Source organism: Grampus griseus (genome assembly GCF_964374135.1).
Source record: "Grampus griseus genome assembly, chromosome: 9".
NCBI lineage: Eukaryota > Metazoa > Chordata > Mammalia > Artiodactyla > Delphinidae > Grampus > Grampus griseus.
Genome location: NC_139003.1, coordinates 23,378,545 through 23,439,492, shown reverse-complemented (window position 1 = coordinate 23,439,492; position 60,948 = coordinate 23,378,545). Strand labels below are relative to the sequence as shown.

Sequence of the window (60,948 nt, the reverse complement as noted above, 5' to 3'; positions counted from 1 at the left end):
GTAGACGACAGCATGTTTCCCACCAGCCACTTCAGTTTCCCTCCTGGATAAAATGTAAGTGAGCAGGACCCTATAGGGCCTTCCCAGAACAGGACTCCCCCTCTTTCCCCCCACGTCCTCTGCCTGCCTTTCGTCTGTAGAAAAACTAGTCAAAGAATAAATTTAATCAGAGAGGTGAGAAAATGCAGAAAGAAAGAAAAACTGTCAACCAAGACAAAGAAAGACAAGGACCTTTAGTTCCTGCTCAAGGGCAATAGGTAATATTCTGAGCCAGGTCCTTTGAGCTGTTTTGCAGATACTGAAACTTCTTTGTGGAAGAAGTTAACTGTATGCCACCCACAAGAACACAGACCCCAGACCGGCTGGAACCAGAAGGTTGAAGATATCCACTCCCACCAACCCATCAGAGGACTGTCCATGAGCTGATCACACACACCACAATCCTCCTCCCTCACACTGTCTTTAAAAACCTTTCCCTGAAAACCTTCGGGGACTTCAGGTCTTTTAAGCACTAGCGAGCGGCCCTGGATTCCTTGCTTGGTGCCCTGCAATAAACGCTGCACTTTCCTACACCACCAACCAGGGTCAGTAGATTGGCTTTACTGCACGTGGGCAAGCGAACCTAAGTATGGTTCGGTTACAAAAACAGTCCTAATTAAAGGCATCTAGGAACTAGGAAGCTAGAGTGCTTCCTAAAACTCCTAAAACGACCAATCCTCCCATCTGCCACTCCCCACCCCTACCCCCCCCCCCCCCCCCGTCCTCCGCCCCACACAAGGTCTCAGCCCAGTCCCCCAGAGCCACAAGCCAAGAGGCAACGTAGATGTCTCCATGTTGGCTTCCTACAATCAGTCTGTTATTTGTTTTATGTTGCCACGCCGCTTGCGGGATCTGAGTTCCCCAACCAGGGACTGAAGCCGGGCCATGGCAGTGAAAGCCTGGAATCCTAACCAGTAGGCCAACAGAGAACTTGATATTTGGTTTTTTAATCATAGAGTATAGATTCTTCCCCTCCCATTTGTCCTTGTAACTTACCATTGTCTAATCTAGAGTTGCTTTCTGGAGGCACGAAAAATCTCAGCTGAGTCTGAAAAGATAAATAAGGGTTCATCAGATAAAGGAAGAATAGGTCATTTCAAGTATTGAGACGAGCACAGGCAAGGCTCAGAGGCTTCCCAGGACATGTTCTGTGGAATAATATGTGGCTCTGTGTAAAGGAATCTAGGTCCCGGCTGAGGCACTATGGCATAAGAGCGTAGCACATGAACTCATGGGCTATACTGCCTGGGTTTGAATTCCAGCTCTATTACTTATTAGCAAGTTACTTAAGTTCTTTGTGCCTCATCTATAAAATAGAATCATAGTAATAATACCCAGCTCCTGTTGTTGTTGGGATGATTAAATAAGTTGATACATGGAGAGAACTTAGAACAGTGATGGTGCATAGTAGGTGTTTCATAAATGTTAGATGTTACTATTCCCAATTCATATGTAAGCTTTGGAGCAGCCCATCTTTTTCTTTCACCATTCAACCCAAGTACACCCTATACAAGAAACTCTTTGATTAATCTGAAATGCCTATCTGTTGCATACTACCCAAATGCACTTCATTTCTGGATATCAACATTTTAACAAACTCATTCTCTAACACTATCCTGGGGACTTGGTCACATCAATAGAGAAGGAAGTTTACTACAGGAAATCAAGGAGCTGTCTTGTGACACAATGACTCAGTTATACATTCAACATTCTGACAGCAAGTATTTATTGAGCACTTATTATGTGCCAGGCATCATGTTTCACATGCCTTCCCCTAGAGCCCCACACAGGAGAATTAGGTGGAGGGTGATTGATTTAAGAGTCTCAGAAAGATCAACCTTTGTCTCCAATCTTTCTCCTCCTAACTGCTTGAAAGATTTAGACTGATTTCACTTCTTCAAACCCTTCTTAAGGTGATGCATTCTGGTGGGTCAAAGTTCTAGGCTACCTAGAGAGGTCATACATTAGATATTTAATAGCAGTGAGAAGACCACTATCTGAATAACTCATTTTCTGGAGCAAATGGATCCATAAAGGGCTTTGGTGGGGCTGTGAACACTGGAAATCACGTGTTTGTCAATTTGTGCATTTTTCCCTAGGAGTTCTATGTCAGAAAATATAAGAATTAGATAATAGGACAATCTTCCCAATACAAAACACCTAAAACATAGCAAAGATTCTTTTACATGCATAGCAGAGCTTGAAGAAAAAAAAAAGTGGGGGGGGGAATCTATAGGGGCAAAAGACAAACAAACATACAAAGCAAAGAACAAAACATGTGCTGTTGTAGGTGTTGTCAGTGAAGCTGTGGCTGTCCTGAGCGTGCTGACCAATCCTGATAACCGAAACCTGGAGTACAGCAGGGCCCTCAAGGCTATGCTTTCCAGGAAGGGTGGGCCAGGAGAAATCTGGCCACCAGCAAAGGGAGGGGTCAGTGATAGGTGTTTGTCTCTACCTGCATTCTTGACTTGAATAAACAGTTTCCAGTGAGACTTTGCGCTTCCGGTGAATTTGAGAGTAAAATGTATACTACACGTGGTCTGGGAAGACACAAGAGGGAACGTTAACAAAAATTGGAAATGGATTGGTGGTTCTTTGAAGGAGCTTTGTATAAAGCTTCTCTGGAGGAGTTCCCCCTCACCCCAGGCTACATAGGATTCCCACACAAAAAGTTTGGACAAGTAGAGCTCAAATTAAAAAAAAAAAAAAAAAAAAAAAAAGCTAGGGAATTCCCTGGAGGTCCAGTGGTTAGGACTACGAGCTCAGGGTTCAATCCCTGGTTGGGGAACTAAGATCCCGCACAAGCTGCAAGGCGCAGCCAAAAGAAAAACAAAAAAAATCTAAAAAAACATAGAAAAAATCTCTATGAACAAATGTCAGCAGACCCAATAAATAGCTGCATAAGAGGCTTTCCAGCTCTGATAATAGAATTATTAGGTACAGAGTAAAAAAAAAACAAAACTTTTTTTTAATGTTTAAGAAAACTAAGAAGAAACTGAAAACATGAGAAAAGGACCATATGCTACCAAAAAAAGATGAAGGTTTGAAGAACAAATCAAATGGAACATCTAAAAATGAAAGCCATAATAGTCACAATTAAAAACTAAATGGGCAAGTTAAACAGAAGATTTAGATAGAATGGAAGACAAAATTGGTGAACTAAAAAAAAAAAAAACTAAAAAATTACACAGAATGTAGTAGAGAGAGACAGAAATATGGAAAATAAGGAAAAATTAAGGGACATGATGATCAGAATGAGTAGGACTAATATTCATTGAATTGGCATTCTATAAGGAGAAAATGGAATAAAAAGAGACCAAGAAGGCTTCCCTGGTGGCGCAGTGGTTGAGAGTCCGCCTGCCGATGCAGGGGACACGGGTTCGTGCCCCGGTCCGGGAAGATCCCACATGCCGCGGAGAGGCTGGGCCCGTGAGCCATGGCCGCTGAGCCTGCGCGTCCGGAGCCTGTGCTCCGCAACGGGAGAGGCCACAACAATGAGAGGTCCGTGTACAGCAAAAAAAAAAAAAAAAAAAAAAAACTGTTGACAAGAATATGGAGAAACCCTTATACATTGCTAGTGGGGTTGTAAAATGATGCAGCCACTTTGGAAAACAGTTTGGCAGTTCCAGGAAATAGTAAATATAGAGTTACTACTCCTAGTTATACACTCAAGAGAATTGAAAACGTATGTCCATATAAAAGCCTGTACACAATATTCATATCAACATCATTCATAACAGCCAAAGAGTGGAAATAACCCAAATGTCTATCAACTGATGAATGAATGAGCAAAATGTTGTATATCCATAAAATGGAATATTATTTGGACATTAAAAGAAATGAAATTCTAATTTTTAAAAATTGTGAATCACTATATTGTACACCGGTAACTTATATAATATTGTACATCAACTATACTTCAGTTAAAAATGATATGAAATTCTGATACATGCTATAGCATGGATGAACCTTGAAGACATTATGCTAAATAAAAGAAGCCAGACACAAAAGATCACCAACTGCAGGATTCATTCATATGAAATATCCAGAATAATATTCCTTTGAATAGAATTTTTAAATTACACCTTTGCAAATCTATGTACCTATACATCTTTATCTATAGATATCTATATATCCATAGATATCTAGGTTTTGGGGGAAGGTTGCACAAGAGACTGTTGAAAGTGGTTGCCTTTGGAGATGGAAGATTCATGGATAGAGCATAGAGATGGGTTGGAAACCTTGTTTTTATTATTGAGGTACAACAACATACAATTAAATTCACCCTTTTAAAGTATACATTTGCTGGGTCATATAGTAACTCTTTTTTTAAATTTTTTATTTTGTATTGGAGTATAGTTAAAAATGTTGTCTTAGTTTCAGATGTACAGCAACTGTGTTTAATTTCTTGAGGAACTAGCAAACTTTTTTCCAAAGAAGCAACATCACTTACATTCCCACCAGCAGTTTATGAAGGTTCCTATTTCTCCAAATCCTTGTCAACACTTGCTATCCTCTTTTTTATTTTGTTTTGTTTTGTTTTGTTTTGTTATTGCCTCTGGGTCTGAAGGTCTATGAGAAGTGGCATAAATCTTGCTTTTATTTTATTTGTATTATAGGGTCTGTGATCTTTGTGTAGGGGTCACAAGGTTAGAAAAAAAATTTGCTCTCTGTTCACTCTTTAGAATTAGGAAATCAGCCTTATCCACACTAAAAATTTCCCCAGGGCTATTTTTAATATTTCAAAAACCCTGATATAGGACTTCCCTGGTGGCACAGTGGTTAAGAATCCGCCTGCCAATGCAGGTGACACGTGTTTGATCCCTGGTCCGGGAAGATCCCACATGCCATGGAGCAACTAAGCCTATGTGCCACAACTACTGAGCCTGCGCTCTAGAGCCTGCAAGCCACAACTACTGAGCCTGCGTGCCACAACTACTGAGGCTGTGTGCCACAACTACTGAAGCCCACACGCCTAGAGCCCGTGCTCTGCAACAAGAGAAGCCACCACAATGAGAAGCCCACACACCGCAACGAAAAGTAGCCCCCGCTGGTCACAACTAGAGAAAGCCCGCGTGCAGCAACAAAGACCCAAAGCAGCCAAAAATAAATAAATAAATAAATAAAATTTTTTTTAAATTTAAAAAAAAGAGAAAAGAAAGTGCTTTGACAACTAACAGTCCTCTGCATATGTAAGGGATGATTACAATTCATTAATTTTCCAAACATGTATTGTGCTCTTCAGTGGAACAAGTAATTTAAATTTCTGCCCTCAAAGAACTTATAATTCAAGCTTTTACTTGATTTAAAGTTACTTTTCTCAACAAGGCAGTGCAGGAAGGGATACGAGGCCAGGTGTATAATTGAGGCTATCTGAGTTTAGTGTGGAAAACTCAAATCTCATTTGATCAAGTGTGGCAGTGGGAGTTGAATCAGGGTATTAGATCCCTGGGGGTAGAATGGGGCAGGCACCCTGTCTTGTTCATTGCTGCGTCCCCAGCACCCAGTACAGTCTCAGGCACATAACATAAGGATAATAATAACAAAATATAACTAACATCAGTTGAGCACATCAGTGCCAAACACTGTACCAAATGCTTTGTCTGCATAAATTTCATTTATTCTTCAAAACGTGGGACTTCCCTGGCGGTCCAGTGCTTAAGACTCCGTACTCCCAACACAGGGGGCACAGGTTCAATCCCTGGGTGGGGAACTAAGTTCCCACATGCCACATGGTGCAGCCTAAAAAAAAAGAAAAACAAAAAAAACCCAGTCTTATTGGAGTAGGCAGCATTAATCCCACTGAGAGAAAACTGAGCCTCAGAACGATTAAGGAGCTTGTCCAATGTCACCTAGTCACTGAGTAGTGGAGCTGAGTTTCAACTCACGTCCAGTTTTCCTGGAGGCCACTGCTCTTAACCCTGAAACACCCACATGAGAAATCCAGTCCTGTTGTATCTCTTCGTGGAGGCACAGTGAGGACAGCAGGCTGGTGGAGCTTGGCGGTACTCACCTCCGAGATGCCCCACCAGCTCCCCCAGCTCTGATTCTACTGCCCCGAGCTACCATCTGTCATGTTTTGGATCCCCAAATGGACTTCCGTACAGAGGAAAGAAAGCACTCCTCACTGTGATTTAATAAATGGAAATAAGTCAATAAGTATTTTAATGTCAATTTCATGTGAGTTTTACTAATATTGAGTTATAATAACTAACTTTATATTTTAAGTTAATGTTCCAAAATTTTATTAATGATATAAGTGAGCTATATATAAATTTAAGTGATAAACCTTAAAGAAAATCAGAGCCTTATCAACTAAAAGTATGCCTATACTATTAAACTTCTAGATCTATAAGTTGAATAACTGGGGTAGGAGGGAGGTAGAGTCCTAAAGGCAAGTAGTTTAGTCTCCAAAATGCTTCACCCAATGCTTATTCGTAGTGACATTTAATAAATAGTTGTTGAATAAATGTGTGTAAAAAGGAGGAAATAATCATAAACAAAATTAAAAGCAAATAGATGGGGAAATATTTTCATAAATACAATAAGAAAGGGCTCAATATATGAAGAAGGGCTCAAATATATCAAGAACTTGGAAAACTGATACAAAAAATATGAAATCTTTAATAGAAAAATGAAAACACCAAATAAATGAAGAATGAACGAATGGTTGGCTTGGAGCTACCGGAGAGATGCCTCTCCTGGAAGTCAGCACCTTAATTTTGCAAGAGAGCATTGGGGACCATATGACGACAAGCGGACTTCAGGAATGTGAGAAGAGGGAAGTAATCAGAAAATGCATGGAGTTTAGCAGGGAAGCTGGGTTAGACCTCTTTCAGACAAGCCAGAGAGAGCAGGAGAGGGGTTGCTCTGGGGACTGACTGGGTGATCAGATGTCCCAAGTTGGAGAAAGCAGCCAGAAAAATCAGAGATATTTGGAAGCAGGAATGTGGCTTTACTGGGAAGAGGTTGGAGGGTGAGCTCACCCTCTGGGGACGAAATTCAACTCTAGCAGGTGGACAGCAGTCTTTGGGAGAGTGCTTGGGGAGGGGCAGGGCCAGCTCTGTCCTGCCCTGACAGGTCACAGGAGCCCAGCCTTGGGAGCAGGGTGAGTCGGAACGTGGGCTCTGATGATAGTAGCAACATGTCTGGCATGTGAAAATGTCTTTTCCTTGTGAGAAACCAGGTGAAGCGATGTGACTCAGGGGCTTAGCAAGTGCAGGACTGGTTACTGGGCTTGCTTCCAGGCCCTAGTCTTGTCCCCAGATCCTGGAATGACTTTGACTTCATGCCCTTCCCATTAGGGGTCTCATAGCTGAGAACTCATCCCCAGGAGATAAGGGTGACTTTCACAGTGCACACCCTTTGTGGGAAAGGGGCTGTTCAGGTGTGCTGGCCTCTGGAGCTTGGGGGACTTCCCTCCTTTCCTGGCTTGGAAGAAGTAAGGGAGCTTCAGGCAGCCCATGTCCACTATTTACCAGGTGATTCACTAATCCAACTAAAGAACCTCAACTTCCTGCAGTGATGAGCCCAGCACATAGTTTCAGGTACACAGATCACCAATAGTCACATGTCCCTTGACTAAGTGACCTGCACAAGGAGGCTGTGAAAGCTACATGCCCAGGCACTCCGGGCATCAGGAGTCACACTGACAATGAGAACATCCACAGGCCTGGAGCCACTGACAGTGCAAAGGTTCCTAGTGTGCACATGCTTGCCCTGAAGCACACACACCCATCTTGGTGTGCACACTCAGAGCCCCCTGAGCTCTACATCCCCCTACACACCAAGCTCATTCTTTTGGGTAGCCCCCATTTTGAGGAAGTGCCAAAGCTGCTTGGTTCTTTTGCTGTGAAAGGAGATTCTCCACAACCCTCTGCTCTTCTTTCTTCTTGACTTCTCCCTGTTTAGCAGAGAGAGAAGAGGCAGGGGACAGCTATGAATTCATTCCAGAAGGCTGAGAATGGGAGGCTGCCAGGACCTCATAAAAGCACTGAGTTATAGAATCTAATCAGCTGGAAGGAACATTACAGAGCTCGGTCCATTTGTTTTACTGGTGAGGACCCTGAGGCTGAAAGGAGAAAGAGACTGGCCCATTGCTCTGGGCTGGGAAGGGCTGAGCCTGAGTTTGGTGACGTGCGTGCGTGGGACGGGCAGAGAGGGTACAGGTTCAGTCTAGCTAAAGGGTTTGGTGAGCTCAGGGGGCTTACTGATCTTCAGTGCTTGCACAAGATAGGAGATTGATCAACAGATAACCACTAAGCATCTGGTTTGCACAAGGCATAGACTAAGGAGATAATACATCTTTAAGTCTTAAAATAACTCTTCCTCTCAAAGTGATTACAATCTAACAGTGGAGAGAAGTGAATAAGCAAAATGTTTGTGATAATTTTTAGGAACAGTACAAGAGGTTCTCTAGACAGAACATGCTTATCAATTGAGAGGCATAAACAGTGAATGCTATGACATCAGGAAGCAATACTTGAATATGCAAAAGAACCACTGGTGGTGGTCTGGGGAGGTTTCCAGGGCCAAAGAAGAGAGCTGGGAGCCTAAGATACTGAGTAGTTTTAGTTGCCTTTCCGGATCCGTCAGGCCAGTGGGTTGGTGGGGGCAGGCTCAGGAGGGACCGGGCCATCCTGGTTGAGGGGAATGCAGGGGCAGATTCTGGCTGGACAGTGTTTCCCCACGGCAGCTTCTGCCCTTCTTGGCTGGGATAAGAGGCAGCAGGGCAGCCTGCATCTTCACTAGCCGACTTGGAACAGAGCCAAGGAGTTAGTCAGCTGGCAGTAGAAATGGCTGGGCATCTGTGTCTGGGGGAAAGGTGCCAGCCAGCCAGGAAGAGGAAGAATGCGCCCATGTGTGCACATATATGTCAATACAGGGCATGTGTGTGTAGCCACACCCAGAAGAGGGGGAAGTGTTATTGTAACTATGAATGAAAACAGCACAGAAATCAGGAGAACCCCATTGCCTCCCAAGTTCTCTATCCCAACGGCCAGCTCCCTGATAAGATGGCAGGACACCTGCCACCCCCTGTGGCTCCCGCTGCCACTTGCCAGGTGGCATGAAGCTCACTCCATGCCTGGCTTGGTCACAGCTGGCCTGGGCTCCCCTGCTCTCAGAGAGCCCACCTTGATCGCAAGACAAGAGGACAGGAGGGGGAAAGACTTCGTCTTAACGCTTAATAATTTTATGATTCCATGAAGGAAGGAGAGAGCAGAGTGTCAACACACAGATTTATCCCAAACTCTTGGATGGACATAATTTGGTAGATAGCACAGAAAGAGAAAACACTTTTAAATACATGTTTTGAGTGAGTTTCCCCTTTGATGCTTACTACCTACAGAAGAGAAGACTAGACCGTCCACAAGCTTTTACTGAGATGAGGAAACAGGGTTTCTTCACCCCAAATCCTTCCTAAGCTTTTTCATTAACATTTTTTCAAAACATTCATTGATTTTTTTCTTATTATTATACAATATATGCTTATAGTAGAAAATTGGAAACTATAGGAAACTATGAAATGAATCCATAATCTACCATCCACCCACTTTAAGAACTTCCACAGGCCCTCAACATGCCTATCATATGATGCCCCCATCACATTAAAATACACCCACATCCCACATTGATGGTTATCGAGATGAGTTGAAATTGTCTAGTTGAGATAATGTCATATTTTGGAGACTTTTGATTAAATGTTTTTTCATTTTAATTTTGCCTTTTTTTAATTTAATTTTTTTGTTTTTTGGTACGTGGGCCTCTCACCGCTGTGGCCTCTCCCATTGTGGGGCACAGGCTCCGGACGCGTAGGCCCAGCGGCCATGGCTCACGGGCCCAGCCGCTCCGCGGCACGTGGGATCTTCCCGGACTGGGGCATGAACCCGCGTCCCCTGCATCGGCAGGCGGACTCTCAACCACTGCGCCACCAGGGAAGCCCCTCTGGAGAGTTTTTATCATAAATGGGCGTTGAATTTTGTCAAAGGCTTTTTCTGCATCTATTGAGATGATCATATGGTTTTTATTCTTCATTTTGTTAATATGGTGTATCACATTGATTGATTTGCGTATATTGAAGAATCCTTGCATCCCTGGGATAAATCCCACTTGATCGTGGTGTATGACCCTTTTAATGTGCTGTTGGATTCTGTTTGCTAGTATTTTGTTGAGGATTTTTGCATCTATGTTCATCAGTGATATTGGTCTGTAATTTTCTTTTTTTGTAGTATCTTTGTCTGGTTTTGGTATCAGGGTGATGGTGGCCTCGTAGAATGAGTTTGGGAGTGTTCTCTCCTCTGCAATTTTTTGGAAGAGTTTAAGAAGGATGGGTGTTAGCTCTTCTCTAAATGTTTGATAGAATTCACCTGTGAAGCCATCTGGTCCTGGACTTTTGTTTGTTGGAAGATTTTTAATCACAGTTTCAATTTCATTACTTGTGATTGGTCTGTTCATATTTTCTATTTCTTCCTGGTTCAGTCTTGGAAGGTTATACCTTTCTAAGAATTCGTCCATTTCTTCCAAGTTGTCCATTTTATCGGCATAGAGTTGCTTGTAGTAGTCTCTTATGATGCTTTGTATTTCTGCAGTGTCCATTGTACCTTCTCCGTTTTCATTTCTAATTTTGTTGATTTGAGCCCCCTCCCTCTTTTCAGTTATTTATTTATTTATTTATTTATTTATTGGCTGCATTGGATCTTCGTTGCTGTGTGCGGGCTTTCTCTAGTTGTGGCAAGCGTGGGCTACTCCTTGTTGCGGTGTGCAGGCTTCTCATTACGGTGGTTTCTCTTTACTGTGGAGCACAGGCTCTAGGCACACAGGCTGCAGTAGTTGTGGCTCACGGGCTCTAGAGCACAGGCTCAGTAGTTGTGGTGCACAGGCTTAGCTGCTCTGTGGCATGTGGGATCTTCCTGGACCAGGGATCGAACCCATGTCCCCTGCATCGGCAGGCGGATTCTTAACCACTGCGCCACTAGTGAAGTCCCTAAAGTCTATTTTACCTGATATGAATATTGCTACTCCAGCTTTCCTTTGATTTTCATTTGCATGGAATATCTTTTTCCATCCCCTCACTTTCAGTCTGTATGTGTCCCTAGGTATGAAGTGGGTCTCTTGTAGACAGCATATATATTGGTCTTGTTTTTGTATTCATTCAGCAAGCCTGTGTCTTTTGGTTGGAGCATTTAATCCATTCACATTTAAGGTAATTATTGATACGTATGTTCCTATTACCATTTTCTTAATTGTTTTGGGTTTGTATTTTTAGGTCCTTTTCTTCTCTTGTGTTTCCCACTTAGAGAAGTTCCTTTAGCATTTGTTGTAGAGCTGGTTTGGTGGTGCTGAATTCTCTTAGCTTTCACTTATCTGTAAAGCTTTTGATTTCTCCATCAAATCTGAATGAGGGGCTTCCCTGGTGGCGCAGTGGTTGAGAGTCTGCCTGCCGATGCAGGGGACACGGGTTCGTGCCCCAGTCCGGGAAGATCCCACATGCTGCAGAGCAGCTGGGCCTGTAAGCCATGGCCGCTGGGCCTGCACATCTGGAGCCTGTGCTCCGCAACAGGAGAGGCCACAACAGTGAGAGGCCTGCGTACCGCTAAAAAAAAAAAAAAAAAAATCTGAATGAGACCCTTGCCAGGTAGAGTAATCTTGGTTGTAGGTTCTTCCCTTTCATCACCTTAAATATATCGTGCCACTCCCTTCTGGCTTGAAGAGTTTCTGCTGAGAAATCAGCTGTTAAGCTTATGGGAGTTCCCTTGTATGTTATTTGTCGTTTTTCCCTTGTTGCTTTTAATAATTTTTCTTTGTCTTTAATTTTTGTCAACTTGATTACTATGTATCTCGGCATATTTCTCCTCGGTTTTATCCTGCCTGGGACTGTCGGCGCTTCCTGGACTTGAGTGGCTATTTCCTTTCCCATGTTAGGGAAGTTTTCGACTATAATCTCTTCAAATATTTTCTCAGGTCCTTTCTCTCTCTTCTGCTTCTGGGACCCCTATAATGCAAATGTTTTTGCGTTAGTGTTGTCCCAGAAGTCTCTTAGGCTGTCTTCATTTCTTTTCATTCTTTTTTCTTTATTCTGTTCCGCAGCAGTGAATTCCACCATTCTGTCTTCCAGGTCACTTATCCATTCTTCTGCCTCAGTTATTCTGCTGTTGATTCTTTCTAGTGTATTTTTCATTTCAGTTATTGTATTGTTCATCTCTGTTTGTTTGTTCTTTAATTCTTCTAGTTCTTTTTTAAACATTTCTTGCATCTTCTCGATCTTTGCCTCCATTCTTTTTCTGAGGTCCTGGATCATCTTCACTATCATTATTCTGAATTCTTTTTCTGGAAGGTTGCCTATCTCCACTTCATTTAGTTGTTTTTCTGGGGTTTTATCATGTTCCTTCATCTGGTAAATAGTTCTCTGCCTTTTCATTTTGTCTATCTTTCTGTGAAGGTGGTTTTCGTTCCACAGGCTGCAGGACTGTAGTTCTTCTTGCTTCTGCTGTCTGCCCCCTGGTAGATGAGGCTATCTAAGAGCTTGTGCAAGCTTCCTTGCACAAGGAAGGGAGGGACTGGTGGTGGGTAGAGCTGGGTGTTGCTCTGGTGGGCAGAGTTCAGTAAAACTTTAATCTGCTTGTCTGCTGATGGGTGGGGCTGAGTTCCCTCCCTATTTGTTGTTTGGCTTGAGGCGATCTGACACTGGAGGCTACAGACTCTTTGGTGGGGCTAATGGCAGACTCCGGGAGGGCTCACGCCAAGGAGTACTTCTGTGAGGTTCTGCTGCCAGTGTCCTTGCCCCTTGTCCTTGCAGTGAGCCACAGCCACCCCCCAGCCTCTGCAGGAGGCCCTCCAACACTAGTTTGTAGGTCTGGTTCAGTCTCCAATGGGGTCACTGCTCCTTCCCCCGGGTCCTGATGCACACACCACTTTGTGTGTGCCCTCCAAGAATGGAGTCTCTGTTTCCCCTAGCCCTGTCAAAATCTTGCAATCAAATCCCACTAGCCTTCAAAGTCTGATTCTCTGGGAATTCCTCCTCCCGTTGCCGGACCCCCAGGTTGGGAAGCCTGATGTGGGGCTCAGAACCTTCACTCCAGTGGGTGGACTTTTGTGGTATAAGTGTTCTCCAGTTTGTGAGTCACCCATCCAGTGGTTATGGCATTTGATTTTATTGTGATTGCACCCCTCCTACTGTCTCATCGTGGCTTCTCCTTTGTCTTTGGATGTGGGGTATCTTTTTTGGTGAGTTCCAGTGTCTTCCTGTCCATGATTGTTCAGCAGTTAGTTGTGATTCTGGTGCTCTCACAAGAGGGAGTGAGCTCATGTCCTTCTACTCCACCATCTTGAACCAATTTTCACGTCTGAAATATTTTTGAGAGTTGTTGTAAAGTCTATAGGCCGCAGGCACTGTGCCTGTTGTGACTAATGGATACAAGGCCCTGCTTAGTGAAAAATACTGTTAGTGTTAATATTTAAGAGTATATCCTATCAGTCTCTCAATATATATAAATTTTTCACTGTTAACTTATATGGCCCATATAGTTTTACTTGTTTGTTTGTTTATTTATTTATTTTTTGGGCAGTGTTGGGTCTTCATTGTTCTGTGCAGGCTTTCTCTAGTTGGGGCAAGCAGGGGCTACTCTACCTTGCAGTGTGCAGGCTTCTCACTGCAGTGGCTTCTCTTGTTGCGAAGCATGGGCTCTAGGTGCGCAGGCTTAAGTAGTTGTGGCACGTGGGCTCAGTAGTTGTGGCGCACAGGCTTAGCTGCTCCGCGGTATGTGGGATCTTGCCACACCAGGGATTGAACCAGCATCCCTGCATTGCCAGGCGGATTCTTAACCACTGCACCACCAGGGAAGTCCTATAGTTTTATTCATTTGTTTATTTAATAAATTCTATTTATTATTTATTTTTGGCTGCATTGGGTCTTCATTGCTGTGCGCGGGCTTTCTCTAGTTGTGGCAAGTGGGGGCTACTCTTCGTTGTAGTGCGCAGGCTTCTCACTGTGGTGGCTTCTCTTGTTGAGGAGCATGGGCTCTAGGCATGCGGGCTTCAGTAGTTGTGGCTCATGGGCTCAGTAGTTGCGGCTCATGGGCTTCAGAGTGCAGGCTCAGTAGTTGTGCGCTTGGGCTTAGTTGCTCCGTGGCATGTGGGATCTTCCCAGACCAGGGCTTGAACTCGCATCCCCTGCATTGACAGGTGGATTCTTAACCACTGCACCACCAGGGAAGCCCTGTAGTTTTAAATACAATTTTTCCTACTGTGAATGGTTCATCCAGCATTTCCCAAATGGAGATTGGGGACAGAGGTCTATTGTGCCTTTAGGACTCTCCCTCTCTCTCTCTCTCTCTCTCTCTCTCTCTAACACACACACATACACACACACTATCCAGGCTGCAGCCTCTGAGTGCAGGTTCTAGAACCACAAACCTGTGAGGCAGAAAGACGTAGAGATAGCTCATTTCCCTTAGTCCTGCATTTCACAGAAGAGGAAACTGAGGCCTGGTGAAGTGACTTGCCTCAGGTCAGTGGGTACTTAGTGCCAGAAGCTGACTCCGAATTGAGATCCCTGGCCTAGATAGGGGTGAAGAAGCCACTGTTTGCCTCGGGTGCCCTCTGCCCATGCTTTAGGGCTGGCTCTCCCCTCCATGGGCACCCTGCTCTGGTGCTCTGCACTGCCATAGCCCTCCCATGTCCTCCCACTTCCCACAGCTCCCAGGGCTCTTGCCCTGATTTCCCCATCCAAACTCACTCGGCTATTTTCCCCTCATTGCGTATGTGTCATTGTCACAATGTTGCATAAGCAATTAATTTACAAAATGTTAGTAAGTTAAAATTTTTCTTCTAATGGTGTAAATAACAGTTGCATATGGGAGAAAATTTGAGGAAAAAAAGAAGCCCATAACCATATCACCCAGAAATGATCATTGTTAAAATGTTGTTGCACAATAAATACAAATAAATAGAACCAATCATTGAGCAGCTGTTCTTTTTTTTAAAATGTCAAATATCTGATATACAAAAATTATTATTCATTCATTCATTCAATATTTATTGAACACCTACTATAGGCCAGACACTGCTCTGGGTTTAGGTATATATTAACTGACAAAATTGTCCAAGTCCTTGTCCTCAAGGAGCTACCTTCTAGTGAGGGAAGATAGACAATTAACTAGGAAATATAAAATAGGTTTGGTGGTGTTGAGTACTATGAAGAATAAATGAAGCAGAGTCAGGGAGATGGAGAGGGTGAGGAGTGTTGTTTTGTGTAGGGTGATTAGGAAGCCCTCTCTGAGAAATGACATTTGACGGGGTCCAGAAGGGAGGGAGAGAGTGAGTCCATGCATTCAACAGATATACATCAAATGATGTTTTAGACACTGAGTATACAGCAGAAAATAAGACAGACTTTCCACCCTGGGCCATGGTCCTTCTCTTTACTGCAAGACACCTGCTCTATTCTACCCAATGGCTTGAAGACTGAATTGTTCAGGAAGGGAAGGTTGAAGAAAAGCCACGCTTAACATTTTAATACAGACTTCAAAGGTCTAAAATTAATCAGTATCTACCTTCCTCTTACAGAAGACATGCTCAACTTTCTCTGCTCACCAGTTCTATCTTAAACCTTTACCATTTTTTTTTGTTAGTTCATCTTGCTGGTTTTATTTTGCCAAAGTAATCATTATCATTAAAAATGGTTTTAGGGGGCTTCCCTGGTGGCACAGTGGTTGAGAGTCCACCTGCCGATGCAGGGGATGCGGGTTCGTGCCCCGGTCTGGGAGGATCCCACAAGCCGCGGAGCGTCTAGGCCCGTGAGCCATGGCCGCTGAGCCTGTGTGTCCAGAGCCTGTGCTCTGCAACGGGAGAGACCACAACAGTGAGAGGCCCGCGTACCGAAAAAAAAAAAAAAAAAGGTTTTAAATAGTCATTATTTGTTTAGATTTATTCATATGTTTTCTAAATGACTACTCACATTTTCTTGCATCTATTTCCTTCTAATGTTCAGTTTTCTTCTTACATACATGCTTCAAAAGTTTCCCTAATAAGGGTCTATAGCAAATTCCCTGGTGGTCCAGTGGTTAGGACTCTGCGTTTCCCTGTGAAGGCACGAACTAAGATTCCACAAGATGTGTGGCGTGCCCAAAATAAATAAATAAATAAAAAAAATTTAAAGGCTCTATAATGGTTAATTCTGTTTTTGTTTGTCATCTGAAGATATCTTTTTTTTTTTTTTTTTGGGGTGCGGGCCTCTCACTGTTGTGTCCTCTCCCGTTGCGGAGCACAGGCTCCGGACGCGCAGGCTTAGCGGCCATGGCTCACGGGCCCAGCCACTCCGCGGCATGTGGGATCTTCCCGGACCGGGGCGGGAACCCGCGTCCCCTGCATCGACAGGCGGACTCTCAATCACTGCGCCACCAGGGAAGCCCTGAAGATATCTTTTTAAATAATTTTATACAATTTAAAAGTTACTTTCTGAGAATAGATACATGCATATGTATGGCTGAGTCCCTTTGCCTGTGCACCTGAAACTATCACAACATTGTTAATAGGCTATACTCCAATATAAAATAAAAAGCTAAAAAAAAAGGTACTTTCCATTTACAGTTATTGCAAAATATTGACTATATTCCCCGTACTGTACAATACGTCCTTGAGCCTGTCTAACACCCAGCAGTTTGTACCTCCCACTCCCCCACCCCTATACTGCACACACACCCCCACCACTGGTAACCACTAGTTTGTTCTCTGTATCTGAGTCTGTGAAGATGTCTTTAATTTGTCCTTCTTTTTAAAGAATAAGATATAATTCACATGCCAAAATTCACCATTTTAAAGTGTGCAATTCAGTGGTTTACAGAGTTGTGCAACCATCACCACTGTCTAATTTTAGAACATTTTCATCATCCCCAAAAAGCTGTCACTCCCCATTCCCCTCTCCCTCCAGTCCCTGGCAACCACTAACCTACTCTCTGTTTCTATGGACTTGCCTATTCTGGACATTTCCTGTATATGGAATCATGCAATACGTGCCCTTTTGTGTCTGACTTCTTCACGTAGCATAACATTTTCAAGGTTCCTCCATATTGTAGCATGTATTAATACTTCATTTTTTATGGCTAAGTAATATTCCATTGTACCCCATTTTATTTACCCATTCATCAGTTGATGTACATTTGGGTTACTTCCATTTTTTAACTATTATGAATAATGCTGCTATGGACACTTGTGTACAGGTTTTTGTGTAAACCCATGTCTTCAATTCTCTTGGGTATATACTTAGCAGTGGAATTGATGGCTCATACGGTAACTCTATGTTTAACTTTTTGAGGATCCGTCAAATTGTTTTCAGCAGCCGCTGCACCACGTTACATTCCCAAGAGCAACGTATAAGCGTCCCATTTTCTCCACATCCTCATCAACACTTGTAATTTTATTTTCTGCCATCCTAGTGGGTAGGAGGTGGTATCTCATTTTGTACATCCTACCTTGTGAGTTTGTTTTAACACAAACTGTAGCATATACACTTGCTTTATCCATTGAATTTTGTGGAAATCATTTTCATATGTGCAAAACTACTTATTCTTTTTTGCTGGCTTCATGGTAACCCATTGTATGAATATGCAATTCTGCTACTGGTCATAGACTTAACCAGTCCCCTACTGATAAGCTCGCTGTTCTATTTTTTTCCCCCAATCTTTTGTTATTACAGAAAGTTCTGCAATGGCTGCCTCATATTCTATTCTTCACATGCAGGAGTTGCCTGTAATGATCATTCCTAGAAGTGGAATTCTAGATTAAAGGGCATGTGCATTCTTTTATTTTTGTAGGTATTGCGAAATTGATTTCCATAGAGAGTGTACCAATTTATACTCATCAGCAATGTGGACACATGTTCTTTAAATGGACCCAGGAGCATAAGATCAAATTTCTGAAGCTAATGTATTCTTAGTATGTACTCCTGTGTTAGCCAACTATTGAATCACTTCTTTTGAGGGGCTTGGGGATAAGGATACACCTCACATGGAGCTTTCCTTGGTTAGCAGTTTCCAAGGAGGAGGTAGACCCTGAAGCGGGTTTGCCTTGGAGCTCTATCCACCCTTCTTTGGTGGAACAGTGGGGACTCCCTGAAGATGCTGGGCAAGATAATCATTTGTTCATTTATTCCTTTTATCAACAAATATTTATTGAAAGTCTCCAACATGGTGCTAGGTGCTAGGATGGAATGAAAACAAAATTAGACCAGATACTCCTTGCAGTGACTCAGGTTCTTGAAGGGTAGCAGACATTAACACAACTAAGAGTAAGGTAACAAACAGTGAGTGAAATGTATATCATTTCATACTTGAGCCTGTAGCAAGGGTCTGAGGGTCAGCAAAGTGTTCCCAGAGGAAACATGTTTGAATTGAGATATGAAGGATGAATAAGAGACTAGCTAGAGGGAAGTCTCTTTTTCTTTTGGTGGAAAAAGCATGGTTAACACATAAAGAAAGGAGGTAATAATACCTACCTCATAGGGTTGTTATGAAAATTAACTTAAATAATTTATGTGCTGTATTTAGCAAAATGCTTAGCATGTCTGTTATTAGGAGAATGTTTATTTTGTTTCCACTGTTCCATTCAGTCATGAGGAATAGTAAAATTCCAGATCCCCAAGCAAAGCACTGCCACCCTAACTATGTTCTTACTTCATTTTTCTCAACCAGCCAGTTCTCTCTCTTCCTCCATTTTTGGGCTCCCAAGCACTGCAGTACATCTATAACAGTCCACCTTAGAAGCTAATGAGATTAATAACTACCACTTATCTTGTCCTAATCTACACTAAGTACTTTACATCCATTATTTAAGCTAATCTTCATAACAATCTTAGTAGGTAAGAACTATTACTACTCCCATTTTATAAATGAAGAAACCGAGGCAAGAAGAGCCCAAGGACAATACTTAGCAAATTGCAGAGCAGGGTTCAAACTCAAGTCTGACTAATTTCTAACCACTACCCTACCATGACTTGGGTTGCTAGTTATCTTTCTTAGGTCTTGTTTACCCAACCAGGTGACAAGCGTATTTTAGGATAAGAACCCGCCTTTATACATTTTAGTAAAGCAAGAGCTAATATTTATTAATCATCTACTATGTGACACATACTTTACATGCATTATTTCAAATCCTCACAACAACTCTGTTTTATATATTATTTCCCCCATTTTACAGATTAGGAGACTAAGGCTCAAAGGGATTAATTAACTTGGCCAAGGTGGTGGAGACAGGACAAGAATCTTGATATAGGTACCTACCCAGAGATGATGGTCAGTAGCATTTGTAGTTCATAGATGAGAAAGCACTGGGCTATATTCATCCAAACTCTGGTTGTTTCCATCTGGCGTGATGTTTAGACCATGGCAGTGAATATGGGGTAGGGAATTGCTGGAGAGGTGCCCATCTCTTCCTTTGAGTTATGTGAAAATAAAATTTTAGAGCTCCCAATAAGTAGAGCCCAAAGGGTTATTGTGGAATTCCTGTTTTCACTCACTGAACATAGTCTACTGTGAGCAAAGTCCCTCACTGGGAGTTTTGCAGTAGAGGATACAGATAATTTTAACACATACACAATGTTTTCTATGTGCCAGGCACCATTCTCAGTGCTTTATGTCGATTAATTCATTTAATTTCCAGGTGAGGACGGTTATTATCCCATATAACAACTGAAGAAACTAAAGTACCTAAAGGTTAAAGGTTTCGCCCAAGGCCTCTAACTAGCAAGGGTGGGGGACACCGGGTAATGTGATTTCAGAGCTGGAGCCTCTCCTAAATAACAGTGCAAGAGGAGAGCCACTGAGTCCAGCGAAAAAAGGAGACGAAACTCTAGTACAATGAAGAGCCAAAAATTCCTTTGGGCTGAGTAGAAAAGTTAATTTCAAAGTGCCTGCCTGCCTGCCTGCACGTCTCCATCTGCAACGTTCTCCCTTCCTGGCAGCCTTTCCAGCCCCTCCTCCTCTGACAGCGGACTGAGCCAGGAAAGTAGGTTAAAGGTCGCAGCTGGGATTTGGCTCTTCCTGACTCGTTTAGTCCCTTTTCCGCAGAGCACGCGGAGCCCGCAGAGACGAGGGAGCTCCTGGATTGTCACTCGTCCAGTCCAGGCACGCGGAACCGACAGTCCTAGCACTCAGTGGACCTGCTAGAGTCACCAGCCCCCGAGCTTTGGCCCTCTCCCCTCCTCCTCCCCAGGAGGAAGGCAATGAAACCACCGACAGCCTTCCGCGTGGACGTTCCTCCCCAGGGGTCTCCCCACTCCCAGCGTGTCCCCAGCACTCTATTTCCCGAGATCCGCCATTGGGTGCTCTCACGACAGAACATCGACATTTCTTGGGCTGGGAGGGTGGTGCTTAATATGACTTCCCAGCACCCAAATGGGCATAAAGTTGGACTGTGACCTCCTAGCTCTTTGGTTCAATCGCAAAGCATCCTCAAACTTCATTTAGTGGCCACATTTTAGACGAGGAAACTGAGACTCTGCGTGCAAAGGGACTCACTCAGCCACATGCAATTAAGCGCAGACACCAGGGCCAGGTGAGTGTTTCACATTTTCTTAATGTGACAAACTCATAGAAAACGGAATTTATGTTGTAAAAAGTTCTCACCATTCCAGAGATATCAATGGCAAATTAAACCTCAGGACTTGGAGGCTGAGGGGGTGGCGTCTGGAATCCTGGTACCTCTAGGAAATGAAACAAAGTCAGCTTTTCAGTCCCTGGAATGGAGAAAACTGGGAGCAGAGGGTAGGGTGGGGGTCTGAGGCCCTCTGACAGTCTGTGCTTTGTTGAAATCTCTGGTGAGAAACCCATCCCCCCGCCGCCCGGACTTCATCCCATGCAATATGCGGGCCCTTGGATTGGGGCGTCTCAGGTGTACTTTCCACCGACTTGGTATGAGGGAAAAATGAGCTTTCTGATTCCTTCAAAAGTTTCCTGCAGCACGAAAAGACAGTCGAAGTTAACCCACACGCCTTGTCCCATTGCCCACCTCAATGACTCAGAGCCGCAGGACGTGCGTTTCTCGAAACAGCCCAGACCACAAGCGCAAAGAACCGCCCCGGACCCCAGACCGCCCTCGCCTAGGGGCGGGGCGACGGTCTTGCGTGAGTCAGCGCTCCAGTGCGCGTGCGCGAGGCTTGGGCCGCACCGCGGCTATAAGTGCGTGGTGTGCATCCTGTTCCGCGCTTTGCTGTGGGCTGAGCTTTTGTCTTCGGAGAGGCTTTTGGGTTGTCATCTCGCGCTGCTGGTTGGCCGACTTTCCTTCCGACTCCGCACTACCAGATATTACAGCGAGCGGGCCACTCACGGCCCTTCCTCCTGGAGGTGAGCGGCCCTGTGGGCTTCCCGGCTGCCCGCCCCCATCCCCTAGGCTGCTTGCGCCGCGCGCCTCCTGGCAATCCCCGCCTGGGACTACGCTGCCGGGAGCGTCCCCCATCGCTTCGCCGCCACCCAGGGCCCCACTCAGCCGCCCAGCCCTGCTTTCTCGCTAGCGTTGGGTTAGGCCCCCATGCCGTGCTCTCCCAGAGCACCCTTAGCATCTCCTTACTGTCACAGCCCTTGGCGGGTTGTTGTAGTAACTGCCTGTTTTCTTGCCTGTCGCCCCTGGACTGTAAGGCGCGTGAGGGCCGGGTTCGTGTCTGCAGGGCCTCCTCCGGTAGCCTTAGTACCTTCCAAGGTGCCTCACACGTTGTGGATATTCAAGGTGTACTTGTTAAGTAGGTGGACTTGATAGATCTGACTCCCTTAGAATTATTTTGACTTTCAAAAAGTTTATGGTTGGGCTTCCCTGGTGGCGCAGTGGTTGAGAGTCTGCCTGCTGATGCTGAGAGTCTGACGGGTTCGTGCCCCGGTCCGGGAGGATCCCACATAATGCCGAGCGGCTGGGCCCGTGAGCCATGGCCGCTGAGTCTGCGCGTCCGGAGCCTGTGCTCCGCAACGGGAGAAGCCACAACAGTGAGAGGCCCGCTACCGCAAAAAAAAAAAAAAAAGTTTATGGTTAACTCGAACCTGACTGAGGTGTGAGGGAGACTTCAAGGCAGGTTGCTTTTGCTTTGTCAAGGGCGTCTTCTTATATTCCCACCTCCGCCCACCCTCACCAAAACCTTGCTTCAGGAAGGTTTCTGGTCCGTGGACTGTGGAACAGGGGTTGTGCATACCCGACAGGAAAAGTACAAGTTTTTTACTTTAAGGGAAGTAAAAGTCTTAAGGAATGCTCTTGAATTAGTCCAAGAGGCTAGACTAGTTCCCCAGCCATGGAGTTTACGGTGTAAATATACTTGGAGATTCTGCTATGGTCCTTGTCCCCCTGGCTGGCTGGGCCTCCTGCTTAGCTCCAGGGTCAAGGTCAGAGGCACGCATATCCCAAAAGGCTGGAGATTAACGTCGCTCTCTTTCCTCAGGATCCAGAGGCCTTCCAGAAGCAGAAGGCAGCTCTACTGCTCTACAGAGGAGTGGGATCCTTTGAGCCATGAAGCATATGTTGAACCTCTATCTCCTAGGTGTGGTGCTGACCCTGCTCTCCATCTTCGTTAGACTGATGGAGTCCCTGGGGGTCTTACTGGAGAGCCCATCTCCTGGGAGCTCCTGGACCACCAGAGGTCAACTAGCCAACACAGAGTCCCCAACAGCTTTCCAGACCATCCATCCAGAGGGGTGTGATAAGACCTCCCTCCACCAGCTGTAACCTTGGAACATTGGCCTAAATACGTCCAGCTGTACCAGTTCCTGGGTAGGCAAGCTCAGCATCAGTGTTATCAGGGAACTAACTCTTACTAGGCCCTTGAAGGGCCTCTCACCTGCATACTCGTTGCTCTGGATAAAGCCTATTTAATACACTGATGTGAGTGGGTCGCCTGTGGCTGTGGAATGGAGTGATCTCACTCTTCTCCCCAGTCCGCCATATGCTTTGCTGTCCTTGGCAGCATGGCTCTGTCTTCTCTTCGATGGGGACTTGTGCTGCAACTTCAGCTGTTGGGAGATCGTGTTATTTTCAACCCTACTTTCTAAGCATCTGCTAAGAGTTCCTTTGGGCTTGGGTGTCTTATGGTCAGTTTATTTGGTGTTCAGTTTCTCTTCCATGAGAGCTCCTCTCTGTGTGGATAACAGTTGAAGAGGTGTGTGGGTTGGCTATAGGAAGGGGGAAGGGGGAGTATTCTATGTCCCGTTCTCATTGTTTTACATTTTTAAGTCATTCCTCCAACATAGCGTATATGTATGTGTGTACTGGTCTGAAGAGGGCAGTGGGATGACAGCGCCTGCTCAGGACGTGGGCATTTTGGCCACCGTGTGGCTTAAATAAATTTTTCTAATGAAATAAAGTTGAATGTATATTTCTACAATGTGTCTTGTTGACTTCTGCCCTTGAAATTAGTGGTAGGGAAGGGTCTTAATTCGCAGATCTGAGGTTTCACATCTTAAAACTTTGGAGCAGGAAAGTACATAAAACGCTTTGTTTAAAATATAAAGTTGGGATTTCCCTGGTGGTCCAGTGGTTAAGGCTCTGTACTCCCAGTGCAGGGATCGTGGGTTCGATCCCTGGTCGGGGAACTAAGGTCCCACATGCCGCATGGTGTGGCCAAAAAAACCAAAAAACCAAACCAAACCAAAAAAATACAAGGTAAATAAACCTCTGAACTTGGAGGCCAGCGTGCTTGGGTCTGCCCTGTATTAACCAGTTTTCTGAGCCTAGGCCAAGGCCATTATAGTTCTCTTGACTCTGTCCATATCTAAAGAAAAAGAAAAATGATCATTTCTTCCAGCCCCTCACCTTCAGTCTCTGGAGAAAAGAAGACTACCAGTCCAGCAGGCCATGGCTTTTTTGTCTACGTTCTTATCCACCAGACTGACTACTCAGTTCCGATTGTTCTCCAGGTCAGCTGGTAAAATGTGTGGACCTCACAGATGATTGTTGCTGCTCTCCCAGACCTAGCAACTTGGCCTTTCCATAAAAATAGAGGTCTTTTTTTTTTTCCTTCAATTCACCCCTCCTCCATCCCCACCCCATGTTGAAGCACATTCCCTCCTCTGCCTGTGGTAATTTACACACTCGTGTTGGTGTACACATCATTTCGTTTACGGTGAGTTTGATTTACTTTTGCCAAAGGGTAAGAATGGTGCATGGTGTCCTCTGCTAAGTCAGTTTTACTTCCTGAGTGTTCTTAAGCTTAAGTGCCACTACCCTAGAAACCAGTGGTTTGGGCATCATTTATTGCACTATGGTAGTCATTAGAGCTGTTTACAAATATTTCCAGCTTCCCACTTTCTGGGCACATGATAAGATTGTACACCCTGGTCTTTTGTGGTTGGCTGGGCTTATGTGCCTTGTGTTGTAACAGAGTACTCTCAAAAATATAGTTGGCTTTTTATCTCTGATTTCAGGCAGTGTCATGTGACAGTAGCTGCCCTTTTCTAGACATATTTCTTAAATTTGATGTCTTTTCTCATTCTTGTGCCTCCCCAATTACTTTGGGGCATTTTGATCTTTTCAGTTGGAGAGCTGCACCTGAAGTCTCTTCCCCAAGCAGTTTAGCTTAATTGAAATGGTTTACTGGGTGCCACAGCCTTAATGAGGTCTTGGCTCTAAAACAATTTAAACTGCTCAGAGGTTTTAAAAAAGATATGATGGCCATACCGTTGTTTTGATCTTTCTTATGAGTAGGGTAAGCAACTGTCCCTGTGCCTGGCAGGGTTGCAGTACTTTCAGTGTTAAAACTCGGACAGTTCTGGGCAAACCCGTACGGTTGGTCACCCTCCCTACAAAGCTGAGTTTGAATTGTCACTAGAGTTTGAATTGTCATAGGAGGGACTTTTGTCACTCCAAACATTTCTCCATTTTATCTATTCCCACTTAGGGTTGAGAAGCAGTTGCTTCTGTGAACCAGTATGATTTCCGTAGTCTCTCTGGATCCCTATGGCTACTTGTAAGCTGGCCAGTTCTCTTCTGAACTCATCCTGCAGTGCTTTGTCAATGCAACCGATTGTATACAATTCCTGCTGCTAAAATTCTGTTATCTGATGCTTTCTCCTAGTTTATTAGGTAGATTATTAAAGTATGACTTCTAAGTTACTGCAGGCAACAGTTTTACCAAATACTTTGCTACTATATGACATGGGTTGCCATCCTTCCAGCCTCCAATAAGATTTCTCTGCTGCCCTCCACATGTTATTGTCATACATATTAGGGTTTTTGTTTTTGTTTTTTTTGTAGTATGCAACACCCCCCTCTAGATTCCAATCTCCGCATCAGTCAGGACAAATTAGGTTATGCTGCAACAACAACCCTGAAATCTTCGCAGCTTCAAACAGAACAATTGCCTAAGGATGCCCTACCTGGGGGCTAGTCAAGAAATATTCCCTTCCCTCAGGGTAAGGGGCTTTCATCACATCTGCAGAGGGGAACATCACAATCACTAGGCTGCTGTGTCTCCCACTTGTCCCCTCTCTCCTTACTGCATTTATCCTGTCCCTGTTCCACCAATGTACATTAGATGTGTAGCACATGGCTTGTCTTTTTAGTTTATAGTTCTCTAGCTCACGCCACATCTGAAACTGGTATAGGAACTACTGTGCGTCACTCAGATTCTTTAATTTGAACTTGACGTTGTGACTGTAGGGAACTCTTGGGTTGTTTCCTTTGGTGGGGGGGGAACGTATAGTGAATATATTCCACCTGCCGAGGAATAGTGAGCTGGGAGATGATACTGACTAGCAGGGTCATTAGTAGTCCTCATTAATGTTCCCCCAATATTTCTGCCCTTGTCTTCCAAGCACATGATAGAATCGTACTTCCTGACATCCTTGTGGTTGGATGGGGCCATGTAATTAGTTCCAGCCAATGAGCTGTGAGTAGAAGTGACTTGTGTCAGTTCTAGGTTGGAGCGTTTAAGCACAGGTTCAAAAACCTCCAAAGCCCTCTTTTTCCTTCTGCCACAGTGACCAGCAATGCTCCAAATGGAACTGTTCATTAGTGTAGGTCCTGGAGTGAGGATGCCACGGAGTAGAGCTCTCAACTGGTTCCTGATGAACATGTAGTGTACATGAGAAAAAAACCTTTGTTGTCTTAAGCTACTGTGACGTAGGGTTTTTTGCGAACTTTGCCTATCCTGACTGATACATTGCTTACAGCCCGTACTGGGTGCCAGGCATTGACTAAGATCTCATCACTGCCTACCTCAGATAACATACACAAGATGAAAGGGGGGATGCATATAAACAAATAATATTTCATGGTTTTATTATAGAATAAGGTGTATAGGACAGTGGCTATGTAAAGTTATTTACGGCAGGAGATGGATGTTAAGGAAAATCTTCTTAGAGGATCTGAATTTTATTTTATTTAATTTTTAATCTTTTTATTTTGGCCAAACCATGTGGCTTGCAGGATTTTAGTTCCCTGACCAGGGACTGAATCTGGCCCACGGCAGTGAAAGCGCCGAGTCCCAACCACTGGACTGCCAGGGAATTCCCAGAGGATCTGAATTTTTAAAAATGAATAGGCTATCAAGTTAGGAAAAAGATTCCCAGTAGAGCAAACAGTGTGAGGAAGGGCATGGAGATGAAACTAAGCACAACATATTTAGAAAACTGCATGTATTTAAATATTTTAAAATATATATTAATTATTAGCTTGAAACCTTAACTCTAGTGCTATCTCGTCGAATGGAAGGAAAGGAAGGAAATACTTCAAGTGTATGCTGTGTGATGCTTTCTGGGTTTGAAGGGCTGCACTGCTAAAGCTTAAGGTAGGTATCAGAAGATTAAGGACTGGAAGATATGATCTAGTTTAGCACTGTCCAGTAAAGATATAACGCAAGCCACATATATTATTTAAAATTGTCTAGTGGTCGTCACATTGAAAAGAAAAATAGGAAAAGGTATTTTAAACAAATTTTAGTTAACCCAATATATTAAAAATATTTCAATATGTAATCAACATAAAAAGTTATGAATGAGATGTCTTACATTCTTTTATTTTTGTACTAAGTGTGTATTTGTACTGGTGAGTATTTTATACTTACAACACTTCTGCATTTCGATTAGCCACATTTCAAGTGCTCAGTAATCACATGTGGCTAGTGGCTAGTGTATTGTACGGCGTCTTTTCATTTTACTACAGAGGAAACAGAAGGAAACTAAATGACTTAGACAATATCACTGAATTAATTGGTGGTCCATATTTCCAGTATGCAGCTCTTTTGTCTACAGCACGATTTTTTTTTTCTTTTTCAAGGATTCCTCAAAATTCAGTACAGCAAAATAGGTCAACAGTGAGCTTTTTCACCCCTGAGGTAATTCTTATGTGGGCACGTGTGAGATTTTGTTTCTAAGCAAACTTCCTGTAACAAAATTAAAATTATAAAATGGCTATAATTTACGATGTTTATTTTACATGCTGCTTTGCTCATAGAATATCAGTAATGCCAACAAACTTGATTTGCTTTACAATGCAAACATGCCAACTTAACTCATAATTCATCACTTGAGTGCTGTCTTTATTACTGTTTTTTTTTTTTATTACCCTTTTCTCCTAGACCTTGTCCATACACATCAGGCATATCTATATTGTAAAAGTATGAGGTCAATTTGGACTCCTTTTCCCCTTTTGCTTAATATGAAATGCAGAATTAAATAATTGATAAAAGCAGGTCGTTTTATGTAATCTGAGGAATTCTAAATTGGAGAACGTTATATTCATAAGACTTATTAGAATTAGAATATTTATGTAAGAAGGGGTAGGAAAAGTTAAATGCACTATATTGGCATAAATATGTAGAAACATTGTCTAAAAGGATAAACGAGAGATGACAGCAATGGCTTCATTGTGGGAGAAAGATGGGAACTGAGCCAATGACGGGGTGGGAAGGAGATTCTTCGTCTCCCTTTTGATACTTTTTGATGTTTGTATGTGTGAATGTGTTACTTGTTCAAAATTTTATTTTTAAAAATGCCTATAATCAATCTTTTCCTTTTATAATGTCTATTTTTAAAAGACTTCTGGACTTTTTAAAAATAAATTTATTTATTTATTCATTTTATTTTCGGCTGCGTTGGGTCTTCGTTGCTGCACGTGGACTTTCTCTAGTTGCAGTGAGCGGGGGCTACTCTTCGTTGTGGTGCACGTGCTTCTCACTGCTGTGGCTTCTCTTTTTGCGGAGCACGGGCTCTAGGCGCATGGGCTTCAGTAGTTGTGGCACGCGGGCTCGGTAGTTGTGTCTTGTGGGCTATAGAACGCAGGCTCAGTAGTTGTGGCACATGGGCTTAGTTGCTCTGCGGCATGTGGGATCTTCCCGGACGAGGGATCGAACCCCTGACCCCTGCATTGGCAGGCGGATTCTTAAGCACTGCGCCACCAGGGAAGTCCCGGCCTTCTGGAATTTCGATTGGGATTTTATTGAATCTACAGATCAATTTGGGGTGAATTGTCATCTTAATATTGAATCTTCTAGTTCATGAACATGATATATCTCTCCTTCTGTGGTGTTGATAAGGAATTTTGTGTCTATGTTCACAAGTAATGCTGGTCTGAGGTCTGTTGCTTTCTTTTCTTGCATTGTCTTTATCTGGTTTTCGTAATGCTGGATTCATAAAACAAGTTGAGAACTATTTCCTACTCTGTTTCCTGAGTTTGTATTACATTGACATTATTCCTTAAATGCTTGATAGGCTCCTCCAGTGAAGCTCTGTGGGCCTAGAGTTTTATTTGTGGTGCGATAACAAATTCAGTATCTTTGATTTTTCCTAAATCAGTTTTTTAAAAGTCAGTCAAAGGAGCTTCCCTGGTGGCGCAGTGGTTAAGAATCCGCCCTGCCAATGCAGGAGACACGGGTTCGAGCCCTGGTCCGGGAAGATCCCACATGCCGTGGAGCAACTAAGCCCATGCGCCACAACTACTGAGCCTGCGCTCCAGAGCCCATGAGTCACAACTACTGAGCCCACGCACCACATCTACTGAAGCCCGCGCACTCTGGAGCCCACGCTCCACAACAAGAGAAGCCACTGCAATGAGAAGCCCGTGCACTGCAACGAAGAGTAGCCCCTGCTCGCCACAACTAGAGAAAGCCTGCGTGCAGCAACAAAGACCCAACACAGCCAAAAAATAATAAATAAATTAAAATACATTAAAAATATATGATAAATAAATAAAAATCAAAGTTTTTTCTAAGTCAGTTTTAGTAATTTCTACGTGATGCCATTTGTGTAGCACATCTAAGTTGCCAAATTTTTTTTTTTTTTTTTTGCGGTACGCGGGCTTCTCACTGTTGTGGCCTCTCCCGTTGCGGAGCACAGGCTCTGGACGCGCAGGCTCAGCGGCCATGGCTCACGGGCCCAGCCGCTCCGCTGCATGTGGGACCTTCCCGGACCGGGGCACGAACCCGTGTCCCCTGCATCGGCAGGTGGACTCTCAACCACTGCGCCACAAGGGAAGCCCTAAGTTGCCAAATTTATTGGCATTAAGTTGTTAAAACTATTTCCTTATTATACTTTTAAAATCCCCAAGCTCTGTAGTGATATCTCCTCTTTTCTGGATTGGCAATTTGTGTTTTCGCTCTTTATTTTAGATCCTGCTAGCTACAGGTTTCTCAATTTTTATAAATTTTATTGCTCTTTAAAAAAATATTAACTTTTGGGCTTCCCTGGTGGTGCAGTGGTTGAGAGTCCACCTGCCAATGCAGGAGACATGGGTTCGTGCCCCAGTCCGGGAAGATCCCACGTGCCGTGGAGCGGCTGGGCCCGTGAGCCATGGCCACTGGGCCTGCGCGTCGGGAGCCTGTGCTCCGCGGCGGGAGAGGCCACAGCAGTGAGAGGCCCGCGTACCACAAAAACAAAAACAAACAAACAAAATTAACTTTTGGTTTCATTGATTTTTCTCTGTCCATTTCTATTTCATCAATTTCTTCTCTTTATTATTTACTTCATTCTATTTAATTTAATTTGTTCTTTTTTCTAGCTTTTTTAGATGGAGCTTAGATAATCAATTTTTGGACTTCTGCTATGAGCATATAAAGCTATAATTTTCCCTCTAAGCACTGCTTTAGTTGCATCTCAAAATTTTTGATATATTGTGTTTTCATTTTCTAAAAAATATTTTATAATTTCCCTTGTGATTTTTTCTTCAGTGATGGGTTATTTAGAAATATGTTGTTTAATTCGCAAATAACCTGACATTTTCCAAATATTTTTCTTTTATTGATTTCCAATTTAATTCCATTATAAGAAAACATACCCCCTGTAATTTTAATTATTTAAAATTTATCAAGACTTGTTTTATGGCTCAGCGTATGTTATACCTTGGTGAATTTTTAAAAATAAATTTATTTATTTTTATTTTATTTTATTTTTGGCTACGTTGGGTCTTTGTTGTTGCATGCGGGCTTTCTCTAGTTGTGGCGAGCGGGGGCTACTCTTCATTGTGGTTCATGGGCTTCTCATTGTGGTGGCTTCTCTTGTTGCAGAGAACAGGCTCTAAGCACGCAGGCTTCAGTAGTTGTGGCATGTGGGCTCAGTAGTTGTGACTCACGGGATCTAGAGCGCAGGCTCAGTAGTTGTGGTGCACGGGCTTAGTTGCTCTGTGGGATGTGGGGTCTTCCTGGACCAGGGATCGAACCCGTGTCCCCTGCATTGGCAGGCGGATTCTTTTTTTTTTTTTTAACATCTTTATTGGGGTATAATTGCTTTACAATGGTGTGCTAGTTTCTGCTTTGGCAGGCGGATTCTTAACCACTGTGCCACCAGGGAAGTCCCTTGGTGAATGTTTAATGTGCACTTGTAAAGAATGTGGATTCTGCTATTGTTGAGTGAAGTGTTCTCTAACTGTCAATTAAATAAAGTTAGTTAATAGTTATTCAAGTGTTCTGTATTCTTATTGATTTTTCTGTCTACTTGTTCTGTGAATTTCTGAGAAAGGAATGATGAGATATCCGACCCTAATTATGGATTCGTCTATTTCTCCTTTTAGTTCTATCAGTTTTTGTTTTCATGCCTTTGAAACTGTGTTATTGGATGTATATACATTTAGGTTTGTTTTGTCATAATAAATTAAACTCTTTATCTTTTAAAAATGTCCTTTATTACTTGTATTATTCCTTGTCATGAAGTCCTCTTTGTATGTTATTAAAATAGCCACTCCAGCTGACATATGATTAGTGGCTGTGTAGTTTATCTTACTCTAGCCTTTGACTTTTAAACTTATTTCTTTATATTTTAAGTGGATTTCTTGTACATAGCTGTGTTTTTTATGCAGACAATATGTGATTTTTAAAAAATATTTATGTATTTATTTATTTGGTTGCACCAGGTCTTAGTTGTGGCAGGCGGGCTCCTTAGTTGTGGCATGCGAACTCTTTGTTGCAGCGTGCATGTGGAATCTAGTTCCCTGACCAGGGATTGAACCCAGGCCCTCTGCATTGGGAGCACAGAGTCTTATCCATTGCACCACCAGGGAAGTCCCAATATATGATTTTTAATTGGAGTATTTAGGCTATCTACATTTATTATAATTATCGATAAAGTTGAGTTTAAATCTATCATCTTATTATTCTTTTTTCTAAGTTTCTTCTGTTCTTTGTTTCATTTTTTCTTCTTTTCTTTCTTCTTTTGGATTAACAGAATTCTTCAGTGTTCTATTTTACCTCCACTATTGATTTGTCAGCTATACGTCTCTGTTTAATTTTTTTTAATGGTTCCTGTATTCTAGGGTTTACAATAGACATCTTTAACTTATTATAGTCTACCTTCAAGTAGTATTATACTACTTCATGTATAATGTCAGAGCCATGCAACAGTACACTTTTATTTCTTCCTTCTCATCCTCTGTGCCATTCTTGTCGTGTATGTTACTTCTACATGTGTTCCAAATTTGATGTTACATATTACATTGTTGTAATTTTTAAACAATTGTTATTTAAAGAACTTTAAAAATTATATGCAATATATATTTTAAAATTTTACTTACATATTTACAATTTATAATGTTCTTATTCTTTGTATAGATATAGGTCTACATTTTTTATTATATTTGGAAAGTTTCCCACCCTTATTTCTTCAAATATGTAGCTAAGACAGCACTGACCATGTCCACAACTCTGATCAGACTACATTTAGTGTTGTAGTGATTCTTCCAGTATGTGGCATACCTTGTACATAGTAGCTTTTCAGTAAATATTTGTAGAGCCATACACAGGATATTTCTTTAACGCTTTTTATTTTAAAATTTATTTATTTAAAGAGGAAATACAGGCTCATAGTAAATAATTCAAACCAACAAAAATATGTGTACTGTGAAAAATAAGTCCTTTTTTTCACCACAGTTACCAATGCCCTACCCCTCCCAAGGCAACCACATTTTTATCCTCCCAGAAATTTCTGGGCATGTTCAAGCATGTTCAAAGAATATATGGATATATATTCTTTTAAAATTCTTTTTACCCAAGTGGTAGCATACTAGATATACTGTTCTGCATCTTGTTTTAACTTAATAGGTCTTGGTACTCATTCCATATCAGTATGTATAAAGCTACCTTATTCTTTCATTGGCTGCAAAACATTACATCAGGACTTCCCTGGTGGCGCAGTAGTTAGGAATCTGCCTGCCAATGCAGGGGACACGGGTTCGAGCCCTGTTCGGGAAGATCCCACATGCTGCACAGCAACCGAGCTGGAGCGCCACAACTACTGAGCCTGCGCTCTAGAGCCCGCGAGCCACAACTAGAGAAAGCCCGCATGCAGTAATGAAGACCCAACACAGCCAAAAATACATTTAAAAAAAATTACATCATATGGGTTATGGTTAGGGTTAAGGTTAGGGTTTGTATCATAATTTAACTGGTGCCCCGTTGATGGGTTTTTGCAAACAATGTTGCAGTGACTATTCTTCTACTTATTTCACACTAGAACTTTCTACACAAGTAGGTGAGGTACTCTAGCACATGTGGTCATACTGATGTTCTCTGTGTCATTTAAATTTTTGGTTTATGCTACAAACATTGTAAGAGAAATTTCCTATTTTTTGTTACAAGGAAAGGAGAAAAAATGTCAAGCACAGAGAGCACTGTAATTAAGAAAGCAAAAGTAATAACCTTAAGTGTGTTGGAATGTTTAGATGCCTGATATTATAGACTTTGCATCAATAAAAAGGAAAAGTTTTCTCTTCTAATGAGCAAGTCTTAAGAAGAAATGAGCTAATGAGATATAAGCTCCTGCTTCTGATGCAACAGCTTTGGGAAAACAATGAGAAGCAGGTTTCCCTCCTGATGATAAGAGAAACACCAGGAGATTTAACCCCGGTCATGTGTGGACTACAGCAGTGTGTGTCTTAAGAGTCTAAAAGACAAGAGAACTAACTTAACCCCTTGGCTTTTTCCTTGAATAAGCGCCAAAGTGAGAGAGCCTGTAGCTGTACAGCTGAAGTCTGAGAGGGATAACTGATGGCTCATCCCTCCTCGACTTCATGCTACCTGAAGAAGTCTTTAAGTGAAAGTTTCTTGTCCTGATACTAGGGACAGGAGACTGCAGTGGGAGGGGAGGAGTTGGTGCCACCACAATGGTGTGATAGTAAATGTTTAACAACCAGCTTTCCGAGGGAAAAAATATATGTATAATACGTCTAAGTATACATGTTTTGTTTTGTTTATTAATAAATGTCTTTGTTTATTTTTTGGCTGCACTGGGTTCTCGTTGCTGGGTGCAGGCTTTCTCTAGTTATGGCGAGCAGGGGCTACTCTTCATTGCAGTGCATGGGCTTCTCATTGCGGTGGGTTCTCTTGTTGCGGAGCATGGGCTCTAGGCACGCGGGCTTCAGTAGTTGTGGCACATGGGCTCAGTAGTTGTGGCGCACGGGCTTAGTTGCTCCGCAGCGTGTGGGATCCTCCCGGACCAGGGCTTGAACCCGTGTCCCCTGCATTGGCAGGTGGATTCTCAACCACTGCACCACCAGGGAAGTCCAGTATACATGTATTTTTTCTTAGTAAATTTTACTTTATAAAATTTTACTTAATAAAATTTACTTTATACATAGCACACAATTTACAACGAACAATAGAATATACAATACTCTTTATTGTAATTTTCAGATAGTCAATTGATTTTCATAGAAAGCTTTCATGGATTTTTGTCAAACTTTGTATTCCTAGCCAACCTGTGTAACTGACAAGCCAGTGTAGTTCTGACATGAATGTTGGCTGATTTTTCCACTTACATTAATGAATAAGGGGAATGTGAAATACAGTTGCATGTTGGAATTGATCTGTTAATGTTAAAGACAAGCAACTTCTTTACTAATTTAGATAATACCTTTCAAATACTGGAAGATCATTTCCTCAGATGTCTTTTTTTTTTTGGGGGGGGTGCCCACAATATAACAGCTACAGACACACTTTTAATCGGCATCATTGGCATTTTCTCTATCACCTTAGACAATCAAAACAACAATAAATCAAGGCCATATTTGTAGCTTTGGCTGATTTCCATGGTGTAAGTAACTCCCAGCATGGCTGGTCTCAAGACAGTGACCACCATGAATTTTCTGTACACACTGAGAAGAGAGAGGCAGTGGTAGCACAACATTATGTATCATTTCTACCGTGTAGATGTGATAGATGCAGATAACCTCAAGGGAATAGAGAGACATGAAATATAGTAAAATAATTAAGAAGTGATGAGTTTGGGCATTTATTACCTTGTTTTTTATATAACTTATTTAATTGTAAGTTTATATTATTAACTTTTTTTTTTTTTTTTTTTTTTGCGGTACACTGCTGTGGCCTCTCCTGTTGCGGAGCACAGGCTCCGGACGCGCAGGCTCAGCGGCCATGGCTCACGGGCCCAGCCGCTCCGCGGCATGCGGGATCTTCCCGGACCGGGGCACAAACCCGCGTCCCCTGCATCGGCAGGCAGACTCTCAACCACTGCGCCACCAGGGAAGCCCTACATTATTAAATTTTTAACAATGGCTGTGTTTAACAACTGGCTCATTAAAATTCCTGAAGATTTAACAGTTGGTTCTCATGGTCTTTTTTGTGATGCTCCAGCATACACTGTATCACACTTCCTCATTTGCTCACAGTTTCCAAATAAATAAACCTCTTTGGTTTGTTAATAGCCTGGTGTTAAAAAAAAAGAAAAAAAAAACAAAAAAGAAAATTATCCCATGAGATGGGGGAGGGAAGATTGGGCTGAACTGCGGGCCCCATCCTGAGCTCTCCTGGCCCAGTGAGGGCCTGACATCAGGCGAACAGGTCACATTTACAGAGAAAATTTTTGTGAGAGGCTTCGCCCTGAGTAGGGAGGATTGAAGGCTGTGGGTTTCCCAATAGCCTCCCTTGCTGCTGTGCAGCTCGCAGTCTGGCCATAATCTTGGGAGAATTGTTTTCCTTGTGTGTGGGGAGATTGACTGAAAATTGGAGCAGGCTGGACTTCCCTGGTGGTGCAGTGGTTGAGAGTCCGCCTGCCGATGCAGGGGATATGGGTTCGTGCCCTGGTCCAGGAAGATCCCACATGACGTGGAGCAGCTAGGCCCGTGAGCCATGGCCGCTGAGCCTGCGCGTCCGGAGCCTGTGCTCCGCAACGGGAGAGGCCACAACAGTGAGAGGCCCGTGTACCGCCAAAAAAAACGAAAAAAAACAAAAACAAAATGGAGCAGGCTACATTATTGCTAGTTTGTAGTAAATAGGAAAGGGGAGAAAAACACCCTGCTCACTCCCCAGTCCTTCCTTGCCTCTTCTTTTTTTTCCCCTTTCCTGTTGTTACCCGTCACATTCCCTGATGTCATTCCTGCCATTGTGAGCCGACAGGCCCTTCCCAGCCTGGGGGACAGCCGGTAAGTCAGGAGGGGAGGTGGAGATGTGGAGGTGGGGGAGTGGTGGTCACACCAACACCGTGGAGTTGGGCTGGGTCTGAGTGGAGCCCCAGGGATGTTCCCCAGCCCATCCTTCCCAAGAACCAATGAGTAAAATTAGGAGCCTCCCACCTGAGGTCATGGAACCAGGCCCTGGAGTGGAACTTGGGGTGGAAGACGGCCTCCTCTGTCAACTGATTCATTCTCCAGAATTCAACTTGTTCTCTGACTCGGTGGTGTTTGAAAGCAACTTTATCCAGGTACCCTTGTGCAGCTCAGGGCCAGCTCTCCTTCCCTTTCCAAACCTGTTCCCGGGGATTGGTCCAAAGATGCCAAGGCCTTTGAAAGCCCTGGGGAGGAGGAAGAAGCCAGGAAAGCCAGAGAAACGAGAGGGTCTGGGTCCCAAGTTCACCTCAGTTTGTGCCCACAGCATCACGGGACTCCCTGCAGGTCAAATGCTTTCGGGAAATAGAGTTACACCTGCAGAAGGAGACAGCAGAACCCACTCTCCAGGCAGGTTCATAGGCACCCTCCCGGGGCCGCTAGTCCACGCTGGCTGATTAGAGGGGATGAAAGCAGCTGTAGGAATCGGTGCTCTGAAACCCAACCTTCTTTCTGGGATATTATTATACAAATACGCTTGCATGAGACCAAGGTCCCTGGATAAATTAGCCTTGCCCAGATTCCACCATCCCCCAGAAGAGTAGTAATATGACCTATGGAAGTGAGTGTTTGTGGCCTGGGAAGCATGGAGACACCAGGAGTGCAGGGCAGTCATTTCAATCCGTGTGACATCTCACCAAGGTGCTACCCGCTTCCCTCCAGTGGTCTGGCTGGTGACCACCTGTGCTCCGTTGCAGGTATGGCATAACCAGTCAGCAAGCTGTGTGAGAGGCAGGAGATGCAAAGAGAGATCAGATAGTGTCCCTGGACAAGAAGCTTGTGAATTGGTAGGTTTAAAGGACATAGTATAAAATGGTAGCTGTTAAGAAAGCTCGGCGTCAGAGGGTTTGGACTAGCCGAACCCCAGAGCATGCGCAGAGCACTCCTTCAACCTGGGCAGTTGTGGAAGGCTTCCCAGAAGGCGGGGTCGTAAGCCGTTCTTTCAGGTCTTGCTGAGACTTCGGTAGAAGAGCAGGGGGAGGACCTTCCAGGCGAGAGGGACTTCAAGTTCCTGGGTGAAGGCAGGAGGCTGGAATGCACGGGAGGGTCTGCAGTCAGGAATCCATGCAGTGGAGTTGAATTCACAGAGCAGCGAGCTACTCTCTGACGAGGTCCCCCAAAGGTTCATGGCTCCAGGTGCCCTCTGGTCCCTGCACCGCCCCAGGGAGCTGCAGAGCTGGGCGATCAGCTGGCAGCATGGGGGGCTTGGGGGGGGGGCGTGCTCATGCCTAACACACACTCAGAGGAGAGTTAGCAGTATCGTGGGAAATCCAGACTCAAGATATCAAATTCTAGTCATGTCCTTGGGTGTGAGATTATGGCGGCAGGTTTATTCTCCTAATATGTTCTCTTTGGCCTAGTATTAAAACTGTTTAGATTCTCTGGATGGACGCTAGGTGACTCAGGCAGCAAGAGACTCAGACTGTGCCAGGGAGGGGGAAAGACTGCCTGTGAAGCTGGCCCTCGGCAGAGCTAAAAGCGGCCTTGAACTTACACTGTTCCCTCCCTTCCCTCCCCTCAGCATCACCGTCACTAACGTCACCGCCAAGAAACCTCACCCGCAAACATTTACTTATTACTCTCAGTGTGTGTGGCCCTCTGTGTTTTGTAGCGCATATGAATTTCATTCCACAACATGGGCTCCAAGAAATGTTCCTTTTTTTTTTTTTCAAAAATCAAAATTCACTTTTCTTGGGGCACCATCTACTCAGGCTTGTGGGAACTAACATTTCAGTTATTCCTGGGGCTTTCACCTGGTCCCCAGTTCCACCACGGGCTATGAATGGCCCCGATGGTCTTACAAAGCCTAGGATATCGGGAGAAGGCCCTCTGGTCTTGGGAACGCAGGGGTCACTCCTCAGGTGTTCCTTACCCTGGTCCCTGTGGTTCCTTAGAGGCCACAGACCTGGTGCTTCTCTGCCCGCCCTGGAGAGTGAGGTAGGGGTGTCTTAGCTGAGACACTGTGCCCCAGTGCCAGGCATCCATCTCCCTGTCCTGCCACAGCCCCGAGTGCTGCAAGAGAACAGGTCCTTATTACACTTAAGACCCAGCAACAAGCCCGGCACTCCCTCGTCTTGGGAGAAGCTCCCCAAACCTCCCTCAAGATGGGCTGCCTGGGTCTTCTCCGTTCAACAGCTCTTTCCTCACTCTCCTCCCCTTCTGGAACTTTCTTCTCACAATGTCCCTTCCAGACCATTAGAAACCTGTGCTGGAGCTTCCCTGGTGGCGCAGTGGATAGGAGTCTGCCTGCCAATGCAGGGAACACGGGTCCGATCCCTGCTCCGGAAAGATCCTCCATGCCGCGGAGCAACTGGGTCCATGCTCCACAACTGCCGAGCCTGTGCTCTGGAGCCCATACGCCACAACTCCTGAAGCCCGCGCGCCTAGAGCCCGTGCTCCGCAACAAGAGAAGCCACCGCAGTGAGAAGCCCGCACACCACAACGAAGAGTAGGCCCCACTCGCCTCGCCGCAACTAGACAAAGCCCGCATGCAGCAACGGGGACACAACACAGCCAATAAATGAATGAATGAAGAAAGAGAGAGAGAAAGGAAGGAAGGAAGGAAGGAAGGAAGGAACCTGTGCTGGCTTCTTACTAGTGCATCCTTTTAAAATTAGTAATGCAAAGGACTCTAAGAAGGGCAGCACAGCGTTCCTGTCGCCCATGAACTTAAGTCTCTCTGGGGAGACCCACAGGAAGGATAGATTCAGGTCATGACCCAGTCCAGTGTGCCACACACCTGCAAGAAGCACAGGTGCTCTAAGCCTGTCGCCAAGTTGAAGAGCCGTTTTCTAGCATCTGTAACCTTCCACCCCTGTCTTCTGCTTCTCTCTGACCCATGTGCCTGGGGCTGATTTCTAGGTCACTAAAGCCGGGAACTGGATGGATGTCTGTGACGGGTCTACCACTGTGATCCTCGGGGTGACCTCCTCGGTGCCCTCCTTGCCACTCCCCAACGTCCTCCTGATGGCCAATGTCACCTGGCCCCAGGGTCAGTTTTCCACCTGTAGCACACCTGATAGTGCCCCAGTCATCACCCTCAGCAGGTAAAGAAGGGCTTGAGGGAGGGGCCGGAAGGGGCAGGATGAATGACTGCGTTGTTTTGCAGCTGGACTTTACTTATTTATTTTTTTATTTTGTGGCCTTTGTGTTTGTTTGTTTTTTTTAGCAACATAATTTTCTTTTTTTAATTGGAGTAAAATTGCTTTACAATGTTGTGTTAGTTTTTGCTGGACTTTAGCTGAGAAGAAAGAACAGTGTTCTTTAGCTGATGAACTATATAGACTTCATTCATTCATTTGACAAGTATTTACTTAGTATCTATGTGTACCAAGCACTGTGTTTGGTGCTGTGGTAGAGCACCAATCCCTGTCTCGGCCTAGTTTTTGAGAATCTTAGCTTCCTTTTGCTTATTTTTTTTTTTTGTCAATATTGACTTAGAGGTTTTCAAAAAGAAAGGTGAGTGATATGATAGTCAAATAGGATTATGAGGTGTTGAGATTGAAAAAAAAATACTGGATGTATAGGAGACCTCTGTCCATTTTCTTAATCTTTCAGCACAGTTAATCAGGATCTAGGGAGGAGGAGACCTGAAAATAGAGCCAGAAAACCTTAGTTCCGTTTCCTACTTAAGAAGATCTAAACTTGGGTAAATCACTTAGCTTCTCTGAGCCACAGTTTCAAATTCTGTAAAATGGAATTACTACTACTTATCTTTCCTTCATCAAAGGGTTGTTGTGAGGACTAAACGAGATATTATACATCGACTCTCAGCCATTGTTATTGGTGTGGGCAGATTCTTTAATAACTAAGGCCCTGGAAATCAGAGAAGAGTCGGTCTTAGTGATCATTCCCACTCTCAGACCATGAGCTTTCTCCCTTGGGTGTCCCCCAAGCGGAGATCAGCACCTAGTGAGGTTGACCCAAGCTCTAGGAAGGCACCAGCTTGGTTGATTAAAATCACTGATGCCTCTGCCATGGGAATTTCCTGATTGTGTCCAGGATTCTCCCACTGAAGTATGTGGAGCTACGAATCTGCGACCGGCTCCAACGCATCCTGAGGGTTAGGACAGTGACTGAAAAGATCTTCTACCTGAGGCTCCACGAAAAACACCCAGAGGCTGTGTTTCAGTTCTGGATCCGCTTGGTGAAAATTCTGCGGAGAGGTCTGTCTATCACCACAAAAGACCCGAGAATCCAATTCTCTCACTGCCTGGTGCCCAAGTTGCCCTGCAGCTCCACCGAAACAGTAAGTTTCACCAAGATCCCGCCAAGAGATCCGTAGGGTCAGCTGGGAATCGGAAACATATCACCTCCCGAGAATTGATGGGTATTACAGTCTAGTGTTGTGTGGGGATGAGCAGACTTCTTTTTCAAGGGTCAATGATACACACACACCAAATTGAGGTCTACAGACATAAAAACTAAATTAATTTTGTTTTCCAAAAAAAGAGCTATAAAGTACTTCATTCACTTAAAAATTGTTTGCTGTTTTTTGCTGGTTTTTTTTTTTTTCAGTGTTATAAAGGAATAATGCTCACTGAAGAAAATCAGAAAATTACAGAAAAATCACCCCTACTTCTCTCCAGCCCCCAGCAATCACTTGGAACATTTTGGCATATTTCCTTCTATTCGTTCATCTTAATTTTTAATTTATATATTTGAGGACATTAAATATATATACATTTCTGAATGTTGCTTTTTTTTCCAATTTAGATTATATCATAAGCATTTTCCCATTTCTTTCAGAAGCCCTTTATATACATCATTTTGGTAATTTCATGCTATTCAGTTGTATGAATGGGTTAAAATTTACTTCACCATTCCCCTAATATCATTCATTCAGAGTTGTTTCATTCAGAGTTGTTTAACATTCAGAGTTGTTTCTGACTTTTCATTATTGTAACTGATGCTACAACAAGCATTTATGTATCGTCCACATTTCTGATTGTTTTCTCAGAATTGATTTTTAGAAGCAGAATTCAAAGGGTACAGACATTTTTAAGGCTCTTGATACATACTGCCAGATTATTTCCAGAAAGTTCCTACCAAATTATACTCTCTCCAATAATAGGAGTGACTGTGTCACTGTATCCTTATCACAATTGAGAAGTATAAATTTTAATTTTCTAGTATGATAGGCTGAAAAAAAGTGGATTCTCTGATTTTTCAGTGAATCTGAACACTGACCTTTTTTTTTTGCATCGGCTCTTGTGTTCTTTGGCCATTTTTCTCTTGGCAACTTTGCGTTTTTCTAAATTGATTTGTAAACCAGAGCTTTTTATATATCAGGATTTTTAAGCCTTTAATCTCAAGTTTTTGCAAATATTTCCCCTAAGGATTTGCTTTTCCCTTTTAGTTTATTTAAGGATTTCTTTTCTTTTCTTTTGACCCATAGAAGGCTTTCCCAGTACCTGCTTAGGGTAGAAGGTCAGGAAGGAAAAGTTTGATAGATTGGATAACCTTAAACCTTCAGATTTCAGGATGGAAACACTTTCCTCGTCTCATGTAAGTGGCATACTTTAGGCACTCTATCACTGACTTTGAAAGTCAGCTCTGCTGCTCTGGTTCACAAGGTTCAGAGCCTGTGCTCTGGGCAGATAGCCACAGCAGCCCATCAGGGAGAGGAGGCGATCCTGCTAGGGCCCCATTTTTGGTCTCATGATTCGAGGGCTTGATGTTGAAGGAGCAGGTTCCCAGGACTAGGCTGGCAGACACAAGTGAGTTCCTTCAAGGTTATGGCCCGAGGAAGCCAAGGGCTGTCGGGGAGCAGACCTGGCCATCTGACTGCACATTTCTCCATGCAGTCTGGAAGCGGCCTCCTGTCATCCTGCCAGTCCAGTGAAAGCTCCATGAAAGCTCTTGGCAGCCGAGCAGACCAGTGACTGTTTCTCGAATCTCTCAGGAAGGTCCCAGCTCACAGCAGACAGGTGGGTCCTCTGCGCAGGCAACGCCGGCATCCCTTCCCGCAGCACAGAGCCATGGTGCGGGGAGGGGTGGGGGGCGGGGGCAGGGCGGTGCTCAATGACACCCTCTGCCCACCCATCTCAGTTCCTTCTCTTCACTTTAGACCTTTGCATGTGACGTGTCCCCTTAATTTTATTATAAGCCTGTCCTTGGGAACAGGGTCAGTGGCTGATTGATCTTAATAGTCCCTAGGTAAACCCTAGTGTTTTCATATGGAATGTGTTCAGTAAAAGGAGTGAGGGATGAATAAATTAATATAGCAGGCTCATGGAGTTATATATTGACTATCTCCAGTCCCAACTCGCAAGGGTCCCTTGGGTAAGACAATCCCAAGGCCTCCTTGCCTCACTTGTCTATTCTGTAAAATGGACAGAATAGACGTTAACCCACATGGGAGACCACTGCTGGCTCCGAAGTTTTACTAATCTACTAAGTCATTGCGTTAGATTCTTTCTGTAACAAGAGATAGAAAACCAAAGCAAGATTGTTCAGTCGATTCATTGAAGAAGTACAACTTGTAGGGTATCATCAAAATGCAAAATTTTTTTCCTTTCCTTTATAATTTTTTCAGCGGGAGAAGTTGTCTTCTTGCCCCTGGATAAAAGCTGATCTCTGAGCAGGTCCCATAGCATATATGGGCTCCCTCTTAGAATATAAAAGAGTTCTTTGGTCCCTTTAAACTGCAAAAGCAGCATCAGTTCTGAAATTAAAACATCCAGTGCCTGCAAATTATCAAAACTCTAAAGTGATCACATCACCCCCCTTCAGTCAGCTTGGCCTCATATTAAGATGGCCCTTCATGTGGGGACTGGACCTTCGCTCCTCTCCTTCTGTTTCCTGATTTTAAAGCTGGCTTTTTCTCTTAGGAGCTTTCTTGGGTTCCTTGAAGTCCTCACCCCAATGCAAGGCCCCCCGCTCAGGCCCTGGCTCTGCAGGCGTCCATGCACTCAGGCACTAGCTGTCAGAGTCCCCTCACCTTTAAGGGAGTCCTTGCAGGTAGTGTCTACAGTGGCTCGAGGCGGACTCTTTCTCTCCGGTACAGTTGACATCTTGTCCTCAGGAAATGTCCTCTCAGACTTTGACCAGCTACTGGAGGGAGGACTGTGCCTCCTAGACACAGAAGCAACTCCTCTTCACTCTGTCATCAAAGAAACCTGCTCTCCCGGTTCTGCCACCCTCCATTGTTTCCTGGGTGGGAGTTGTGCCCCACCACCTACTGGGTCTCCCAGACCCCAGGGGCCACTGCTCAAGGTCTCTGGGTGTTCCCAGGAAGCCTCTGTGGTTTAGCTGGGGGGGAACGAAGGAGGAGCTCTGTACAAAGGACTCTCCACACCTCCTCTCTCTCAATGCTTTCATAGCCTTGCTCTGGGGCAGGGTCCCAGCTGTGGTCATGCTGGGTCAGTTCTCCCAGGTCATGGTGCGCCTTTATATGTACTTTACAGTCTTTTTTTTTTTTTCAACTTCAAGATAGTATTCTTGAATTCTAATGTAAAATTTTCCTCTTTGGGTACTCTTACTATTTGTATGTTGGATCATCTTTGCGTATCTAATTACCTGCCACTTTCTCTTTTTTATTCTTGAAACTCTCCTGCTTCTTCCCTTCTGTTTCTCTTAAGGCATTATCTGCTTCGTTTGTTTTTGGGTTCTTTCTGGCTTTAGGCTTCATTTAGGAAGTAATTTTTATTTCTTTAGAAATGTCTAATTCTTTTCTCAGTTTTATCACCACATTTGTAAATCTTTTATTTATATTTTGTATTTTTATTCTTTAGGCTGCACCACGCAGCTTGTGGGATCTTAGTTCCCCAACCAGGGATTGAAGCCGGCCCTCGACAGTGAGAGCACAGAGTCCTGAACACTGGCCCACCAGGGAATTCCTATAAATCTTTTTTTTTTTTGCACTACGCGGGCCTCTCACTGCTGCGGCCTCTCCCATTGCAGAGCACAGGCTCTGGACGCGCAGGCTCAGCGGCCATGGCTCACGGGCCCAGCCGCTCCACGGCATGTGGGATCTTCCCGGACCAGGGCACGAACCCGCGTCCCCTGCATCGGCAGGCGGACTCTCAACCACTGCGCCACCAGGGAAGCCCTATAAATCTTTTAAATTCTGACTTAGTTGTTCTTTCATATGTTCTGTCCTTGTCTTAACTTCTTTTAGCTCATTTTGAAATGCTAGGTTGCACTTTTCATTTGTTTTGCAGGCACATCTTTTTAGTGTGCATTCATTGTCTGTAAGGATTTATGATGCTTCATAGCCTCTTTTCTTTTTTCTTTTTTTTTTTTTTTTAATTTTTGGCTGCCTTGGGCGGCATGCAGGATCTTAGTTCCCAACCAGGGATCGAACCCGCATCCTGCTGCATTGGCAGGCAGAGTCTTAACCACTGGACCGCTGGGGAAGTCCCAACCTTTCTTCCTTATATAATTTTGTGTTGCCTTGGATTATGATCTCTGATGTAAACGTTTTTCCTGAACCTTTGCGGGTGAGGGGCTGGTCAAGGCAGCTTTCTGGTTTGGGCTCCCGAGCTCCCTCTTGTGTCATTTTTGTGAAGTGTTTATGGCCTTGTATTTTTTACGATTCCAGGGCTGTGTTCCTCTCTCCTATCTTTCCCTGACCTTTCTCTTTTCTTTGCTTTTATTGTTCCTGTCCTACTCAATTTGGATTCCATTTCCAGTGGTTTTTCCTTGTTTGAGGACGCGTCCTGCAAGGGAGAGTGTTCTGGTGGTTTTGAGAGTTCTTAAGGCACATACTTCACCAGCCTCTTCAGACTGTACCATGGACCCCTTGCACTTACTTCCAGTTTCCTTCTTCTCAAATTGGCTGGCTGCACTTTCCACTGAGAAGCTGTGGGAGATATAGGAGCTCTCCTGTCTACAGGCACATCAGATGCCCTGTTGCTTCTCTCTGCTTCCTCTCACACAGATACTGACACCCTGTGGGCCCTGGAGCTGTCTGTAGCTATAATATTTTATCTGAGCTTTTCTCAAACAGGCCTTTTTCTGTGGGACTCATGTTGGCCTAAATTGGAGGGGCAAGGGTTAACCCCAAAGAGCCACTGTAAGTTTGGTTCCATATCAGAGATATTACTGGCTCAGGAGAAAAAAAAAATTTTTTTTAACGTAAGTTTTATTTATTTATTTATTTTTGCCTGTATTGGGTCTTCGTTGCTGTGCACGGGTTTCTCTAGTTGTGGAGAGCAGGGGTTACTCTTCGCTGCAGTGCACGGGCTTCTCATTGCAGTGGCTTCTCTTGTTGCCGAGCACGGGGTCTAGGCATGCGGCCTTCAGTAGTTGTGGCACATGGGCTCGGTAGTTGTGGCTCGTGGGCTCTAGAGCACAGGCTGAGTAGTTGTGGCACACGGGCTTAGTTGCTCCGCGGCATGTGGGATCTTCCCAGACCAGCGCTCGAACCCGTGCCCCCTGCATCGTCAGGCGGACTCTCAACCACTGCGCCACCAGGGAAGCCCCAAAAGTTTTTATATTAGTTTCTCAGCTTGGAAGTTGTTGTACCATATATCATTTCAGACCTCAAACCAGTATTGGGACAGTCCCAAAGATAAGAATTTCCAGCAGAGACTTTTGTTTTGACCCAGAATCCAAGTTGATATAGATGAGCTTGTGGCACTGGATGGATTTCTTTCTGGTGTCCCAGATTTCTTTCTGGTGCCGAGAAGGTGGCTTTGAAAGTCCTGGACTTATGTAAATACCTCAGTTAATACCCTACCTAGCTCGGGCCCAAGACTTTATCTCCTGTGTCACGTGGCCATAAAAACCCAAGGCCTGGGTCACCAAGACTGGCCAGTCCCTCAGGCAGCCCCACTTTAGCTCATACTTCACTGATCTTTAATTTTGGTCCCTGGGATTTTTACTTTACTTTTTGTGAGTTTGACAATGCATTTAAAATTGTGTAGATTATACTTTATCCAGCATTTCTAGGTGTTTTGTGGCAAAGACATTTTTAGATATTAGGCCATATTGCCAGTCTCTGGCTAAATAACCCTAAAATTAATTTCATTGGAAAAAACAAAACCTCACTGTACTTATTTCTGAATAGTAAGTGTGAGTGATTTTTATTTTCTTTTGGGTGCTTTTTTATAGGTTTTTTTTCATTTAAAATAAGCATGTATTTCACTTAAAATCAAAATTTTAAAAAATTTTAGCCCAGTGTGTGTTTTTCTAGACACACAAGTGGTTGTGATTATTTTTTCAGTTGTTATTGTTTTGGAGAACTGTCTGAGGTTTTCTTTGCACTTATGCTGATAGCTGGCAGACTATAGTGGGCATCAGGCAGGTCCCAGTGGGTTCAGGTCTTGCCTTTGACTCATAACATGTTACATTCTCAACACATGAAAGCAAGGCTTAAGATTTGGAGGGGTATCTGTTCCACTTCAGCAGAGATGCCTTCTCTCCAGCCTCCCTCCCGCTTGGCTTTCTCTGCTCAAGTTGCTTGTAGGTACCTCATGCCATAAATACGTGTTGTCACTGCCCATCATTTCCATATTTAGATCTAGGTTCAAGGCACTCATGCTGGAAAAGACGTAATTTTAAAAGTTTCAAAATTAGATTCTTAACAATGCTTTCTTTTTCTTCTATTGCTTTCAATGACCCCAATATCCTGGGCTACTCCAGAAACACCGATACCACCACTGAAATAGACAATTTCAACTGCTCTGACAAGACACCCTCTCCAGTGGCATCCCCTGTCAATTCGAATATACCCATGAGAGCCACCTTGAACCACAGTCTCCGGGAGCAAGAGAATCCAGTGGAGCACTTCCTGCAGGCTCCTGTAGCCAGTTCCCTAGGAGAGGACTTCCTGGGACCCAACACCTAGCCAAGACAGGGTCATCTTCCCAGGCTTCATTCAGTCCACTTGCTACAACCTTCTATAATGCTCTTTTCCTATTGTGGCCCAGATGACCATGGGAAAGGTAAGATGGTGTTTATAACAAGGTGCTTCGGTACTTCCACCAATAAACCTCCAAGTGAGTCCCTAATTGTTATAGGTTGTGCTATGGGGGGTGGAGGTGGGGAGGGGCTGGAGAAGGACTAATTAGGAGCAATAGCTCGCTCCTTGGGAAATAAATGGAAAAAACATTCTATTAGCTCAGTTGAAACTCCCAAACAGCCGAGCAAAGCCAAGAAAGCCAGTCCGGAGGAAAGGACCTGGGGAGCAATCCAACTTCCTCTTACAAAGGGATAGGGGGAAACAGAGACAGGGCTGCTACAAGCCCAAAGTGAAAGAGTCCTGAGAATGATGGCGATCAACTAGGAGATGTTTTTGTGTTGCCCCACTTACCTCAAACAAGAACGTGAGTCTTCCTGCCCCATTCCCTGTGTTAAGGTAGAGCTATGAAAGGTCATCCTGGCCATGCAAACTTTGGTTGCTAATGAAGATGGGGCTTCTGTCAAGGAAGATGGTGACCCCCCATCACTGGAAGTCCTAATTGATTGACTCTTCCTACCCAGGACCTAATGAAACCCAAGTGGAAGACACAGTGTCTGTGTATATCAGGGATAGAACAGGACCCTTGACCAACCTCTGGACAAATGGGGAATACTGACTTGAGGAATACTACCACAGCATTCAGTAGGCATTTATCCAGCTCCTGCTAGGTGCCAGACACTGCACCAGTTGCTGGGTATATTAGAGAGAACAAGACAGATGGATATGATACTTGCCTGTAGGGAGCATATGGGAGAGATACTGAGCCCTGTTTTGGAGACACAGGAAAGCCATTTAGGTTGACATGATGTTTGAGCCACCTGGTCTGCAAATCAAGGCTGGAGGACCTGCTTCCCTATAGTTCACACGTGGGTAATACAGTGATGGAAGGAGAAGGAACACGACTGCCCGCCCCTCGTGCACGCTCAGTTGGGCTGAGTGGTAAATCCTAGCTAGACTGGGTCAGAAAAGACTGAGCTGAGAGGATGCCTAGTGTTTGTTGATTTCTTCCTGCCTCCAATAAAAATTAAAACAACAAATTTCCTTTCAGCATGTTACAATCAAACAAGCTGAGCATTGTTGGTGCTGGTGAGGGACATCTAGAAGCAGAACTTAGAAAAGACTAATGTGAAGGGTGACCACCCTTCCCAATTTATGCCTGTTGTTCTAGTATCATTATTAATGTGTACGCATTCCGCTCTCAAAAGTATCCCTAATATGATATGTTTACAAACATTCAGGTGATCTCCATCCTCATTTCTATTGCCTTGGTTTAAGCCTCCATCAACTCTCACCTAGATTATTGTGGTAACCCCAACTGATCTCCCAGATCTGTCATCATTGTAACAATAATAGCTAATTTCATTAGAAACTTACTATATGCCAAACACTATGCTAAGACTTTACAAAGAACACTTAAGCGACACACTCATTAGGATGTGGATAATCTATGATCACATTTTACAGGTGATGAACCCGAGCCACAGAAAGGTTCAAGAACTTGCTTAAGGTCATATAGGGAGCGAGTAGCAGAACCGGGACCTGAACCCAGTCCGTCTAACTCTGAAGTTCATACTCTTATGAATTCGATTTTCTCCCAATCCATTTCCCATCTATACTTCTAAAAAGCCATCTTTCTGAAACATAAATCCCTCCCTTCACTCTTGATAAAAGCAAGGGTATCCCTTGCTTTTTGTATCCCTTTGATACACAGTGGCCAGGCCTCTCTCTCCAGCCTCTCCACTGGCCACTGCTGCCCTTGAACCTCATGCTTCCACCATGCCAGATTTCTTGTGGCTTCCGTAATACACCGTGTGTTTAGATAGTGCAAGGATGTGGCACATCCTTCACTCTGTTCAAATACCTGTCCTTGCATTTTCTACCTGTTGCTCTCATGATACTTGTCCTTACTGAGGGAGTCCTTCTGTGCTACCATTGTGCCCTGCGTGTATCCAGTTTACAGCATTTCTCACTACTGTAGTTGCTTGCCTGTCTGTTTCCTTGGTGGGACTATGAGAAGAGATACCATTTTATATTAAAGTTTTCTGATTGCCAGTAAGAGAAGCTGACTCTAATTTAAAGCAAAAGGAATTTATTGGAAAAATATGAGTTGGCTCACGGCCTCAAAGGGACAGCTGAAAAGTCAGTCTTGGAATGCACTGACACCAGAACACCTCTGGGGATTCAGGTAAGGATGGCTAATTGAACATTTCATCAAATGCTGCAGCAGGCTGGGTGGTTTCCCCAAAGGAAATTGGGGGCTGTTAGAAAAGAACAATTAGGGGAATGGATGTCTCGTGGCTGATAGTAACAAATGTCCACCACAGTCTGACTTTGTGTTCAGAGAGGCACTCTGCCATGGCCTCAAGCATCTCTGTATATCCTTGCTGAGGAAGCCAGATTTCAAGGCCTAGCTGTCCTCTGACCTTGAGCCATTTGTGTAGCTAGTCACATAGGCAGTTAAATAGATCAAGGTGACTAACACATGACTACCTTACGATGACTTGCTCTTGGGGAAGGACACTGGTTTGGTTACTGTTGAGTTACTGTTTGCTGAGCCCTTAGACCTGGGTTCCTCAGCTGCGGTGTAATCCACTGCAGGCATAGCCCTCACCTGGGCCCATCATGTTGCCCTGTGGGGATCGGGGGCCTGGCACTGCCATACTGATGCTCCTGCTGTTTGCTGTGCTGTTATAACAAACTGTCTTGCTTTGATCCATTGACTCCTTTTTTTTTTTTTTGGCTGCATTGGGTCTTTGTTGCTGTGCGTGGGCTTTCTCTAGTTGTGGCGAGCGGGGGCTACTCTTCGTTGCGGTGCACAGGCTTCTCATTGTGGTGGTTTCTCTTGTTGTGGAGCACGGGCTCTAGGTGAGCAGGCTTCAGTAGTTGCAGCACGCGGGCTCAGTAATTGTGGCACGTGGGCCCTAGAGCCACAGGCTTCAGAGTTGTGGCACGTGGGCTCAGTAATTGTGGCTTGGTTGCTGTGCAGCATGTGGGATCTTCCCGGACCAGGGATCGAACCCTTGTCCCCTGCATTAGAAGGTGGATTCTTAACCACTGCGCCACCAGGGAGTCCCGATCTATTGACTCTTGCTGTCTACTTTGGGCAACTTTGAGCTTTTGGTAAGTCCATCTGATTGCTTCCTTAGTCGTTTTCTTTGGAGTCATTTCTTTGTTTCTCCTTGCCATCCTCTGTGAGACCTGGGTTCTTCTCTGGTACTGTCCAAACCCCTCGTATACACTCTTATTCTATAATTATTTTCAGTATTAAAAATAATCTTCAACTAACATAATGCCTGTGTTTGGGGTGGGGTGGGGGAATCTCTCTTTATAGGGAAAACAAAGCCTCCTCAATTACTGCATCCATTTCCAAATTTGGGTTCACTGGGCAATGTCTATTCTTCCCCTGGTTTGTTTCTATCTTGCCTTTATATTCCAAAAATTCTATATCAAATGGTAAATTGAAATGCTCCAAATGCACCCTATGTATAATAATGAGAGAAGGAATAACATAAATTGTGTATTTCGCCACAAAGAAAGAAATACAGGTGGAAGTTCTTGTTTCTGCATCTTGGTAACCGGGCAGTAGCTAGTATTTATGACCTTCCATTTCAGGTACATCTCGCTTTAATGAGCACCTCAGCCGGTCGGGATTCTTCTCTTAGTAGGGAGACCACAAAAACTTAATTCCTGAAAAACCTAAGCCCTCGCTGGTCTTGCTGTGTAGGGTCACGTGCTCTTCTGTTAACTGAGCAGGTGCTGTAAAGAGGCATTTCAAGGAACATCTGGGTTCCACTCCTACTCCTTGCTGCCCGTATCGTGTAGAAGCAACACTTTTTGCCTTTGATAGTGAGTCAGTGCTCTCAAACAACTCCAGAACCCCCTTTTACACATAATCGCCATGTTCCCCTAATGGCAAGAGGAGCCCAAAATAGCAGCATCAGGCTCAGTTTTCAATCAGTGGAATGATTTTTGTGCCTCTGGTGCAATCATTTCCATCCTTAGGTATAAAAATCTCCAAACTTTGGACCTGAAACTTACGAACATTTTCCATACAGCTCTTTCTTTGGAAACTTCCGCAGGATGCACTCCATTAAAATTCCTCAGAAGGAGGAAAACATGGACCCAGGTAAGGGTTGGGTTCAATGTGGGAGAGAAGTGAAGGAAATCCAAGATGTCGATGAAGGGAGAGCCTGGAATGACAGCAGAGCAGTTGGTTGTTATTGGAACTAAATGTGCCTACGTGTGTCTCCACAGAGGTCACACTGGTGGAGTACCTGATGTGCTTGAATGTAATGAGAGGAGGTTTACACATATGGCAGGGTTTAGGGGTATATTAAGAATAGTATATAAAACCAAGCAACCAAAACGATGCTATAATTATTAACTCCAAGAAGAAAAATTGTACTGAAAAGAAATATAATTCAAGTATATGCTTTGTCTGTGACTATTCATAATACTATGTACATTTAGATAGAATATAGATTTAATCAAAGATAGCAAGAGCTGTATTTGGAGGATGGGTGAAAGGCAGTTGTGTGGAGGTTGGGGGGAAGGTGTGGGAGAGGAGGGAGGTGATAAAGAGGACATCTTCATCTTTTATAGTTGGAAGTCAGTAGCTAATACCCAAAACTCAAAAATCAAGAAGTAGCAATGTAAGTGTGTTTTTGAGAGATCCGAGGATAACTATTCAAAGAAATACCTAAAAGAGTTTATTTATTTCTGAGAAATGAATGAGGCAATGGAGGGTATGTGGACAAGTGACTGCTTTTTTTTTTTTTTTTTTTTGGCTGTGTGACATGTGGGACCTTAGTTCCCCCACCAGGGTTCGAAACCACACCCCTGCAGTGGAAGCATGGAGTCTTAACCACCGGACTGCCAAGGAAGTCCTGTGACTGCTGTTTTTTTTTTTTTTTTTTTTTTGCGGTATGCGGGCCTCTCACTGCTGTGGCCTCTCCCGTTGTGGAGCACAGGCTCTGGACGCGCAGGCTCAGTGGCCATGGCTCATGGGCCCAGCCGCTCCATGGCACGTGGGATCTTCCCGGACCGGGGCATGAACCCGTGTCCCCTGCATCGGCAGGCAGACCCCCAACCACTGCGCCACCAGGGAAGCCCTGACTGCTGTTTTTGATAACAGGCCTTGATTTGACTTTGTATACCATGTTCATGTAAAATGCTGATGAAAATAATTTAAAAATGAAGATCAAATAGAAATTATGCAGGAGAAACTTGCATCTTGCTATGCAGTTGATGAACAGAAGTATTGGCTGTACAGCTGAGGTCCCTCTGTCACCCTCCTCAGTTAATCAGTTAGGTCCTCAGTTCCTTGAACCCCAGAGGTGAGGATTATTATCCTGAATTTGCTGCTTATAATTTACAATTTAAAAAAAATTTATATATATATATATATCTCCTTCTAGAAGCCTCCCTGCCCTTTTGTAATACCTCTAATCCTCCCTCCCCTTGAGTGTAGGCTGGATTTAGTGACTTGCTTCTAATGAATAGCAAGTCACTTTCAAGATTGGATTATAAGTCTGTATGTCCATTTTGCTGGCATTCTCTCTCTGGCTGTTCTCATGTGCTTGCTCCAATAGGGAAGACCACCTGGCCAGGAAACAAGGGTGGCCTCCAACTAGCAGCCAGCGAGGAATTGAGGCCCTCAATTGAGGCCCTCAGGCCAACAGATGGTAAAAAATTGGATCCTGTCAACATCACGGGGTGAGCTTGGGAGTGGATCTTGCTCTCCTTGAACTGTAGGGTGACGGTGATCCTGGCCAATACTTTGATTACAGTCTCATGAGAGACCCTGGGCCAACACCTCCATTGCAGCCTCATAAGAGATCCGGAAGCAGAGACCCCAACGAAGCCATGCCTGGATTCCTGTCCCATAGAAGCTGTGAGATAATAAATGTGTGTTTTGGGGATAAACATGAAGTTTTGGGAGTAACCTATTATGCAGCAATAGATAACAGATAGGTATGTATATCTCTATATATCATTAGGTATCTCTATATCTGTCTATATATTATATCTGTATATCTATCTACCTACCTACCTACTTACCTACCACCTACCTATCTCTGAGTGGTTTGTAGGTGGTTTTACCCACGTGCATGTTTCAGATAGGGATAAAATGTTTAGACAGATGACGTTATATTCTGTATGTTCCTCTGAAGCAGTTTTCTTACTCAACATTGAATCTGAGGCATTCCGTTTTGACTGACAGACTACACAGTAGCCTTTTGGGTCCCCTCACTGGTGTTAACTCAGAGTCCCCGTGGTCCCTGAATGTTTGTGCATTTCCCTTTTACGAGGGCACATTATCCTTGTCAGTGGCCTAAAGTCTTTTGGGGGATGCTCAGGAGAAAGATTCCTAGTAGGTGCTCTATGGTGTTTATAACAGGGTCCTCGGTTAAGGGTTCCGGCCTTCCCTTCATTTGAGGAGCTCTGGGTCTGAGTATTGACTGAGGCTGGAAAAGTGGTAAGCAGCCGTGATTCTGTAACCCTATTCCTCAGAGCTAGCTATCATCATTCTTTTGATGATGCAAATGACCTTAGTCACTGCCTATCAATTTTATTCCTAGAGACCTTAAGTCAGCCCTGATGTTTTTAGTTGTCAACAACCAAGTCTCACTAGTTCAGGCATAAAATGAACATTGCACAGGCTATCCAATAGCTGACACACTCTCCAGAAAGGTAAGAGAGAAATGGCTTGAAGGCTTATGCAGCCAGGACAAAGAATGATGGCCCAACCACAGCAGGACTGTTCCAACAAAGACCCCACTCCCCACTATTGCACATACACTACAGCTCCCACCAGTGACCCTGGGCCAGGAGTCTTCTCAAATCAGACACTTCTACTGCCACCTGGCCCAGAAAACGAGACTCTGTGCAGTGCTGGCTTCCTTATAGTCTCACTCCCAAGCAAGTGAGTCTGCTTGGGAGAACCCAGGTTGCAGGATGTACCTGAGCTGAAACAGAGTCTGGCTAAGTAAGGTCTGGCTTCCTCCCAAGCGAAGTAAAACTCACAAAGTGTAAATCCCCAAATAGAAGTACCAGCAGCCAGAAGCCATGAAAAATGTCCCCAAAGCACCCTTAATTAATTAACTACAGACCCAGATCTCAAAAGGTCAAACCATTCTCAGCTCTGATTACCAAGCCTGACTATGCTTCTGCTCCTTGAGCGCTCCCCAGAATCCTCTTTTCCCCACTGAGCTCTCCACTGGAGCCCATTTACTGGCTTGCAGAGAGCCTATTAAACATTCTAATGCTTTCTCAAAACCTTGGAGATGTACAAGTATTCAGGGTCTTCTCAAAGGACAGAGTTGGATGAGGACAGGTACATGATAGATGAGTCAGTATTCTTGCCTCCCAGAGCCTTTGAGTTCCTCTTTCTACATCGTATCAAGGAATTTCTGGCCTCTCACTGTTCTTTTTTTTTTTTTTTATGGGGGATTTTTACACTGAAAGGACATTTGCCATCACTTGTATATTTTACACATTTTTTTAATTTTTGAATTTTATTTTATTTTCTTATACAGCAGGTTCTCACTAGTTATCTCTGATTGTTCTTTAATGTGAACTGGGTTGAATGCAAGCTCACTTTAACCAACACAGGAAACTATGAGAAACATACAGAGCTGTGAGAAATAGCACAATCATTACATAATCTCTGGGAAGAGCACCCATATCAATAAAATCAGTCCTATCTAAAATCATGTTCTCCCTCTTTGATGGAGTGCCTTAAACTTTATTCTAATAGATATTCCCAGACTTTACAGATACAAATTGTCAAATTTCTACAATATGTTTTCCTGGGTAAATACTTTCTCTTCCCTACATTTATTTCTACACTTATCTACCCAACACCCACTGGACATCATGGAATCGAATTCCGGTTATCAGCCTCCTAACACTGAGGGGAATTTTTAGCGTCCTCCTGCAAGAAGGGAAAGGCTTCCTCTCACAAGGGATAGGCAGTGGGAAATTTCCAGAAGGATTTGAGGATTTGGGTCTTCCAAATCTTGTCAGCTATTCCTGTTCCAGTCGTTAGAGATTCACTCTGTTTCATTGTGCCTCTCTTTTACATAAAAGACTGGATTGAAGCTGTGACTTCGGCAGTCTTCAAAATTCAACCCGAAGAACCAGATTCTGAGTTCTTTGAAACTTTTTTCTCTTTCTTTGAGTTATTCAGTGTCATCAGAAGCACCCATTGTACCCCAGTGTCCTGGAAGTCTTCATACCCTTTATATTGTCCTAAGGCAGCAGCCACCTCGTTCTCCAGATGCCCTCAGCCAACAAATGGTCCTCATTATCAACAACTTATAATTTAATTAGCTGTGGGCCATTGACAGGTAACTTCCCCTCCCACAATATTGCTGGAATCTTGCTGCATTCTATTCCATCTTGTTAGGGTAATCAACTCCCTGGGGGCCCATAACCTGCAATCCACTCTCTAGTACCAATTTCGGTATCAGAGTCCTTTAGCTGCAAGCAATAGGAACTACTCTATCTTCGGCAGAAAAAGCTTGGGTTTTGTACCCCCCACCCCATGCCATTGGAGGCTGACTCACAGAATCAGAGACAGTTGGAGAAACAGGCTTAGAAAATGCAGACCCAGAGCAGCACCAAGGATGTAGGACTTGGATTTAATGTACACTTTGTTTGGGACACTGTCACTGGCTTTAATGGCTCCGCCATGTTTTCTGTCCTTGTGGTTTTCCATTTAACATTCAATGACCCAGGAACCTAGCTTTGGCCTTGTACCTACCTGTGCCAGTTACCTTCCCTTTTCTCTCCAAACCCACTCTCTCCCTTCTCCACCCTCTCCATGCCCCAGAACGCCTATGGTTCCTGCCTGTTGTACAAGTTGATCTGTATAGCCTACATCAAAGGGCCCATTGCCTGTGGTCTCGAGGTGGGTTTGGCCAGTGGGAAGTCCAGGTAGGAGATCAGAGGGAGAGGGGAGGATGGGGTCAAGACAATTATTCCCTCCCTTGTAGTAGCATAAGGCTGGCTGTGTGTCCCTCAACAGAAGGAAACTGCTCCTCTCATGGCAGCCTCTTCCAGTCAACTATCTCTTTCTGGTTCCAGTTACTATTCCCTCCCCTCACCCTTCAGGTCCATTATGGACTTAGCTAACTGGATGCTCCCTCCTGAATTTTATATCTTGAGCAAGGATGTCACTTATCCCCACAAACGAAGGTGTGGCAGTGGGGGCAGCATCCTGACCAGGTACTGCTGGCTATGTGACAGGGGCGGGGCATCCATCCAGCTTATTGCTCCTCTTTTGATTCCTGACAAGAACCCAAAATCCCCCGAGTCTGGTTCCCTTAACTTTCAGCTGTTGTCAAGACCTCCCAATAGTCTTCCAAAGAATTCTCTTTGGCTTAGGTTGGCCTGTCATTTCCTGTGTCTACAACCATGAAGTCTAATTGATGTGCCGCTATCCCCAGAAAAGTGGATGCTATGTAAACATGGCAACCACAGGTGTCTTATTCATTTGTGTTTCCTCCAGTGCCTGGTTCCTGCCTGGTACCCAGTTAAAGGTTGTTAAGTAAATCCATTTCTGCCACAGGCAGCTCTGGCTGCCCCATGTTGTTCCTCCCCGCAAACGAGGGAAGAAACTACAGCCTTTGCTGAATGAACTTAGTGAAATTGACTTCCCAGAGACTATTTCTTAGATGAAAATAACACAACATAAGGGATTGGCAAAGCTTTTAATGGCCAATAAACACATGATTTAAAAGGGAAAAGGGATAAAACGTTGTTATCCAGAGTCATTTAGAGCCTACCAGGACACGACATTTGCAAAAAACAATCCCCCAAACAATGTAAGAATGCATCTTAAAGTTTCTGAAATGGAATTCAGAGAAAAGAGAAAATGTCCTCAAGGAATAATACCAAGATGGACCCACTTAAAATGTGTGATGGAAGTGAGATGAAATCTTCACAAATGCCCTCGTAAGTCTCAAGAGAAATAATCAACAGCGGGTCTATTAAGACTCTAGTGGTATTGATGAGACAGCAGGTAGGGGAAGCAGAGAACCTGGGGACAGTGAATATGTAGAAATGAGAGGTCCTGACCTGCATCCTGGGGCCACCAAGGGATCCACTAATGAACTCTCAGAACCACAGGCCATTGATTTAGAAAACAAAACAAAACATGTCTCATCTTCAGCAAGAATCCTGTCGGTCAGTTTAGCCAGAATCCTCCTTACCCCTGATGCTTCCTCTTAGTAATTTTCCGTCCACTTCTCCTCACCCTGCTCCTTGGCTATAAATTGCCACCTATCCATCTTGCATTCAGAGTTGAGCCCGATCTCTCTCCCCAGCTGCAAAATTCCATTGCGGTGGTCCCTCCACCTGTTGTGTTAGTCCCCCCACCCCTCTTGTCCCAAATAAAGTCTTCCTTATCTTGCTTAAAAAAAAAAAAAAGCCCACAAGGGGTCAATCTTGAGAAATCCAAGACTATGGCTTCAAAAGAAAAACAACCACTGAGAATGGTGAAGCTTCATAAAATGAGCATTTTAAATGAAAATCTAGGGGCTTCCCTGGTGGCGCAGTGGTTAAGAAATCCGCCTGCCAGTGCAGGGGACACGGGTTCAATCCCTGCTCTGGGAAGATCCCACATGCCGCGGAGCACCTACGCCACAACTACTGAGCCTGTGCTCTAGAGCCGGTGAGCCACAACTACTGAGCCCGCGTGCCACAACTACAGGAGCTTGCGTGCCTAGAGCCCATGCTCTGCAACAGGAGAAGCCACTGTAATGAGAAGCCCTCGCACCACAATGAAGAGTAGCCCCTGCTCGCCACTAGAGAAAGTCCGCGCGAAGCAACGAAGACCCAATGCAGCCAAAAGTAAATAAATAAATAAACTTATATATTTAAAAAGTTACCAATGGCAATTTAAAAAAATAATAAATGAAAATCTAGAATTATTAAATCTAGAATTATTATCTAGCTCACTTTCAGGAGCTATAACTTGAATGGAAACAACCAGAAATACAACAATCTAGAAATACAACAATCTAGAAATACAACAATCTAGAAATACACCGAGAGAGGATTGTTCAGGTTTTTGAATCTGTCTCTGATTCCTGCCTGACTTAGGATAAATCAACTCATTTCCCCATTGGAGAGATACGTTTTTTTATTATGCCCCCAAGCAAAACCCTGTTTTTGAATGTTAATAGTTGCAACAATAATCGGGAACACACCATGTGTCCATGACAAACAAAGAAGTAGTCATAATTTATTCTAAGTTGGTCTTATAGCCCCCTAAAGTCTCCACGCTGCCTTGCACAAAGAACGAAAGGAATTTCTGTCATATCTATCCCTCCCCTCACCACCATTCAAGGGCCATGCCTAGTTGCAAGAAGAATGTGGCAACTAGTGGTATCGGATCATCACACACGCGCACTCGGGACATTCCATTTGTAAACGCTTTGAATTTTTCAAATTGTCTCCACTTCTACAATCTAATGTAATTTTCCCAATTGTGTGAGATAGCTGTTATTTTGAACTATACCTTACAGGTGAGAAAAGTAAAGCCCAGAACAGCTTGGCAGGAACTTTGGGCAGCTTGTGAGTCTCAAAGTCCAGAGGGCAGTAGGGCCAATGGCCTCTGGGCCTCTTCTCATAAGTGTCAGTCCCTCTTGCGCCCATTTCTGTCAGCCGTCATCACTGAGACCTTTGGTTGCAGGCTCAGCCCAGCCTAGTTGCTAAACCAGGGGCCCAGCCCAACCCCAAGACCCGGATTCTTAACGATGTAGCAGAGCGAATGACTGGCGCCAGGTGGCGCCACACTACAGGCGGGACCCCAGTGGATTGGATCTGCACCTCCCAGCCCCCTGGCTGAGTAGGCTAACCCCAGGTACTTTATTAACTTCAGAATAACGCCACAGCGCCTGATTGACTATTTGGGACCTCACTTGTCAAACTATAGTGGGCTTTTACTGTTTTTCAGAAGCCAGTTCAATACACCTTCAAGGGTATTTTTTTTTTGTAACTACTGCATTCTGAGTACAGGTCTCTGATTAGCTTTCATTCTGACTTCTAAGAGTCATACACAAGCATTTACATGTTAGAATATATATTTTTATTATAGTTTTTCCTTTTATATGACAGTTGAGCTAGCACATCGATTTTGAAAACCTATATGTGTATATATTTATATTTCTATATGGTACAATCACTGTATTTTATTTCAGAACAGCAGAAGAGGTGTTACGAAATATTTGCCATGAAAAGGGGACTTGGGTCGGGCAAGGTTGAGGACGATCATATGGGAGTATTGACCTTCTCCTGGATATTTCCTGGTTGACTTGATGATACTTGAACAGACAACTTTAAGCCTTCTTTGCTGTCTCCACTTTCTCCTGCTCTCACCTCACCCTGGGGCTGCTCCTTTGCTCTGCTGGTCCCACACCTCCGTAGCTCTCAGGGAAGCAAGTCCCTGACAGCATCACTCGTGCCCTGGTGCAATCCCATGAGTGCCATGGCTCCCTCCTAGGCTCTCTCCCGCCCTTTCCCAGCCCCTCAGCTACATCCTGCCTGTTCTGCCCTCACTCCAACTTACTTCTCATCTCCAATCTCTTTTGGACTGTCTGTCCAGGTGAGATCTTGGGCTGTGCTATCTCTCCTGATGGCCCTTTAAATGTCCTTTTCTCTAGTTGGAGATGCATCCTGTTCTCATGGAATAATCTTTGTCAATTCAGCCTGGAGATCTGAAAAACGGTGAGCCCAGCTGAGCTTTTCTGCCTCTGCAGAGGCAGTGCTCTGATCAATAAGGGCTTCTACTCTTGAAGATTTTTCTTACTGTTGTTTTCCCTGAGCTGATTACTCATGACTCTGGCTGCCTGTCTCCTTTTGGGGGTGGTGGGTAATTTGTGAGAACACACACAATTATATTAACTTGCTTTCTTTATTATCAGGCCATACCTGGGTTTTCTGTTTCCCCTATCCTTTGGCCACCACGTAACCTCTTTCCTGGTTAGGGTGTCACTAGTTAAAATTTTGCTGTTAAAAAAAATATATGTGTTTACTGTGGATGTCAGAGGGAGTAATTCTGTGACATGCTTCTTTGCAGAGTCTGCTGATAATCCACCAATATCCTTCATCCTTAAATAATAAATAATAGAACTCTACAGTTCTACATGGGCTCATGGCCACCCAGCGAAAAGCTACATTTCCCAGCTTCCCTTGTATCTGGGTGTGGCCATGTGACAGAATTCCAACCAATGGGATGTGAGCAAAAGTGATTATGCCATTTCCAGGCCATGCCCTTAAAAGGAAAGAGTGTACACTCCCCTTCCCCTTTCCCCTTCTCACTGGCCAGGATGCAAACATAATGGCAGGAGCCGGAGCAACCACCTTGGAACCCACCTGTTGAGAATAGCAGAGATACTCTTACCAGCTATGGACTGCTTACCTTTGGACCACTAAGTAAGAGAGAATCAAAATTCTGTTTTGTTTAACTCACTGTATTTTGGGGGCTTTTGACTACCTAGATTATACTCTAAGTAATACAGCTTCATGTTACTACCTTTACCCAGGAGCCTGTACTTCCTTATTACTTGTACTTATTTGTGTTTTCTTATTTCAAATTTTATGTTTTATGTCTTCCTTTTTTAAAAAAAATTTATTTATTTATTTATTTATTATCTTCAGCTGCATTGGGTCTTTGCTGCACATGGGGTTTCTCTAGTTGTGGCGAGTGGGGGCTACTCTTTGTTGCGGTGCACCGGCTTCTCATTGTGGTGGCTTCTCTTGTTGTGCAGCACGGGCTCCAGGTGCATGGGCTTCATTAGTTGCGGCATGTGGGCTCAGTAGTTGTGGCGCACGGGCTTAGTTGCTCTGCTGCATGTGGGATCTTCCTGGACCAGGGCTCAAACCCATGTCCCCTGCATTGGCAGGCGGATTCTTGACCACTGCGCCACCAGGGAAGTCCCAGTTTTTTTTAAAAATAGTGACACGTATTTAAATGGAACATATTTACC

General features: G+C 44.1%; 2 protein-coding genes and 1 long non-coding RNA gene across 3 annotated transcripts; 2 read left to right on the top strand and 1 right to left on the bottom strand.

Moving 5' to 3' along the window:
• Positions 1–1,035: 1,035 nt before the first annotated feature.
• On the bottom strand, positions 1,036–21,104 carry LOC309827641. Its single transcript, XR_014297231.1, has 3 exons — positions 21,040–21,104; positions 20,658–20,734; positions 1,036–1,087 (listed from the first exon to the last, which is right to left on the bottom strand). It is a non-coding gene; the product is annotated as an uncharacterized lncRNA (long non-coding RNA).
• Positions 21,105–21,192: 88 nt separating this feature from the next.
• Positions 21,193–23,369, top strand: HILPDA (hypoxia inducible lipid droplet associated). The gene is given in 3 exon segments (XM_082662088.1): positions 21,193–21,374; positions 22,451–22,666; positions 22,669–23,369. Coding segments are annotated over 2 exon segments (189 nt in total). The 5' UTR covers positions 21,193–21,374; positions 22,451–22,518; the 3' UTR covers positions 22,710–23,369.
• Positions 23,370–35,987: 12,618 nt separating this feature from the next.
• On the top strand, positions 35,988–46,837 carry GARIN1A (golgi associated RAB2 interactor 1A; the record flags this gene model as incomplete). The annotated part of the gene is given in 6 exon segments (XM_082661693.1): positions 35,988–36,140; positions 38,905–39,089; positions 40,045–40,291; positions 41,850–41,897; positions 41,899–41,972; positions 46,633–46,837. Coding segments are annotated over 6 exon segments (912 nt in total).
• Between the last annotated feature and the right edge of the window lie 14,111 nt (positions 46,838–60,948).